Below are 70,711 nucleotides of genomic sequence, written 5' to 3'. Positions count from 1 at the left end.
CACACACACACACACACACACACACACACACACACACACACACACACACACAGGGCTGTTCTGGACACAGCTCACCTCATCGCTTCGGTCCTCAGTCGTGGCTCCTTGGAGCCGGCCTAATTAGATCAATTACTGATGCTAATGCATTGTGGTCTGACCCATGTCTGCAGCAGCATAGGTACTTGTTAACTTTATCTGCTATGCGCTGCAACAAACAGATACTCTAGTTCTGCGTTTGTGTGTGTGAGAGGTAAAAAGAAAGGGAGAGAGAGAACATCTACTACCTTTCTATCTCAACATCATGGTGTTCCTTGTTTTGATGTGTTGTTATTCACATGGCCAGACGACAGAGGTGAGGATTTATGTTAGCCTACACATGGCACCTTTGAGAAGCACCACACATGTCTGCGGAGATGACATAACTCGTTAACACAATTCGCAACGTGTGTGTGTGTGTGTTTAGTATGCGCGCGCAGGAGAGGTAATGCGTCCCTGTGTGCGCGGTCCGCCCAACAGAAAGCCCGCGATCCTCCTGGAGGCCTGTTTCATTAACCTTATTTGTAAAGGCTGCCCGTTAAATGTAGGTTACTGCTGAGGCAGACGTCATTCCCCAAAGGCAGAGAGAGACATTAGCATCCGGCTATCTCGCTGCAGTCCCCGGAGCTGCAGCGACTCCGGAAAGATGCTCACCGTCTCGTTTGAATTCTGTCAGATGAGCATGCACACACACACACGCACACACACACACACACACACACACACACACACACACACACACACACACACACACACAACACACACACACACACACACACACAAAAGGTAGCAGAAATAGAAGTTGCTCTATCTGGCCACTGGTAAAACAAAGTTAAGAGACAGAGAGAGCGAGAGAGACAGAGAGTTTTGTGAGTATGTGTGTGTGTGTGTGTGTGTGAGAGAGAGAGAGAGAGAGAGAGAGAGAGAGAGAGAGAGAGAAAGAGTTTGTGTGTGAAAGAGAGAGAGAGAGTTTGTGAGTATGTGTGTGTGTGTGTGTGTGTGTGTGTGTGTGTGAGAGAGAGAGAGAGAGAGAGAGAGAGAGAGAGAGAGAAAGAATTTGTGTGTGAAAGAGAGAGAGAGAGTTTGTGAGTGTGTGTGTGTGTGAGAGAGAGAGAAAGAGAGGTTTGTGAGAGAGAGAGAGAGAGAGAGAGAGAGAGAGAGAGAGAGAGAGAGAAGAGAGTGTGTGTGTGTGTTGAGAGAGAACGCGAGAGTGTGTGTGTGTTACAGAGAGAGAACGAGAGAGTGTTGTGTGTGAGAGAGGGAGAGAGAGGGCGAGAGAGAGAGTGTGTGTGTGTGTGAGAGGAGAGAGAAAGAGTTTGTGTGTGAAAGAGAGAGTTTGTGTGTGTGTGTGTGTGTGTGTGTGAGAGAGAGAGAGAGAGAGAGAGAGAGAGAGAGAAAGAGAGTTTGTGTGAGAGAGAGAGAAGAGTGTGTGTGTGTGAGAGAACGCCAGAGAGTGTGTGTGTGTTACAGAGAGAACGAGAGTGTGTGTGTGTGAGAGAGAGGGAGAGAGAGAGGGCGAGAGAGAGAGAGAGAGTGTGTGTGTGTGTGAGAGAGAGAGGGAGAGAGAGAGGGCGAGAGAGAGAGTGTGTGTGTGTGAGAGAGAGAGTGTGTGTGTGTGTTACAGAGAGAGAGAGAGTTTGTGTGTGTGAGGGAGAGAGAGAGGGCGAGTGTTTGTGTGTGTGTGAGGGAGAGAGAGAGGCCGAGAGAGTGTGTGTGTGAGAGACAGAGAGAGAGGGTGAGAGAGAGAGAGAGAGAGAGAGAGAGAGAGTGTTTGTGTGTGTGTGTGAGGGAGAGAGAGAGAGGAAGAGAGAGAGAGAGTTTGTGTGTGTGAGAGAGAGAGTGTGTGTGTGTGTTACAGAGAGAGAGAGAGTTTGTGTGTGTGAGGGAGAGAGAGAGGGCGAGTGTTTGTGTGTGTGTGAGGGAGAGAGAGAGGCCGAGAGAGTGTGTGTGTGAGAGACAGAGAGAGAGGGTGAGAGGGAGAGAGAGAGAGAGAGAGAGAGAGAGAGAGAGAGAGTGAGAGAGAGAGAGAGAGAGAGAGAGGGCGAGTGTTTGTGTGTGTGTGAGGGAGAGAGAGAGGACGACAGAGTGTGTGTGTGAGGGAGAGAGAGAGGGCGAGAGAGAGTGTGTGTGTGAGAGACAGAGAGAGAGAGAGGGTGAGAGAGAGTGTGTGTGTGAGAGAGACAGAGAGAGAGGGGAAGAGAGAGAAAGAGTTCGTGTGTGTGTGTGTGTGAGGGAGTGTGTGTGTGTGTGTTACAGAGAGAGAGGAATCAGGGCAGGAAAAGAGTACAACAGTGAGGGAATGTACAGAATCGGATGTACGCCCCCTCTAGTAATCCACAGCCTTTAGTAATACTAGCGGTGGCTGATGAGTTTTAGCTATTGACCTATGCGAGGGGAGAGAGTGAGAGGAGAGGAGAAGAGCGTGGAGGCGATGAGCAGATGGCAGGAGTCCCCTCGGGCGAGCGGCGCCTATCCGACTGAACACTGGGCGCTCTTGACCATCTGGACCAAAAGGCGGTGAGCAGCATCCCGTAGTGGATTCCCCATCGAGGCGACATGGAAAAAGAGACAGGCTCACTCGGAGCAATGTCACCAACATACCTCCTGGCATGTTTCATCAGCCCCATACGGAAGCGTGTCCCACTTAGCGTCGTACGATCAGATCACTCCCTGTCACATGGGTGTCGGTATCGTTCAGCGAGCCGATGGCGGGATGCTGATTTCTAGCTGTTGTTGAAGCCCGGGTTTCTTTAAGCGTGTGTACCGGAAACCCCGCGGCTGCTCTGTTTGTCTGCCCGGAAACGCGTGATTTTTTTTCGTACCCGTTTTCCGGGAACTCTGCCTCTGATTGGCTAGTACTCGTTGAGAGAGCGTTCACCTGGATTCCAGGAAGACCCGCCCCTACTCTATCTCTGATTGGCTAACCCTATCCCTAACCCCACCCTAACCCAAATCTTAATCAACGTAATCAACGGAGGCAAGAGTACTAGCCAGTCAGAGGCAGAGTTTCCGGAAAACGGGTACGAAAAAAAAGCACGCCCCGGAGACGGGGCAGATGCGTGGTGGACGGGTCGCCTCCGCCTGCTGGAAGTGTTGATGGCAGAGTCGTCGGAGGGGCCGCTGTTGTTGGGGAGGGTTTGTTTAACTGGCTGCTCGGGCAGGAGCGATATCCTCTGTTCGACGTTAAAAGCACACTGTTCCGTCTGCACACATCGACAGTGCTGCATTTGATTTGGCGCGGTTCAATTGTGCTGGGATCATTTGGTGATGCCTGCGGGCTCCGGGTTGGTTGATCGGGTCTGCCTGTGGCGCTGGCTCGGTCGAAATAAACAACGCAACGGAGAGGTTGGTTGTGTCGAGCGACGGCGCTGTGTCCTGACGTGATTTCTAAACACAATACACACGTCTGATGTGGCTCAATGGGAGCTACATGAGTCTCTCATGCTGACAGGGTTCTGTTGCAGGGGTTGTTTTTCTTCAACATGAATCACAACATAAACAACACACCGCAGTTTAGTCAGTGCCGCTGACGTTGCCCAGTGAGTCTAGACTTGCGGCGCGAATCAGCAGAAACTCATACAAACAAGAGCAGGCCTAAAACCTGCGCGCCAGCACGTCGTCTCCCTTCCGGATCCTCCCCGAGGTGGCTTTCAATCTGTCCCCCATTTGCTAGAGCGACACGCGCCTCTCGTCCGCGTCATCGGCACACATCTGAATCCCAAGCAGCCCCGTGTGGCAGGGACGTACCTGTGACTGTCCATCCTCCCGAGGTGTCTCCTTCCCTCCTCCACTTAGAGCCACAGCCTGGCCCCCGGATCGATGCCTCTCTCCAGCCAACCATCATCAATTATTCACCCGATCAGCCCCTGCTGCTCGTTAGATGACTAATCTGGGTTGGGGGGGTGGAGTGATGCGGGGGATCGGGATGCTTTGAAACCTGAAACCGAGCGGCAGCGAGGAAGGGCAGGGGGAAAAGCGGATCTCAAGGTAGAGGAAGAAAGCGAGAGAGAGAGAGAGAGAGAGGGGGGGGGAGAGGGAGGGAGAGAGAGAGAGAGAGAGAGAGAGAGAGAGAGAGAGAGAGAGAGAGAGGGAGAGAGAGAGGGAGAGAGAGAGGGAGAGGGAGGGAGAGAGAGGGGGCGTTAGTAGACCTACGATTACCGATTTGTACATCTAAGTCGTGACATCCAGGAGGTATTGTTAATCTTTGATGAAACCATAGACTCTCTTTGATGAGTGTGCGTACATATCACGCACACATTGTGTGTGCCGGCTGCAGCTTCATGGGTATCAGCGAATCAAGACAAATGGGCCAAGAGCGCGTATCCGGGGCGCAGCGAGGAGCGCTGGACCGGTTTGTGTTGCAGGGAGAGTCGGACGTTCGATCGCGTTTCACCTCGCCTCAGCCGTCCGCAGAAACATCTGTGGTCAGCGGGGCGGGGCTTACGTGTTTACGTCCACTATAAATCTGACTCCGCGTTCGCCCGGTGATGCCGGCCTTGCGAGTCTTCTTCGCGACCTGATTTCCAGCCACATCAGGGTCACGTGCCGGAGAGGGCGAGGGAGCAGACTGTACGCCAATGCTGTAAATGCAGGCAGACGTGAAGACAGACATAACAAACATACAACAACACCCGCAGGCCAAAGTGTACAATTACAGCACAACCACCCCCCCCCCTTTTGTTACACAGCATTTAGAAAAACTAAGGTTTGTTTGATGGCGACTACGGCCCCTGCCGTGCACCTCAACTTCCCATGCGTCCTTCTTTCGTAATGAGAAGTGCATCGGAAGGGGATGCAACAAATGGGAAGGGAGGATGCGCAAAGAAAGAAAAGATGCGCTGAGAGAGAGAGAGAGAGAGAGAAAAAAGAAAAGGAGGAACTAGAGAAAGAGAGAAAGAAAAGAGAACAGCCTCCAATTCTCCTCCTTTCCCGCTGATCATGTACAAGTCGGGATGGTGGGGGGGGGTGTCTTTGATCCCCCCCCCACACACCCACCACCCCCCTGAGAGCTCCGGTGCTTCGCCTGTAGAGGCGGGCGGGAGTGCGGTGTGACACGCGTTGGCTCTGATTAAAGGGAAATATGCATCAGCGCGCCGCGCTTTGCTTTTTATCTGCGCCAGTGATGCGCCGGCAGACTGGCGCTGATGTGCACTCACGTCGCAGCTTCATCCGTGTTTCACAAGAGCCAATAACTACCAGCCCGAGTCGGAGTCATTCTCATTTGGAACTGCTGAGTCCTCCCGGCCTGTGAAGTCGTGTTTGAAGGGAATCAGATGTGGAGCTGGGGAAGGGGGCGGGGGCGGGACTTGCTGAGGTTTTTTTTTGCGTCGGGAGTTGGGTTGGGGTTGTTTCTTGTTTGTTGCCTTGGAGAGGAGCTGAGCACCTGAAATCACAGCAGGGCTTTGTGTCCTTCAACCTCCGAAAACAGGGAGCTTTAGTGTGTGCATTCTGCACTGCAACAGCTGCAAGGCCGGGCCTGCAAAGGCACGGATGCATTTGGTTCTGCAGGATCCTGGAGGCAGAGGACACGTCAAGAGAGTAGGGTACCACATATCAGCCTGTGCTTGTCTGCAGGTGTCTGAAGAGTCGTTGGCTGCCTATTTAATTCCAGTTGCATCCAGCAAATGAGTGAGACAAAAGAAGGGGAGAAGCGTGGGGAGAAAGGCAAGGCAGAGATGGAGAGATATTGGTACAACAGCAAAGCTAATGTCAATGTATTGCAAGGCGTGCAACTATTATTGTTATGCTCTACTCAGCGTGGCGTCCTACCCTTTCCATGAACCTAAAAGAAATTCTCCATGAAAAATGTCTACCTCCTGGCTTCAACACGCCAGACTGCGTTATGGGTTTGTCTGGTGTCGGCCTGCTTCGTGCGTGTGATATTGTGATGTGGAATGAGAGTACAGGATGAAAAATATCTAATTGCTCTTTTTTCCCCCCTTGTTGGTTTGACAGTTTGGCTGCGATATTGATGTCAAGTCCAGCCACTTGGACCGAGTACAGAGGGAGGCATGCGTGTGAAGGCTCTCCATAACCTCTTTAGCTAACCCACTTTACCTGACCCGTATGTAAAGCACAGATTATCACATATACACCTTCACAGACCAAAAACAAAACAAAAAACCCTCAGAAAATGTGAGTTTTTGAATCTCCTCTGATACAGTATATGCTTTGTCTACATCAGCAATACATCTAACATACTTCCATGTGTATGTTGGATGTGCCTTTCATGTGCACAAGTTGAGAGTACTGGTACACCGATGAGCCAAAACATTAAAACCACTGACAGGTAAGTGAATAACATTGATTATCTCGTTACAGTGGCACCTGTCAAGAGGTGGGATATATCAGGCAGCAAGTGAACAGTCCGTTCTTGAAGTTGAAGTGTTGGAAGCAGGAAAAATGGGCAGGCGTAAGGATCTGAGCAACTTCGACAAGGGCCAAATCATGATGGCTAGACAACTGGGTCAGAGCATCTCCAAAACGGCAGGTCTTGTGGGGGTGTACCCGGTATGCAGTGGTCAGTACCTACCAAAAGTGGTTTAAGGAAGAACAACCGGTGAACCAGCAACAAGGTCATGGCCGCCCGAGGCTCACTGATGCGCATGGGGAGCAAAGGCTAGCCCGTCTGATCCAGTCCCACAGAAGAGCTACTGTAGCTCAGATTGATGACAAAGTTAACGCTGGCTATGATAGACAGGTGTCAGAACACACAGTGCATCACAGCTTGCTGTGTGTGGGGCTGCGTAGCCACAGAACGGTCAGAGTGCCCATGGTGACCCGTCCACCACCGAAAGCTCCTTCAATTGACACATGAGCATCATAACTGGACCATGGAGCAATGGAAGGAGGCCTGGTCTGACGAATCACATTTTCTTGCACATCATGTGGACGGCTGGGTGCGTGTGTGTCGTTTACCTGGGGAAGAGATGGCACCAGGATGCACTGTGGGAAGAAGGCAAGTGTCAGTGGCAAGAGGCAGTGTGATGCTCTGTGCAATGTTCTGCTGGGAAACCTCGGGTCCTGGCATTCATGTGGACGTTACTTTGACACGTACCACCCACCTAAACATCGTTGCAGACCAAGCACACCCCTTCATGGCGATGGTTTTCCCTGATGGCAGTGGCCTCAGGTGGTTGTAATGTTTTGGCCGATCGGTGTATGTCGTTCCACCAGGCCTCCGGGTTGCATGAATAGACAGGTGGAAATGGAAAACAGAGGCAAGTTGTTTAAACACAGGCAAAAGGAATTAATAAGAATATTTGACTCCCCTGCATAATATTTGGCACCAGAATATTAGACAATTTTCTTTTACAATTACTGTATAATTGGACAGAACGAAGGAAAATTAGAAACAAATGACATTGGCTGAGCTTCCCCGTAAACGGCAGGGGTGATTGTGACTGAGCTGGCTAAAGTGAGGGGAAACAAAAGCTTTTTTAGTAGAAATACGCCACCTTTTTTCCATCCATCCGTTCATTATCCTATTTTTGCCTAATGATCTCCTTATTAAGGGAGCTAGAGAATGATTACCGTGTATCGAATAGTTACAAACATATCTCACAAGCAAAGGAAACACACCACAGTCATTTCATCCTCAACAAAGCATATCTTTATTCTCATAAACAGATTTTTCCGGGAACACGGTCACAAGCACAAACACTTGCAGTCCTTTTTTTCCGACAGTCACCATTTTTTTTTTTGTGTGAACCAAACACACAAACTAACATGTGGTTTTTCACACCTTCAGATCTGTTGTGCTGAGAATAATGTAGTTTCTTATTTCACTGTGGAAAGAGGAGCCACAGATATGGCGTTTTGTGAACAGCGATATACAGAATCGCTGTTTTTTTCCATGAACGTGTAGTCCTGGGGTTTGTGTCAGACACATGAGGACAGCTCTAAATGGCTTTAGTTGCCAGTTTTGGCAATGATATATTTCTCTCTAGTTGCCCACCTCCACTGTATGACAGGACAAAGCAGCTGATTCAACCAGTTACACTATGTAAATATATATATATTTTCTCAATATATCTATATATTCATCTATCTCTATAGGTCTATATATTCATATGAATAATTTTGGTAGGAATTTTAAAACATTCAAGGTACATTCACTTGACCCTGTGATTACTTTTTTTTCCACCATATGAAAGATACACACAGACACATGTTAATACAGCTATTACCCATGTCATAATTGCTCCCCTGACCATGAAACAAGACGTTTAGCATTGCCCATCAGAAGAAGCAAACAAAACATATAAGATGTGTCTCGGCACTGGTCCTTAAACGACCAGCCACAAGCATAGATACACACTAGAAGACCTTCTTCTCGTTAATCTAGCATATAAAATAGCATATTTTTCTGGACATGATAACAGCTCAGGTAACTATCACCACAGAGTTCAGCGGCACATAACTCCACAGGTGCGTACATTAGCTGGCAACAACGGGTACAGTAGGCAGTTTGATGGTTTCCTTTCTATGTTGGTCGAGTCAACAGATACGTTTCTGTCAGTGGTTAAATATCAAATTCACTTCTACAATCACTTGTGTGAACAGACCCTCGGCACACAGAATACATATATAGGCATCTATTAACAATTCAAGATAGAACCTGGCCTGCACACAGCCATACTGATTATGAGCCAGAAGATGCAGTAATACTATATTTATCTTTTTTCAGAAGGCCACAAGGATGTCACTTGGGTGCTGGTATGAGAGCTTTCCCTCCTGTGTCAAAGCTGAGGGAGGACCTTATGCTGCCATTGACAGGATTGTTAAAGTAAGTAACAAATTCAGTCGTAACTGAAGACTCAAAAGTTCAGTTACTGGAACAAATGTCACATAGAAGGGTTGTACAGTGATTTGATTTCTTTAAACTTATAATAATTGAAGGCCAAAAGACATAATACCTGCCAGTGTGACCGCAGACCGGTGACACTCAACCACGTGCCATGGACGGCCGTGTGTACGATTTCTTTCCAACCCAACTCAACACCAGCCGATTTCACTGATTAACACATCGTCATCCATACAGAGGCGGACTTATCAGTCAAACCAGCTGGTAGACTGTTGGGTTGCAAAGAAAACCGGCATACACTCAGCATCCAATGGCACATGGTTGAGTATCACTGCAGTAGACAGTGTGCCGTTAGTATGAGACTGAAATTCTCAATTTAAACAGCACAATTATGTCCGCTAGGTTATAAATTATTATAAATGTCATACTTAAATAAGCAGTAAAAAAAATGCAAACAGCATATTAAATACACGATTTGAAACAAAAATAGATTTCAAAAACCAAACAGTGCAAACAAGACAACATGAAAAAAATAGTTAATGAAATAGTATTCTCTGAAATAGAAAGAATATCCCAGATGAACTGCAGCACAAATATCAAATTTTACCGTCAACTTGATGTACTTTGTACAACAAGGACCCAGGAAAATGCCCCAATAAGGAAAGATTAAACATGTGCTGAAACACATTAGGGAAACTCCATCCCTGCATTACTGACTTATCAGAACTGAGTGAATATGAGGAGGAGCCAAAGTGCAGTGGCCTGTCTCATGGAGTAAGGCTACCTGCTATGGTAACTTACTCTGAATATAACCTGCATCACCATAACCTGCAAAACAGGTGCAGGGGCAACATAATGGACCCAGAAAAGAAATCCAAACCCTTCCACTGATCAACTGTCTGGCAAAAAAGATGTCACCATTCTTAAAAGATCCAGTGGTTTGGCAGCACAGATTTGTCAGTTTCACATTAGTCAAAAACTGATTATTCTAGCTAAGATTTTTTTGTTCATGTTCTTAAGAAAGTAATTGCAACTGTTTTCAACCTGCGTAGGCATAGTAGTTTGGAAAAATAAGAAATCTCTGAAACTATTGAACGTCTTTGAAAAATATAATTTATGTGAGCATGCTCATATCTCGTTAAGAAACTCCTGGGTTGAAAGAGTTGGTGAATACCTTCTTGAGACCACGCTTCTTAGTCATGCTTGCCATTGGTTTATTTTGTAAAGCCTTCTGCAACAAACTGTGAGGATGCGAACTTCCTTCGTGAGACAGGCCTCAGGGCTCAATGCCCATTTGAGGGCTAGGCTGGTCAGTGTGGGCTTGGAGCAGGTGTGTCCATGTCCCCCTCTAGCTCACCCTCTCCCTGGCCGGGGTAGGAGCTCAGGGCGTCCCAGAGTAGGCTGGGCTGCTCACAGTGGTGGTGACTCCTCCAGTGCTCCATCACTCCCTCCTTTGTGTCCAGCACTTCACTGCAAAGCACACAATTAAAGGCCAAGCCTGCTCCAAGAATCCCCAGGCCCCCGCCGCCATCCAGTGATGAGGGTGTACCGTTGTCCTCCTCCTCCCCTCCTTCACCGCGGTGGTGGGACAGGATGTGCCTCTTGAGCTTGGAGAAGGAAAAGAACTCCTCATCGCAGCTGCCACACTTGACCAGGTTTCGCTTCTCATTGAGCTGCCGCCAATAGTGGGCGGCATGCTTGACAAGCTCATCCTCTGCCTCACGTCCCCCACGCAGGACTTGACCGTTGTGCACTCGCACCTGGACCTCCTCACCGTGCACATAAAGCAAATGCAGCTTCATGTCGGCAAAGGTGGGTGTGATTGCCTGGCAGCGGCCACATTTGATCTGGAGCTCCACTGGATCCTCACGTTCCTGGCCCTGCTCATCTGATAGCTCTGGAGCATTGGCCCTGGAAAGCAGAATTGGGAAAAGAAATAAGACAACAATTAATCAATGCTTATTTAGTGATTTGTTATGATATAACCAAACCAACAAGCATTTAAATTCAACTTTGATCTTAAATTAAAGTAGCCATCTTATTTCCATGCTGCTCTACCGGAACCTAAACAAGAGCTATAGTCAGAATAAAATGTGTTTTTGGTAAATTAATTCTGATTGAATGTTTTGGAACGAACAAAGTTTCTCACCCCTCGACAGGCACATCGTCCTCATGCTGGCTGACGGAGGGCTCCACAGTCAGCACTACCTTGTGCACCTCTCGGAGATGACTGAAGTACACCCCCACATATCCAAAGGCCTTCTCGCAGAACTCGCAGCACAGTGTCCTCCGTGGGCGTCCCTCAGAGTGGTGAAGCTTCATGTGCGTGCTGAGGCTTCCAGAGTGGGCATAGGCCTTGCGGCAGACTGGACAGATGTAGGGCCTACTGTTTGTGTGGCTGTTCATGTGGCTCTGAAGGTGGTGCTTGAACTGGAAGCAGCGGCTGCAGGTGGGGCAGCGGTGCAGTGGACGGCTGCCTATGAACACTCTCTGGTGCGAAGCACCCCTAAGATGGAAGGTTACAGGGGCTGGATGGGGAGGACCATCTAAGGCCTTGGTTGTAGCTGTGGTGGAGAGTTGGTGTCCCAGTAAGAGCTCCTGTTCCTGGCCATCTGAAGTAATGGCAGGTAAGCTCATCAGCTGGGGAACTGTCTCCATGACCAGCATGGGTTTGGGTCGGATGCTGCGATACTTTTTTGAAATATCAACTTCCTTTTGTTTGGCGCCTGTAACATTTCCTGGGGGTTTCTCTGGGATCCTCTCTGGGATCCTCCTACGGAAAAATGACAAGGATCTCTTCTTTCGTGCCTCAAATGCTAAGATGTCTTCCATTGTCTTTCTCTTCCTCCCTCTTTTTTTGCCAGGTGGTTTCTGCAGGGCACCCAGCATTAGTGTGGTCTTGGCCTGGGGTTGAAAAAGGGAGTTTGGCACCTGGTTGTGGCTCAAGACTTCAGCTGTCTCGGGGGTCTTGGCTGTTGGATCTAAGGGGTAGGTGAGGTCTGGCTGGCCAGAGAAACCCTTCTTTTCTGGGGATATGGTGCTGAGCTTGGCAGCTGGGATGAGGGCACTCTTCATCTTAGAGTAGGGCAAAATGGGCAGCTTGCCTTTCGGTGGGGAGGGGATAATCTGAACTGCTTTGCTAAAGATGGCTGGTGAAAGGACAGTAATGCTGCCTGGAGTCTGGGCTGTGGCAGGCTTGGATTGGCAAGGCCTTAATGTGGTCTTGGTGTCCTCCTCTGGAGCTTTTCCTGAGTTTTTGGCAGTAGCTGGAGGAAGGTGGAGTTTCTGAAGAAGGCTGGTTGTAGCTGGTCTTTCAGGGCCATCTGTAGATTTCTCCAGCTGAGATGCAGAATACAGAACAGTGTTGTCTGGAAGCAGAGCTGTGACAGAAATCTCAGAGGCTGCTGGGTCAATTAATATTACCGGTTCTGAAGGTTCCCCCTTAGACAACGGGTTCTCCTTTCCATCCTTGGACTCCAGTTGCTTCTTCATCGCTGGGGATGGTCCTCCCATTGCTGACCTTGTCCGTGCTGCCACATTAACTTTAGTAGGCATTTTTACTCTTACAGCAGATGGTGGCAATTTTATCTTTTCTGGGGTCCCTTTGCTCCTCATGGGCTGGTATCTGGGAATGGGCAACTTGAGGTTTTTTTGTACAGACTGGGTTTGTTGTTGCTGTGATGTCTGGGAGGAGACCGAAGGGGGCAGTGCCACCAGTGAGAAGGTACCATCCTGACCAGCTATCTGCATCAGTGCATAGTTTTGGGTGGGCACAATGATGGACTTGGGGCTTGAGGCAGTAGAGGCCTCAGGTACAGCAGGGGGAGGCTGGCAGGAGAGGAGCGCAGGGGAGGGCACCATGGCAGGGACCTTGGGGGCGATGCTTCGGAACTGGAGGCTCTTCATCTGGCATGTGGGTCTGGACTCACTGGTTGCCTATGGAAACAAAAACACAAACAGGACTGTAGTCATTGCTTTGGTATTGGCCAACTCAATCAGCCTTAAAATTGCACTTATCAGACATCAAGTTTCCACATTAACAAAGATTTCTTATATTGCAACATTTTGTGTTGCGGTCAACAATCTCTGTTAAAACTGTGACATTTATGAACAGCACAGACAGCCAAATGACTTCCTGAAACCTGCCTTAGTTATTGCTGTTGTGCTGCAGTGTAACACAGCAGGAGGCTTGGCCTCAGTTTATCATTATAGCAGAGCCAAAGGTGGAGAGAAGGGGACTAAAACTGTCACCAAGACGGGCATGTCATGAGTCTGACAAGCTGCCCTACTACACGTTTCCCTGTATGCACACAGAGCGGAGGCTCTTTCTGCCCTCAGGCCCAGGACAGAGTGCCCCCTTTGATTTAGGCACAGCATGCAGCCATGGTACATGCTGGGGGCTCTGCGGGATGCTCCTTGTACCCCCCTCACTTCCTGGAAGGATCAACCAGTGGAGCGTGAAAGCCGCCCAAGGGCAGGAGGTTTACCAAATGAAGAGGGGCTACCTCTGCTCTCATCTTGCTCCCCTGTGACCAGTACACAGCCTGTCCAAAGGGGCAAAAGATGACCCTGACAAAGCCCTGGATTCACTCCTTTGTACCATTTTCCCAAATTATGTTTCACAGTCCCCTTGTGGGGAGGATTCACTGTTTATCATTGTGAATGTTAACCGAACTGTTGACAAACATACAAACACAAGGGAATTGTGTTTATTGTGTTCGTGTATAGCCTTAGAACATGGGTGTCAAATTCAGACTTACTGAGGGCCATGCTGAGGCCTGTGAATAAAAGCAAGGGCCAGACATTTATTACAATGATTATTTTTTTATTGAAGAAATATAAATAGGCTCATAACTGTATTAAATAAAATAATATTGCATGCATGCCCAGTTCAAATATTATGTTTTTTTCCATGTTTGTGGGTAATTCTTACCAGAAAAACCAATTAATAAAGCAAAAAAGTATTTATCAAGTGCCAACAATGTTTTGGTATAAAATGATAACTGCACAATTAAACAAAACACATTTGCATCACAGTACTTTTGTCTATAACAAAACAACACATAAGGTCTTTGTTACCAGAAAAAACTGATTAAGAAAGCGAATAGTATTTGTGCTGAACATTTTTTTTGTATAAAATGATAACTGCACAGTTAAAACATTTGGATCACAGTGCTTTTTTTCTTTAACAAAACAACAAATAAGGTCATGGTTTTCAGAAAAACTGTTTGATAAACGAAAATAGTCAATGCAACAAGTCGTAGCTCAAATTCTATGGCTTATTTTGGAAGCCTGAAAGGACAATAGGGGCTATAATACCAAACATAAGCAAAACAGGCATTGAGCTTGCTTTTTTTTAGTTCAACTCTTACCAGACACTCTGTACCTTCTCTTAGAAACGATATCTTCTATTCTAGGCCTAATGTCCTTTACTATGGCCACTTTCATTACTGAGACCAGATGCTGATCTGTGAACCGGGATCTGTGGGATGTCTCGTTCAGTCTTATTATGGAGAACATTTGTTCGCACGAGTAGGTGCTTTCGAACGTAGACATGATGCGAGCAGCATGATGGTGAAGCTGATTGATTTGGGGAGCAGAGGTGCAAACTCAGCAGCACCAGCTGACTTGTACTGGGTCTTCAGCGCACCATTACATTGCAATTCAATTAGTTTCAACTGCAAGTGCTCAGGTGCAGTGTCAACTCAATCAATTGCAAATGGATTTGCGAACAGACCAAGGTTGAATTTCTGTGATTCAAAATCGGCAAATCTCTTGCTGAATTCCGCTTTGCATGTGTTCAGTTTGTCAGCATACACTTTGGTTGGGAATGGGATGGTGACTGTGTCACTCACTGACTTACTGGCAAGTAGGAAAGTGAGACAAGTTACATTGGCACATCTGGCCCTCCCACAGACGCAGCTTCATTTGAAATGCCTTGCGTGAGTCTTGCATTTCAGTGATCTGCTGCTTTCGACCCTGGAATTTTACATTCAAGGCTTTTTTTTGTTTTGGAATCCCCCCCCCCTTTTCTCCCCAGTTGTATCCGGCAAATTATCCCACCCTTCCGAGCCGCACATCGTACCCGCACACTGCAGGTGCACCATCTGCTGTCAGCCCAAGTTTAATCCACTTCAACTCCATTTCGTTGATGCGCCACTCCACTTGTGTGAAAATGTCCTGTCCAGTAGTTGTCCCATGAATCACTTTTAAATCCAAAAGTTAATCCGTGAAGGAAATCTGAGCATCCACCCCCTTGGATGAATATAGTAAGCTGGGCAGTGTCCGTCCTGTCTGTAATCTCATCTGCAGCCAACGAATACTGTCAAGTTATGTTTTTGGAATATGTGCAGCTTCCCCACTTGAAAGGGATTGCTGCATATACCTGAAAGTTTTTAACTGGATTCCACTCAATGACCAAAAAAACCTTTTCCTTTTTTCCTCCTTTTGACAGGTTCAGTAGTTTGATTTGATCCATCATTCATTTGACATCAGCCAAAAGTCATAAGGCATAAGCCATTATCCTGTGATGGCCTGGCGGCTTGTCCAGGGTGTCTCCCCGCCTGCCGCCCAATGACTGCTGGGATAGGCTCCAGCATCCCTGCGACCATGAGAGCAGGATAAGCGGTTTGGATAATGCATGGATGGATGGATGCTATTGCAAATAAATGTAAATGAACAAAAAAATAAGCATTATTGCAAGAAAACATTAAGCATCTGTGCCTTATTTCACTTAAACATTTTCTTATATCAAATGCAAGTAAAATACATTTAAAAATATATATAAATAAAAAATACATTTCGACATTGTTTTGCCAATTCTGGTGAAAGTTTGTTGAGGAACACCTCTTGATCCTCTGTATATTTCTTCCTGCCTTTTTCTGACCTGCGCTGCTTTTCTTTATCTCAGCATTGGGGCACAGATAGTAATGGTGCTCAGGAGTCTGCTCATCTTTGCAGTCTTGGTTTTTACACAGATAACTGGGTTTGCAGAATGAACTGTCATCATGAACCTCAAGACACCTCTTGCATGCCCCGGACTTTCTTATGCAGCCTTTTTTCTGTGCTAGCTTTAGCGGTCAAAACTGCTTACAAAATCAGAGTTTCTTTCTATGCTTTCTTACATTACAGACTACAAACCCTGTGTGGTTGTCGCCTGACTTGGTTCTGGCATGTCTTGGATCAGTCCTGGTTTCTTTTCTTCTTGGTTCTTCATCCCTTCGTTGCTTGAGCTGCTCATATATGCTTTCTTGCCTTTTGAGGAATGCCAGGAGACTGTCAAATTGATTGTCTGGTGCCACAGCATTTCCCGTCAGCAACATAGACAAGCCATTCCTTTTTGAGAGATTCTGGAAGTTTACTTTCAATTTCAATTAATTTTGTTACCAGCGGATTTCTGATAGCACCCGTATCTCCAAGCTCAAATCCTGAAGTGCCTTCTCCACAGCTTGAATTAATTCCACTATTTTCCATGGCTGAAGACTTCTGATTCTGACAGGTGGCATTCGCTGTAACTCCTCCAATAGTTCAATAGCAATTGTAATTTGGTTGCCATAGCGGTTTTCTAGGACATGGAAGATGTCATCCACAGTGTATAAGTAGTGGGCTGAAGGTCCCTTGTCATTTTGTCATCAAGACTGTCTAGTAGTTGAACTTTTTCACCTGTCTTGAACCAGTTGGCTCACCCTGTTTCTGGATTGCTTCCCAGTCCTTTTTTTGACCTGTGAAAATCAAATCATGTTTATTGCCAGTAAACTTGGGGAGGGCTATCGGTTTCAATTTGATGGTTGGTATGTGACAATTGGAGGTTACTGCTGTTGTTATTACTCTTTCAGCATCCTTCTCCTCTCTTCTCCTCACCTTTATGAAGTCGGTCTTCCTAAAAACGAACTTGGGGATGTGGAGTTCAAGCCCCTTTAGGTGACTCTGAAATCCCTCCTGATCTCCTGGTCGGAGGCATCGTTTCCACCAACTGTACACCACCTCTGCGGTTTTTACCAGTTCTTGCAGGTGCTTGAGCATGAAGTCATATGCCTCCTGGTTGCCATCCGGTTGTATGGCAGCGGAACATTCACAGTCTCCGCTACCTATAGTGCAGTGGTCAATTCAACATTTCCAAAGTTGACCCAAAGAGCCTCCTAAATTAGGCTTTTGACCTCCTTTAGTTTCAACTCACACTCATTCACAGTTTTTTCTAGGTCAACTCCTGGCTGTTCAGTTAACACAGCTACTTCGTCTGTGTCCAGCTCTATCTCCAGTTCTGCAATGAATCTGGCCTCCACATTGTCATTGGCTGCCATGACTTTCTCGGCTTCTATTGTGAGTTTATTGAAATTGTTTCTGAGCTCTTCTTCAGACATGTCTTTATAGGTCCTGCTAATACTGTTGACCAGACGGGAGAATAACCTTTTGCCGTCACTCTCTCCTCTTTGAGTTGATCAACTGACTTTCCATTAGTTTGATCAGCCATGTTTCATTTCAATCTGCAGGTTTTTCCAAGAAGGAGAAGGGGAGTACAACTTTTGAACGATGGTTTGATTTTTTTTATTTTAATTTGATTGTCTTCCTTTTCCAGGATTACAGGTTATTGCTCTTGCTGTTCCAGTTTCCTGGCCTCCCGGCTTTTGCACTGTCAAGCTATGTTTTTGGAATATGTGCAGCTTCCCCACTTGAAAGGGATTGATGCATCTACCCGAAGGTTTTTAACTGGATTCCACTCAATGACCAAAAAGCTTTTCCTTTACCCTTCCTTTTATTTTGGCAGGTTCAGCAGTTTGATTTGATCCATCATTCATTTGCCATCAGCCATAAGGCATAAGGCATAAGCCATGAAGTGAAAAACTTTTTTTTTGGGGGGGGGGGGGACAGATAAAAAAAAAAAAGTTCAAATATGCTCATCTCATGTCATCATCAGCCGCTTCTCTGGGGTCGGGTCACGGTGGCAGCAAGCTAGGTAGGGCAATCCAGATGTCCCTCTCCATGGCAATACCCTCCAGCTCCTCCTGGGGGATCCCATGGCGTTCCCAGGACAGATTTGACATGTAGTCCCTCCAGCAAGTTCTGGGTCTACCCTGGGGTCTCCTCCCAGTTGGACATGCCTGGAAAACCTCCAAAAGAAGACGCCCAGGAGGCATCATAATCAGATGCCCGAACCACCTCAACTGGTTCCTTTCGATGCCCAGACACCCTACGAAGGAAACTCATTTCAGCCGCTTGTATCCACGATCTCACCCTTTCGTTCACTACTCAAAGCTCATGACCATAGGTGAGGGTTGGAACGAAGACTGACTGGTAAATTAAGAACTTTGCCTTCCGGCTCAGCTCCCTCTTCACCACAACGGTCCGGTACGTCTGCATTGCTGCTGATGCTGTACCAATCCGCCTGTCAATCTCCCGCCCCATCGTACCCTCACTCATGAAAAAGACCCCAAGATACTTGAACTCCTTCATTTGAGGCAACAACTCATCCCCAAGCCTGAGGGAGCAATCAACCATTTTCCGATAGAGAATCATGGCCTCAGACTTGGACGTGCTGACTCTCATCCTGGCCATTTCACACTCAGCTGCAAACTGCCCCAGCAGGAGTTTTTTGGGAAGCCCAGAAAAGACAAAAAGAGACTGAGCCTCGAGTTGGCGGATCAAGCGGAGGAGGAGGAAGCAGACTTGCAGCCTAAGCCGAGTAGGCCTACCAGCAGCAGCTGCAGCACCTCCGAAGCGACCGCCACACCTGCTCCGGGCCCAGGAGCCACGCTAATCCAAGCTAATGTCGCGGCAGTACCAGGGCAAAATGCTAGACTTAACATGGTTTCAGTAGAGGAAATCACTCCACACCAACCAACCAACTTCAGGTTTCCTGGAAGGCAGTTTGGAAAAGAGACGTTTTCTCGTTCATTCAATGCAAACTGCTTCAACAAACGGAGGTGGCTGCATGATATTGAGAAAGGTGATCGCGTTGTCTGTTTTAGCTGTGTGAAAGCAGTGGAGAAACGTTTCATCAATGAAGATAGTGTAAGGTTTGACAGCAGTTTTGTCAAGGGAAGCTTCACAAACTGGCGGAAAGCCATAGAAAAATTCAATGAGCATGAAAAGTCTTAACTTCATAGTGATGCCATTCAAAAAAAATCGCTGCTCTACAAAACACCTCAATTACTGCCCTTTTATCTGACATTGCCTGCCAAACTCAAGACACAGCAAGGCATGTTTTGGAGCTGATGCTCAGGTCAGTGCTCTTCCTGGGAAAGAAGGGGGTGGCTTTTCGGGGTGACAGCACCCGTGATGGCATTTTGTATGAACTGATGCTTGAACATACCTACAACCTCCCAGGAGAGAGACAGTGGATTGAGAAGAGGGGTAACTGGCTCTCGGACACAATCCAGAATGAAGTCATTCAACAGTATGCCTGCGCTATTCAACGTGAGATTGTATCCCGTGCCAGAAATAGTCCGTACTATGGACTCACAGCTGATGGTACCACCAACTCCCGTACAATAGAGCAGTTCTCAGTGACGCTGCAGTATGTGGATGAGAAATTGGAGATTCACTCTGAATTCATTGGATTTTAAAATGCCCACGACAGCAGCAGAGAGACCCTGTTCAAGTGCATCAAAGATGTATTTCTCAGGCCGAACATCCCAATTGAGCGTCTCCATGGATATTGTTTTGATGGCGCTTCTAACATGTCAGGATGGTTTTCGGGTGTAGCTAAAAGAAACATGCCCTGAGTCCCTCTTTGTCCACTGTGCCAACCATTCACCTGACCTAGTTCTTCAGGAGGCTGCGCATGAGGTGAGTCTCATCGCTGATTCAATGAACTTTGTTCAGGGCATAGGTGTGGTAATCTGTGAATCAGCAAAACGCAAGGAGCTCTATCAGTCCATGTTTGGCTGCAATGAGACAGTTACCATACTGGCTAAATGTCCAACAAGATGGTGCATACAAACAATAGCTATCAAATGTGTGTGTAGTGCCTCAAGAGAAATCATCAAAACACTGGAGCAGCTTAAGGATGACAAAAGTGTGAGGGGAGAGACCAGAGCTAAGACCGGAGGCCTGCTCAAGCAAGCAATGAAAGCTAAAACCTACTATGGTCGCCTCTGTTGTGAAGCAATATTTGAGCCGTGTGAGTCGGTGGCCAGGAGTTTGCAGCTTACCAAAGCAAGCGCACTGGGTGCCCTTGAGTGTGCCAAACTACTTGGAAGGCGCATGGAGGCCCTTTGGGATGATACAGTGGTGGATAACATGCTACAACAAACTGTATCCACAGCGGGACTTAAAATGCCAGGTGAGCACAGGGTGACAAAAACCCCAGCCCGTTATTGACACACAGCAGATCCAGAGGCAGACGCACAAGTTGCGCAAAACTCATGGAGACGAGAGTTCTATGAAGGTGTGGACTTGGTCACAGCAGCAGTAAAGAGGAGATCTGATCAAGATGGTATGAAACCAGCAGCCCTCAGAGAAAAGGTGCTTATTAAGGAAGCCAACAAGGAACAAATAGTGGATATAGATTCCCTTCACCTTCCCTTGCACTTTGACAAAGCCCGACTGGAGATCCAGCTGAAAATGATGGGAGACCTCTGTACTGATTCTCCCAAGACAGTAAAAGACACCGCAACAACCATGTCTAAACTCCATCGACAAACAAGGGCTCTTTTCAACGAAGTTGAAAACCTCATCAACCCCTGCCTAAGTCTCCCCATCTCAGCTGCTTCGTCGGAGAGGACATTTTCCGCTCTCCACTGTCTGAAGACATGGTTACGCACAACTATGCTGCAAAAAAGACTGACCCACCTTGCTCTGATGCATGTTCATGGGAGATATATTGGACAGTTTGGACACCGATGCCCTCATGAGGGACTTTATCAGCGCCAACCCGGAGAGAAAGGCCACGTTAGAAGTTCTGCATGCAGGCTGGCAGTAAGGCAAGACAATTATATATTTCTTGATTGGAGATTGTGGCTGATAGGTCTATGTATATGGGTTGATTTTTATATGCTGCCGCTGCGCAGCCTGCAGTTGTGTTTTGGAGATTGTGCTTTGGCTGTAGGCATACATATTACCTGTGTTTATGTGTTTGTTTGTTTTTATGCTGCCACCGAGCAGTCTGCATTTGTGTGGTGATGTGCTTTTATGTGTCATGCATAAATGAGTGTTAATGTTCAGCATCATGGTCAGCGTACAAGCACTCTGCATAGAAAAGCAGCACCCATAACGTTAGGCCTGGCACCACCGTGCATGTGTGTGTGTGTGTGAGAGAGAGAGAGTCTATTTGCCCCTCAGCAGCAACTAATCTCGCATAATAGTCATTTATCAATGTTTTACTTAAGCGTCTAGGCTATGCACAGTCATAACGTAAATCCTGGCAAAACTCGACCCCCCCTTTTTTTCCCCTCAGCCCCCCCCCCCCGCTCAAAATACGTTCCCGCGGCTATGGTGGTGGCTCCGTGTTTTTTCGGGCTAGGCCCGACAGGGCAAGGCCACGGATGTATTATAGTAGAACTGGATACGGCGCCGCCGCTCAGCCCTGCAGCCAATTTTTCCAGTGGTCACTCACGGTATTGCAGCGAAAAATCCCCTGCGGCCCAAAAGCATTTTCCCCATAGACCACCGTTGTAAAAGAGACGCCTGTAAAACTGTTGACAGGACACCTGCGGCTATAATCGTGGTCAATTACTACTCTTTGTACTGTATATTTTTAAGCCATGGGGTTTTAATCTTTTTGAAATTTTTTTTCCAAAGCCCAGAAAAATCATTTTTTCTGCATGACGTCACGGCTGTGTACGAGCACTCTACGCGCGGTCATGTTGTGTCTCGGGAACGAGGATCTTTGCTAGGCTAAACAAACGCTGTTCGGGTGAACAAAAATCAAAGATAAAGGTGAATAAACCACACAAAGCTGAGCCTTCTCTTTCACACGTCAAGATATTTAGAGTTTGTGGTTTTGCGTCGCATTTATTGGTCAGGATAGCATTCATGAACACGCAGCGCTGGATCCTGAACGCGGTTCGCTCGTTCTCATAGCCTAGAGGCATGATGGGCGTGGCACTACTGCGCATATTCAGTGGGCCGCATGTACCCGGAAATAACCAGAAAGATATTTTTTCGGCGTATGCGGGTGGTTAATACCGGAGTAGGACAGTGTTCGGAAGTGGAAGTGACGTAATAATAGCGGAACTCCAAATGTGTAGTCTTTTTTTGTTGTTAATGTTACATTAACATTCATTGCAAGTTGTTCATCCATTGCAAGTTACTTGAAGTAACTTGCAATGGATGAACGATTGTCATGAGGAGAGTCATCTTTTTGAGGTCACTTTGAACTTTCTAGGGTCAAAGTTGTTGTATACTCCTATTTCTACTTGAGTATAACTTCAAATAGAGGCAGGAGACAGGAGTATTTTATGTGGTCAGACGTATTCTTGGCGAAACCCCGGAATCCGCATAACCATAACACACAAGGTACGCAAGGGAAGCGTGACGGTATCTCAGAAGGGACAAATCTAGATGGCCAATACATAACAAACGTGACATCATAGGTGATCTGTAAGGGCAGTTTGAATATGACTGATTATGACCAAATCTGAATCAACCAGTAATGTATTACTGATAAAACACCAGGCCACCAAGTAATTGGATTACTTTCTCTGGTATTAATTTCAATCCCGATATAACAGAGGAACATTTTGCTAAAATGGTATGTTTCTTTTTTAATGATTTAAAACTTAGAAATACTGTTTGTTGTTGGTATTTATAGTTAAATATTTTAGCCCTTATAATAAGCTGACGTGTTCAAAATGATGTTATGCTTTGTAAGTTCATTGATACACGCTGATAAACTATGCCATGTAACGTTACACCCAAATAATATGAAACGACGAAATGGCTTAAACAATAAAAACGACACACGGGGAAATATTCACCATGATTTGGGCAGCATATTTTTAATGCCTATTAGGGCCAACGTAACTGAATCCATACCTTAGAGCAGTGTTTCTCAACCGGGGGTCCGCACTTTTTTCTCTAATTACATCTGTTTCACAAGTGTAATTTATTGTATTTTAATAAGAGATCTCGCTCCCGTTTGCATTGTTAAAAGTTACTGCATAAAAATTCTGTTACATATATCTGAAAGTTACTGAATACATATTCTGTTTTGTTACATATATCTGAAAGTTACTGCATAAGAATTCTGTTTTGTTAACTATATCTGAGTTACAACTGAAAGCTCTTATTTTTGCCCCAAAGAGTGAATAAATGCTATAATGCAATTTAAAATGCAGTTTCTACTGTTTCTATCAAATTGCAACCCCCCTCCCCCAAGATCAGGTGGAGGGGTACTCAGGGTAGATCAAAAATACGCAGGGGGTCCAGGACCCAAAAAAGGTTTAGAACCACTGCCTTAGAGTATGCAGCAACATACGTTAGCTCGCACTCACTTGAATACATGCATGCAATAAGGTTTAGCAACGGTGCTTTGTAACCAGAGAAATCGAATACTGGCATTAATACTGACGGCGAAATACACTTTCGCCTAAGCCACAGGTTAGACGTATTCAGTTGTATTCACGTGTCACGACGAGTTATTAGCCTACTTAGCTAGTTACGTTACCGATATGTACGAAGCCTGCCTGTCTAGCCCACTAGCTAGCGGCACAAGAAGTGTGTGTTATGCTTCTTCTTTCTCCTATCATTACGTCACTTCTGCTTCCGTACACTATCCTACTCCGATATAATAGTAACCACCGCGTATGCGTCAGGCGAGCAATTCTCATAGGAAAGAACAGGCGCCATTTTTAGATCCGGCATCCTCTACTATATTACATCCATGGCCATGCAAGGCCCATGCACAAATATGCTATTACCATACCATATTGTAGCGAATTCGGGGGACAACGCAACCACAGGAGCTGCCGCGGCCGGGAAGCGAACCCGTATCGCCCGCTGCAGGAGGCATCTCTAACCGCTCGACTAAAGGGTCAGACCCGCGAGTCAGCGTGTCTTCTTATCCGTGCACGTTACACTACCCCCCTCATTCGGGAAGCGCGTCCCCGCGCTTAAGCATATCAGCTCCTTCACGCCTCAGCGCGCCTACGCTTCCGATGGCCTTACGGTCCCCCATCCCACTGCTGACACCAATGTAGCGAATTCGGGGGACAACGCAACACCACAGGAACTGCCGCGGCCGGGAAGCGAACCGGTATCGCCCGCACCGCAGGAGACATCGCTAACCGCTCGACTAAAGGGTCAGGGCCCGCGAGCCAGCGGCCAGCGTGTCTTCTTATCCGTGCACGTTACAATATTATTACCATACAAATATGCTATTGCAAATAAATGTAAATATGGACACCAAAAAATGTAAGCATTTGTAATTCCTGCAAGAAAACACTAAGCATCTGTGTCTTATTTCACTTATTATACGTTTTCTTACATCAAGTAAAGCCAATACCAACTGCTGTTTTATCATCTCCATTCCCCGTACGTCTAGTTGATAAAAATCATCAGATTTGCAAACGGATTTACAGCAGATATACTTAGATTACGGGAAAACAGACAATCCAGCTTGCATCTATTACCATTAAATAGTTAAAAAGATCGAACCACGCGTAAATGAGCGGCCGATCTCTGTGGCATAAAACTAACGCGAACCCAAACTGGTTCGGCAGCGGCATTAATCTTCGTCAGAGAAACGGTCTCTCAAATGATTAAAACTCAAAATTTTACCGGCTGCCTCTCCGGATTTTGCAGACGTGTCTGCTCTGCACTTTTACCACAGATTATAATGCTGTTCGGGAACTTTCTCTGAGCACGTTTTTTTTTGTGTTTTTTTAGCGCGGTATTTGTTCACTTCCGGGCCGCTGTCCCTCGTGACGCTGTGCGACGCTTCTTAAGCTCCGGGGAGTACGTGTGGCAGATTGGCTCCGTCCGGTTTGTTCTCTCAATATTCTGTTTGTTTGTATAGTTTGACTTGACGAGATAAACCCCTTGGCTTTAGTTTTTTTTGTTTGTTCTGTAAATCAGAGGCCAGCTAATCCACCCGACTAGCCACGGTATTTAGGGACAGGGTGATGTTCGCAAATGTCTTCTTTGTGTCGGGGCATATAACATCTCATACCTTATGCTAGTGTAAACTACTAATAAGACACGTTAGCCCCTAGCTAACGGGTCTGACCCTTTAGCCGAGCGGTTACTGATGTCGCCTTGTGGTGCAGTACACCCCATATCGAATCCCGCACCGGGCAAGAAAATAACCGGTTACACTAGCTACCTTTGGAAAGGCAGACAGCATTTAGGTTGTTTGTATTATAGCCTGTTTGGCCTCTGATAAAAGCGTGAGAGTGGAGCGCGGTAGCGCCTCTTGCGTTTCAATGTTGTATTATCGTGGACACTCGGGGCACATTAAATCGATTGTCAGAATTTATTGGCAGGCCCGATTAAAGGTCGTGGAGGGCCGTGTCTGGCCCGCGGGCCTTGCTATTGACATATGTGCCTTAGAACAACCCTTCAATAAGTCTTGTTCCATCTCCCTCCTTTAATTTTCCATTCATCACTCAAAAGCCACAGGTATGGCTTTAAACAAGGGAAAAATATTCTGCATTTATATCAAAACTGAATCTTTATGGCAAATAGAGGACGATAACAGTGGAATGCTTCAAAGGCCTAATAGTAAACAGACTGAGGTTTGCATTTCACATTTTGATTTGACACTCAATAGCAGTCTTTGATACAGGCTTAGCTCCAACTGCACACTGATACTAATCGGCAAAAACCGCAACAGTCTTGATGTGTCACAAAAGGCAAACATTCACAAGTGTGATTTCTCTTAAAAAAAAAAGTTAATTCTAAAAGGACTTTGGACAAGAAGCTTTATACTTCTAAAAAGTGGGGGGAGAAGAGAAATAAACTGAAAAGGGGCACATTGTTTAACAGCTGGAAGCATTTCTGTGAGGAGAGATTATTTATACAGTACCCCCACCACATTACGACTCCATAAAGCTGGAGCTTTTCCCTTTCTCTGTGTGGATAGTTGATTCCAATTCGACTGTGAATTTGGCCGAACATCGCGCAGAATAGAGCCGTAGGATGTGGAATCCTCTGGGGATTTGATGTGGTTATGGAAGATAGAAGGAGGGGAAAAGGGTGTGTGTGTGTGTGTGTGTGTGTGTGTGTGTGACTTTGGACTAAACAGGCGAACCCTTAAGGCGGCAGTATATTCAAAACGAAAGAACCTTTCGAGCAAAATGACACGTTTTGAACAAGAAACATAAAAAGACCTGGTGCATAGCGTTCAAACAGTGAAATGTGTGCAAGCACCTGGCGCGAAAAGCCCACCAGTTTGTAGACCTCCCCTGTTGACAATTGGTCCAAATATCACATGGCTGGTTGCGTCATGGTTGATCGGCAGGGCACAGAGTTCAACTTAGTTTTTTCAGTTTATTTCGTCACTGTACTCAGACAAGCTACATTAACGAGTAAAAACGAAGTTGCTGAACTCATGCAAGCATATCCTCGTTTTTATGATTGATTACGCCAAGATTTTAAAGACAACGAAACGTGCACAAATTCCACAACAGCCACTTCCTGGTCCTCATAATCATTCTGCATCTCCCAGCAGTGTGGCGTGCCATAACAAAGAACACAGAGTTCATACTGAGTATACAGACAACGATGTTCTGGGACATGTTGCTGGTGTTTCTTTTATGAGACGTCCTTCCATCATTTTGAGTATACTGCCCTTGAGAGTTCAACACGAAGGTGTAAATTAACAGTTGTGGAAGCGTGCATCTATAATCCTTGTCATATAGATGATCCTGCAGAGAAGTCCACTGACACAAGCCCATTCCTTACAAAGAGGCGTGGCACCTCACATCTTTTCTTTCTCACGCCACCCGAAAAAACAAGAATACTACACACCGTCACAGGAGGAGCTTTGCCACTGTGTGTGTGTCTGTGTGTGCATTTTTGTGTATTTGTGAGGTAGGTAAGAGATTTAAGTGTGTGTGCTCCCTGTCCAGCTATATTTGTGACAAGCAGTTTGAGTCTTTAACCAGAACAGTGCTGACATCTTTGCAAAGTGAGGACATTTTGACCTGTCCTCACTTCAAAGGTCTATTTTAGGGTTAGAACTTGGCTTTAGGGGGAAGGTTAGGGTAAGGGTTCAGGTCAAGCATGTAGTGCTGATGGGGAATGAATAAAGTCAATGATGTCCCTACAAGTACAGAAAAACAAATGTGTGTGTGTGTGTGTGTGTTAGTGATGATTGCAGAGCCTCAGGATATTTGGTTATCCACTTTTCATTGTCAGGCAGTAAGGAGGTCTTGTTTTACTACTCCATTCATTTAAATGCCAAAATACACAACACATGACAGGCCGTGATGGAGAAAATATTTGAAAATTACTCAAGAGCTGCCCTCACACTTTGTCTCTTCATACCCCCCATGCAAAACACGGGCGCCCACAACTCTCCCTCCCCCGCTCGGCAACATACCAACATCTGTGAAGGAGGAGGAGAGGCAGAGAGAGGAAAAAGGGGTTTGTCTGTTGACGCATCACTGCCAGTCATCCATCCTGCCCTAACCTTACCACACTCCTCTCTCCTACCGTCTCCGCCAGCTTCCAAAAACAACGAGAAATGGCCATATAGGATAGGAAAGAAATGAGTAGCAAAAAGACGGGGAACCACAGACGCTAAAAGGGCCCCTGTCTGCTCACCTGGCTAACCGCGAAGGTCACCACTCAGTTCTGTGTTTCAATGACAAAAACACAACATGACATCTATTCAATTTACTTACACAACAGGAATGTTAGTCTATGCAGCTCAGAGGACTTTGGTATTAGCTAAAATGCTGTTCCATTGATTGAAAATACACACACATGCTCACGTGTGCGCACTTACGCAGGCACGCATGGGCGTGCGCACACACACACACCTCTATGTTTAACTTTTACCATTGCTATTCTCTGACCGTCCTTGTCTCCCCTCTGAAGAGAATGACTTAGTGGGTTTTCAGAAAAAGGTCACAGACGCCATTCAATCTGCTGCTGGCTTTGAAACACCAACCACTCTAATCTGACTGGGGTCAAAGGTCAGGGCCAAGCTGAGGGGGAACCTGGGTTCTGGCTGCAGGAAGAGGGGGGAGCGAGCAAGCGAGAGAGAGAGAGAGAGAGCGAGCGAGTGAGAGAGAGAGAGAGAGGGAGAGAGGGAGGAAAAAAAGAGAGGGGACGCTGAATTCACAGAGACAGATTATCAGGTATGGCCAGAGGTGAGAGGTGATGTTCTGCTGTTTATGTTGGAAACGGGTCAGGGTTGAGTCAGAGGGCAGTGCTGGCGCAGGCCAGGCACCCACCTGGAAGGGAATGAGATTGAAAAGTATGGAATGCACATGAAGAAGCTACATATAGGCCTATCATGATAATTACGTTATCAACTTATCATACGATATATGGACATGACCTCAATAATTTTGCCGACCTCGATATTGCCCGTTGTGTTTACATGCGTGTTTGTTTACATAAGAATGGCACCAACATTTTAGCCAACATGATGCAGGGTTATCCCTACCATTACATGACGTGGGCACAGCACCTAAGCGTTTTTCACAGTGCATACGCTGAATGAACAGAAAAAAAGAACTATACTGTTTCTGCCCTCTCCATCGGGAGTTTCACGAGCACGGAGCTCATGCAGCAGCCCCACACACACACACAACGAAGCAACAGCGAGCAGGTTAAGTGACGATAACGTGTTACTAAAGCCGAGGCTAAAGCGTGTTTTTCCTAACAACTGCACAATTCCAGCCAGAAAGTTTGGAAGAATAAGTCCAAATGGACTTGGTTTCAAAGCCGTACGCCACAGCTCCGGTGTGGGAACATTTTAGGTTTAAGCCAAATGAGAGAGGAGTGCCCATTAATGTGGACGAGCTGGTATGTCGACTGTTCTACGAAAGTGAAATGGTGTACTTGCATTAATATGATATTATATCATCATTATATCAGTGGCATAAAACGGTCTTAAAATGACAATAATATCGTTTATCAGAATAATTATGGGACAAGACATCATCCTACAAAAGTAGTTATCATGACAGGCCTGGCTACATAGACATTCACGCCCTTAAGGCTGGTCCTGGGTCACATGAGGAAGCGCTTGAGCCAGGAATGACAAGCTAGCCTGCCAAAACAACCTGCAAGGCCCTATTGTTCCTGAGTGATGTGATTTTGTGACCAGCGAAAGCTGCATTTTGTGAAATATCAAACATGGATTTGCTCTGTGCCGGTAGCGTCCAACACATTATCTAATTCTGCTGAGCTTCTACTTGCACTAGGATAACTGTTGTTTAACTTGCGCAGCACAGCTCTTAACTCCGAAACAGTGCAGACTGTGGCAGAGGCCCAATGACAGGACAAGCTGCTTTGTATCAAAAAAGTTATGACCAATGCAAGAAAATTTCCCACAGGAAAATATCTTCCACTGGACAGTATTTGTTTAGAGTTGAGTATAGGGAAAAAAGGAGACACTTGTATTATCTTTTCTTGTGGTAAAAAAAAAATCACATTTAAATCCTGTAGACTGAAGAAAAAGAGAAGTTGGAGGAGTGAGGGATAAGCAGAGCAGAGTGGTGAGAGGACTGTTATCTCCTTTGTAGGTGAGAGTAATGCTCATCTGGGACTCCAAGATAGAGCCGAGAGATGGAGGGGGTCTGGAATGAATGTGTGTGTGTGTGTGTGTCTCGAGACAGAGAGACAGAGAGGGAGGGGTGAAGATCCAGCAGAGGCCAAGCTCCCCCAGGTTTCAACCCAGATGAAAGGCCAGGATCTGGACTAGATAAGAAGGCAGATCATGGGGGGTCGGGGCCAGCCAGCTGTGAGAAGCCATGTCCAGCGGCCATGTTCCTCCAACCCTGCCGCCCACCCCCTTCTCTCTCTCTCTCTCACACACACACACACACACACACACACACACACACACACACACACACACACACACATAAATAAAGACACTCACAAATACAGACACACACACACAAACACATGCTGGGACTCTGGGATTAGCGACAGTGTGTGAGAGAGATTGAGAAGAGAGAATCAAAGTGTTCAACAGGGAGGCAAAACAACCAAAGGTTAAATTCTATATCTCTCTGTGCTTGCTTGGAAATGTCAAATACTCCTTGCAAGTGTGAAAACACACACATACACAAAAGAAAAAGCATTTCATGGATCTGGCAGCCCGAGAAGAACTCAAATCATTCCACTTTTTTTTGTCTCCTCAATGAACTTAAGACTTATATGTGCTCGATTACTTCTTCCTGTGCGCATCCCAAGTGCTCATTTCTCTTCTGTATGGGCAGAAATTCTTCCGCCTGAGGTGTGTGTGTGTGTGTGTGTGTGTGTGTGTGTGTGTGTGAGGTGAGTAAGGGCAGTAGAGGAGCTGGGCTGTCTGTCCCGGGAGCGAGGGCGGTCAGGGGGAAAATGAAATCAGTGTTTGCAGAAGTACTCATTTCATCCCAGAGCTCCACTGAGTGAGCGGACCAAGGAAGAGAAAGACGGAGAGAGAGCGAGAGAGTGCACTCACATGTATGCCAAGACTCATACAATAGAAATATTATGGCCCGCAGCTGTAACTCTTCCCCCGCTTTTTCTTTCTTTTCTTTTGCAGGACAACAAACAGAGAGAAGGTGTTGCAAAAGAGAACATTCCAACACCATATGGTATTCATGGGCACACACAAACACACACGCGCGCACACACACAGGACCGTATGTCATCCACTGTCACCTGAACAAATCAATGTGAGAGAGAAATCCATTCCAATTAGGACCCTGCCGCTCTGCCCTGCATGGGAATGCAGATTAATCAATGAAGAAATCCCATCGCTAAAGACAGAAGAAAACGGCTGCTCGCCGTATTATACAAAAATACCCTAACTGTGAGCGTTTTGTCTCTACTGACGTGTGCTTACTATTCACAAATAAAAACGCAATTTTTCGAGACCCCACGTATATCTTGAGGTATAGGTATACCTCAGTAAGACAAAAAAAAAACAAAAAAAACAACAACAACAACAAAAAAACAGAGACAGATAAACATGCCTAATAGATTTTAAAGTGATTATTCCGGATCACTGGGTCCTCATAGAAAAGGAGAAAGCAATGTCCTCTCAAAGCAGGATGCTGTAAACCCCTGACAACCAGTGACCTCTGACCTGGTGTCCAACGAGGCCATGTGTCGTTCCCAGGGACGTGTCACGCCTTCAATCACCCACATTCACATGAGAAACAGATGAGCATACGAGCAAAACGCCAGGACGCACACTCACAAGCACCCACACACTTAGTTAATGTGGCTGTCAGCTCAGAGCTGAGCGGCACAGAGGTGGAGTGAAGGTGACAGCAGTATGTGTTTGCATACGAGTGTCTGTGTGCGAGTGCGTGTTCAAGATCTGAGGGGCTAACGTGAGCCCTCAGGCAGCCAGCGCCATGTTAACCGTCCGGGCTGCTCAACACTAAACCTTTACCTGACCTTTACCTTTGTAGTGACATTTGGACCTCCAGAATAGGTCAAACAGCACGAAAGAGTTGTTAAGAAATGGGAGTAGGCTGCGTGAAAAGAGGGGGGGGGAGAGGGTTGGGGGCTGTCAGATGTCAATGGAGGAAGTAGTTACAGGGAAACAATCATGTTTTTGAACATTTTCTTTATACACGTAGGAATAACACTCCATGAGCAGCCATAACACTGAGCAGTCTTCTGTGTGTCTATGAAAAACTCGTGAAATTAGGGGTTTCTGGGTGGTGTGGTGGTCTAGTGCATTGCCTTGGGGATGGCCAGTTTGAATCCATGTGTTACCTCCGGCTTGGTCGGGCATCCCTACTGACAAAATTGGCTGTGTCTGCGGGTGGGGAGCCGGATGTGGGTATGTGTCCTGGTCGCTGCACTAGCGCCTCCTCTGGTCGGTCGGGGCACCTGTTCAGGAGGGGAGGGGGAACTGGGGGAAAACATGATCCTCCCACGCGCTGTGTTCCCCTGGTGAAACTCCTCACTGTCAGGTGAAAAGAAGTGGCTGGCGACTCCACATGTATCAGAGGAGGGATGTGGTAGTCTGCAGCCTTCCCCTGGATCGGCAGAGGGGGTGGAGCAGTGACAGGGATGGCTTGGAAGAGTGGGGTAATTGGCCGGGTACAATTGGGGAGAAATCCCGCCCCCTCCCCCCAAAAAAAAACACGTTCCCAAAATTGTGTCAAATAGTGTCCACCGATGCCATCACTGGTGGACTGGTGGTCAAGCCAAGAATAACCTTCTTCATATGGCACCCTGTGGCGTTCAATACAAAAGCTGTATGTGGGGTTGTTATTCCCGTTTTCTTACACAGTAAAGGCTCTGTTATGTAGCCCACTGGCAAACTAGGAAGGGTTGCAGTGGGCTGGTTCACATTCACAGATTTGGTGGCATTACAGAGACAAACGGAAAACTGCCCAGTATTATGGCTGATAATAGTGTTATCCCTTCAACCCACAGAGATGATGTTGAAAATCAGGATTGTTTCCCTTTAAGAGATGGGTGAATGAGGCTCAAGTAGTGCCAATGGAAGGGAAATCAGCTTGAATTAAAGGAAGTGCAGGAATGTGGCTGAATTATCAAGACATATTCCAATATTTCTGGAACTCCCCGGTTATGAGGACTTCACTGCTTCTTTTTGAAACTACAAATCCCTCTGACCTTTACCCGTTTTATCTCTGCCAATGGACTTGTGGCATTTTAAGTAATATATGCTGTCTTTCATTGACCCAAGGCTCCAATAGATTTGGATAGCAAATTTCACTGAAATTGTCCCAGTGCAGGTGGCGGCTGAAGTTGAATGTGAAGCGATGAGGAGTGGGACACCGAGAAAACATGGTTTTCTCAGCCCCACCTCAATGATCACCCGACGCCATGGGAGAGCTCGTTTAATGTGGGATGTTCAAGGAACACAGAAAACTGCCAGCTATGTAATTTCAGGATCGGCTCATGTCAAATGAAACAGCCGAAAATGAAGGTAGGAGTTGTGCAGTGAGGCAAGATTGCTCTCTTTCACTTTTGCATGACTGACTTTTCTGTTTGTGTCTTTCTAACCATCACAACCTGCATCCATCTCTCCCTCTCATAGCTCTTTAACTGTCTCTGAATGGCTTCTCCCTCGCTGCCTACCGCTAGATTTCAAACATGTCTTGTATCACTCTCTCTCTCGCTCTCCGTCCTCCTCTCACCCAGATCTAAGCTGTAGCCCTCCCTCTTGCCTCCTCCTCTGCATCTTCTACCGCTCCCTCACTTGTTCTCCCCTTTATCCTCCCCACTCCCACCCCCCCATTCTGTCAGTACCTGAGTAAATAAACAGCAGTGTGTGATGCTAATTAGAGCGGGTTCAGGGACGTGACGAGCCCAGAGACAGATAAACAGAAGCGAGAGAGGAGAGGATATGAGATGGGGGAGGTAGGGAGAGAGCTAACCCACCCCAAGGACAACACAGCACAGACACACAGGCACGCGTCGGCTTAGCGGTGAAGGACAGACAGTGGTTTCAGCTTTCAACCCAACCTAGGGCCGCTTTGAAGCGAAGGGCAATAGCGAGGCGAGAAACTTTGAAGGAGCTGTGCCAAAGTGGAGGGCAGTAAGCAGGCCCTTGATACAGCATCCACCATGGCGAGAGGAGGAATGTCAGGCAAACTTCCTTAATGACGGCTGCTCCTTGAGACCTGCTACGAGATCAAAAGAATATGCAGATGAACCCACAAGTTCCTCCTCCTATTGGGGTGAGGTTGGGTATCTAAAAACAGGTCAATGAAAGGCTGCTCGCTCTTGTTTAGCATAAAATGCCCTTTCTAGACTGCTAGATACAAAGGTGGGGGTAATACATTAAAAAGGTGATGGAGAAGTTCTAGAGGACGAACACAAAGTGCAGACACTCACACTTGGTTATAATTTGGACTCTTACACTGTCAATGCAAAATTATTTGACCAGCCAGACTGCTGTGACGTGGTGGACAGCAGGATAGTTGTTGTCGATTTTGTGCGTTTGCATGTGCACTTTTGGAACAGAATTTGTGCCAATATAAAATGGACACAGATGCATTTAAATACAATGCACACATGATTGTTTTCTAACATACACGTGCAGTTGTGATGCCACAAGTGCAAAAAAAAACCCCAGATGTTTTACTTTTAATTTTTACACACAATGAAATACTAACGTAATTACGTAATTTTCCTATTCTCTCACCACCCTGAACTGTGATTGGACAGTGACTTTAGGTGTTTACAAATGCCACTCCAGAGGTGGCCTCGGAACAGGGAGAAATACACTGACGCTCTTTACATTCAATAGTGTATAGCACTAGGGTTAGTAAAATGCCATAGCTACACAGATTTCACCCATGGGTTTAAATTGGACTTAAAGATGTTACGAAAACATCTCATTTAATAAAAACAATATTTCTAAGTTTGTATTTTAGTGTGTGTAAATATTCAAAGTAGATTTTGTTTGTGTTTTGGTGTTACTTGTGGCATCATAACTGTGTGTATACTGGAAAACATTCTTTTTTTCTCCCCAATTGTATCCGGCCAATTACCCCACTCTTCCAAGCCGTCCCGGTCGCTGCTCCACCCCCTCTGCCGATCTGGGGGAGGGTTGCAGACTACCACATGCCTCCTCTGATACATGTGGAGTCACTGGCTGCTTCTTTTCACCTGACAGTGAGGAGTTTCGCCAGGGGGACGTAGCGTGTGGGAGGATCACGCTATTCCCCCCAGTTCCCCCTCCCCCCTGAACAGGCGCCCCGACCGACCACAGGAGGCGCTAGTGCAGCGACCATGACACATACCCACATCTGGCTTCCCACCTCCAGACACGGCCAATTGTGTCTGCAGGGACGCCCGACCAAGCCGGAGGTAACGTGGGGATTTGAAGTGGAAAAAATTCATGTGGGTGCATTGCATTTCAACACGTTTGATCATGTCAATTAAATTCCATATGGGTACAAATTTTGTACTGATATGTGTGTGCATGCTCTTGTTTGATATAAATAGGTTCATGCTATAGGACGGCAGGTGACAGTAACTTGCACCCCTACACACAGTTTAACTACAGCAGCTCTCATTACAGATTGAGGGGAGATCCAGGGACAAGGGAGGTACTATCTGGTCTCCCACCATCTGTCTGGGCAGAGCTGGGAGAAGTTACAGTCCACTAATTGAGCAACTGCTAAGGTGTCTTTGATGGGCTTTAAAAACCCCGGGAAACATTGTGTGCCAGGATCAAAGAGCGCCCCAGACTGTAATGACTGTTGTTACCTTAGCTGAAGCTGCTGTTAAATTAACCAGACACGAGCGCTGCTCACTCTAATGGGGGATTTCGCTGCGCTGGGAGAGGGGGTGTAACGATGCGCTCAGGTATGTAGATGGGAGAGGAAGCCCACTAAAAGAGAGAGCAGAATAGCCTGTAACATCCATCATGGCTTTAACTTTGTAACAACCCAATTCGAGAATTGATCTGAACGGTGGGAGCAAACACGCTTAACATTAGCTCTCATAGAATACAGCCATCATCATCATCATCACCACCATCACGCCAGAGACGTTTCGGAATTAAGAGACATATATCTCACGATCAGAGATTACAGCTGGATAAGTGATGACAGGTGCAGGGAAAACCTTGCCGTTACAAAGACTTATATAAGCTGTTAATCTGGAGTTAAGTCCACAGCAAACACTGCTGGAGAGAGTGAGAGAGAGGAGGGAGCCCACGGAGTAAGAGAGTGAGGAGAGGGGAAATGGAGGGAAATGCAATGGTTGGATAGATGAGCTATTTTTATAATGAGGTCAATGTGAGCTGTGGGATTTCATTCTCCTGGGGGACACGCACACACGCACACACATACACGCACGCACGCACACACAGAACACACACACACACACACACACACACACAGGAACTGTGGCCCCGTATGGCTCCCACTGAGCAGGGCTGCCTCTGTCAACAGGAAGAAGAGAATGAGGAGCAGCACGAGAAGAGGGCCGGGAAGGATGTCCTAGATGGTAGAGGATGGACTTGAACCGTACCCTGGTTATTAGGTTTCACACGATAAACAGCAGAACGCGAAGGACATTTATTGCTCATCTTGCCCTCTTTTCCAAATAAAGATTTTTTTCCACTCTCACAGTCTCTACGAGTTAGGAAACATGTTAACAGAGACGTCACTCGAACCAAAGTTAAACTCAGAGCTTACCAAGTTGGTGGTTACGTCCTCCCTCTTTTACACCTCCCTCATTGACAGCTCCTCCTCTCTCTGGGTAGTGCCAGGGTGGAGGTCCTGTCCCTCCCTCTCCACACTCCCCTGAAACATGGCAAACACGAACCCTCAAATTCTACCAACTTAATGCACAAAAAAACAAAACAAAACACACAATTCAAATCTAATTTCGGCAAGATTCAATAAAAAAAAAAAAAACAATAAACTTAATGTGGACAAAAGATGTCAGTTTTAGATTATTTTTTTAAGATTATTTTTTTTACATTCTAATGTCACCTGACACACATCCAGAGTGAATTACAATGGAGTGGAATGGGAAAGCAGAAAACTCCATCTACAAATCCCCAGAGACTTTCCCTAAATAAGTCGGGGATCTCAGATGTGATCTGTTGGTGTCAAGATATCATGGGAAACATGGTACTGTGACAAAGTACACAATGCATCGACATGATTCACGCGCCATGGCGGCTATGCACTGCCTGTTTCATAAGCACATGCACCGCACACAAATGTCTCTCCTACAAATCCCCCAACCCCCCTTACCCACTTCTCTAAATGCCTGTCACTTTGGCCTTCCATTAAGCGAAAGCGAGGGCTCGTTTAGCTAACGGTGTATAGGCGGTTGGGGACGCGGGCTGCCCACTCAGTCAGATCCAGTCGTATTAAATAAATAAGGAGCGCTCTTGTGTGTGAATTATTCAGTTAACACGCCTTATCCTCTTCCAACAACCTTGTTAGAGCACCTCAGGAGCGGAAAGCGGTCATGTGTATGGGGGGTTGACAAAGGAGGAAAATCGTGTGTGTGTGTTTTTGTGGAGAGTGGGGGCTGGAGGGAGCAGACACCACAGTTCATATGCAACTTAGCAGAACCTGCAGTGTATCTCCGGGCTCTCTCCGTGGCTCACTCAGCTTGGGGAGCTAATGCACTCTGACACCTGAATTGTCTGGGCACTGAACAAATCTACACATTTGCTACACATTTGCACACACAAACTTGCAAACAGACACGCATGCAATTATACAAATCTCACACACACACACACACACACACACACACGAGAGAGTTTCTCAGTGCATATTCACAGAATATCTTTCTAGTTGTCTGGATGAATTATTGTAAAACGAACACACCCTGCTGGAATGCAAAGGCCGATTTTTGTGCCATGACCTGTGCTTAGACAAAACACCGAGTCACCTACTCCGAAGTACAAGACACTAGTTAATCAAGATGAGGTAAGATAGAAAAATGCTTATTCTGGAAAGAAAGACTCCTCTTAATATTAACCTTCACGCCAACTGCAAGATAAGTTCAACTGACTAACATGTTCATATTTTTGGCAGGACAAGGACAATACTTCTTCAGGGTAGGTTTACCTTTATTAACTCCAAGGAGGAGCCCTGAAGTTGTGCACATCATCTATGCAAGCATTAACCATGAAATGGAAAGTTTTAGAGAAACTTTAACGTTCAAAAGCACTTGTTCAGGGGCGTCCGGGTAGTGTGGCAGCCTATTCCGTTGCCTACCAACACGGGGATCGCCAGTTCGAATCCCCGTGTTACCTCCGGCTTGGTCGGGCATCTCCACAGACACAATTGGCTGTGTCTGCAGGTGGGAACCCCGATGTGGTTGTGTGTCCTGGTCGCTGCACTAGCGCCTCCTCTGGTCGGTCGGGGCATCTGTTCGGTGGGGTGGGGGAACTGGGGGGAATAGTGTGATCCTCCCACGCGCTACGCCCCCCTGGCGAAACTCCTCACTGTCAGGTGAAAAGAAGCACCTGGCGACTCCACATGTATCAGAGGAGACGTGGTAATCTGCAGCCCTCCCCGGATCAGCAGAGGGGGTGGAGCAGCGACTGGGACGGCTCAGAAGAGTGGGGATATTAGCCGGATACAAGTGGGGAGAAAAAGGGGTTGAAAAAAAAAAGCACTCGTTTAATGGTCCAAATAGAGCTGGATATGACTGGCTGGGTCACAGTCTGGACTAGAGGATCTCAACAGCAAACTTATAGGCAGAGTCATGGATCAACCCAATCCAGCTCATATCAAACACTCACTCCCTCTCAGCCCCTCTCTTTCTCCATGCCTCTGTGTAGCCACAAAGCGGGGGTCTTTTTGTCAGATATGACAACGCTCATTACCAACTTCTATAGACTGAATTGGAGGGAACAGGGTTTGGCTGAGGCTGAGGCCTGCTCGGCCAGACTGCTACAATGGGATCTGTGTGAGGATCTAAGGAGAAAAAAAAGGAAACTTCTTCACTTCACAAGAACAACCTGAGGTAATGTACGCTACAGAAGCTGCACTACAGAATGTGCAATGACATTTAATCCTGGAGATCGTTTCCATGCACAAATCCCGTCAAACGAAGGCTGATCACTGTAAATGTGGCCTCAGAGACCAGGTCAACAACTGCCTGCTTGACGAACGAGATGACTATGTACAACGAGAACAGCAAAATTCGAACCAATATAATTTGTAAGCACTTAACGCTTTTTTGTTACAACAAATCCATCCCTCCTCAAATCCTTTGGTGCTGTCTATTGTCCCCCCCCCGGCCCTTGGCATTTCAATGGGTCGAGAGGTCCGCCTCCCCCTCTTCTTTATCAGGCCAGTAACCAGCTAGCAATGTAAATGATTACACTTGTGATTAAGGCTTTCCACTTCAAACAGGCCTGTTGTTTATACAGGCCCTGATATAGCAGATGGGATAAAGAGCAGGTAGAGTGCTGTGTTTGTGTTTGTGTGTGTGTGTGTGTATATGTGTGTGTGTGTGCGTGTGTGTGCGTGTGCCTGGGCAGGAAGATGAATGTCATTACGCCCAGGCTCTGTGGACATACATTCATAATGACGCACCAAATGCCATTCTGTGTACCACAGCATCCTCGCCACCCTTTCCTCCTCCTCTGCCCACCTCGGCCTATTGAAAACATACTGCCTCACAACGCTCTGGGGCAGGAATGACATATGTCTTTTTTAACATTCAAAATGATCCCATTTCGGAGGCAACTTGGGCTGCAGAGAGAATGGGTTTTCCCCTTCCAGGTCTGAAACCTTGTTGGTTGTACAAGAGAAGCAGGGGAAAAAATGACTACCATAACATTTTCAGTTCAAAAGTACAAATCAGATGTATATAGCCTAAGCTGTGGCTAATCGGTGTCTAACAGTCTGAATAAAGGGACAACAGAATTACACTTTTGTCAGTTACTTCTAGTGGGGGGGAGGTGGGAATGTAGCGTTAACCTGAAACTAAACAAAAGAAACTAGCAAGTCAGTAAAAAAAACAACATAAACTAAGTTTCTTCTGAGATTTTTTAGTTTAAATACCAGTGCATTAAAAGCACTTAAGTGCAAGGTATCCCACAGCTGCATACCAAATTAACCCAAACCGCAAAACTCTGTCGTTTCGTATTCCGGGACAGGGGCGAGTAAATTACAGCCCTCCTCTCTCTACTCTAGCATTAAACCTCAATTAAAGAAGCGTTACACTGATGATGTCATCAACAAGCTTTTAAGAGCCCTAAAAATAAGGTGAGCTTTACTTTACGGGAACAGAATCTCTCATCCGGGCCAACTCCAACTTTCAGATTCTCTCCGTGTCACCTTTCGTAGGTGTGGCCTCAGCAAAAGCTGGGATCACTGGCAAAGAAATGCTGCTGCTGATCCCATCCAACTGGCAGAGGAAACCAGCATGGTTATTTAAATATACTCTTGTAAATAAAACAACTCATGTGGCATGGTTTGGTTAAATTTACCATGGAATTTTAATCCTGAGTCGTGACTTGAGTTTTCCCTGGAGAGCAGAGGTCGGTGAGGTAGAGAAAGAAAAACTCTTGTGTGACCTCCCGTGACCCGAGAGGAGACAGGAGAGGAGGAAGACGAGGAGGAGGAGAGATATGGCAGGGCCTGGCTCTCATCCACAAAGGGCACTGACTGTTGCTGCTCCTTCTGCAGCAACCATTTCATATTAGAATAAGAAAGAAGAAGAAAGCCATTTTATTTTGTCGTATTCTTACAACAAATGTGTTCTCCGCATTTAACCCATCCTATTGTATAGGAGCAGTGGGCAGCTGCAGCACCCGGGGACCAACTCCAGTTCTTCTTTCCATTGCCTTGCTCAGGGGGTACAGACAGGAGTATTAACCCTAAAATACATGTCTTTTTGATGGTGGGAGGAAAGCAAAGCACCCAGAGGAAACCCACGCAGACACGGGGAGAACATGCAAACTCCACACAGAAAGGATCTGGGATGGTCTGGGGTTTGAACCCAGGACCTCCTTGCTGTGAGGCAACAGCGCTAACCACTGGGCCACAGCAGAGGCTATGTAAGAATAAGCTTAGAACATTTCCCTTAATGCCATGGACAATGAGATGAGCATAAATCTATTACAGCACTGTAAGTGAATATATGGAGGGGGGGGGGGACGTGACATTTTTTGGCCAGATCGTCTAGTCTCTTCCTAAAGAGTCACTGTTCCCTCATGTCATACACAAAAAAAGCAACTTGAACACAGCTCTGCATGGTAACACAGAAATCTCCCCTCCCTCTCTTTGTACCAGAGAGAAAGAGAGAGAGAATAGTTACCCACAGCAAGTGAATTATGCATGTGGCTCCCAGCATCTTCTCACTGGTCGTTAAAGCGAGCTGCCTGAGGACCAGCAGTCCTCCTCACTATACCTTTCACCTGAAGACACAGATTCCTGATCACGTCTTCAAAGAAGAAGTCAATCTTTAACCATAGATTCTGATACCACCCAACAGGTTTGCAACAACGTTCACTTGGTCTCTCTCACAGGTGAGCAGAAAAGGGATAGGGCACATTGCGCTCAGGAAATGGAATAGAAACACCGTTTGGGTGAGACTTACTTTTTAAGAGCCAGGCTCCAACAAAAACTTAAGAGTGTCGAGGAAGAGATCAAAAGCCTGCTTGTTCCTGGCGAGCCGGCCCAATCAGCCGAGAGGGCCACGGAGAGGAGAGACAAGCACTTCTCTTTTAAATTGATCCCTCTGAGACCCTCAAGGTTCCCCTTGCAGGACTCACAGAAAAGCGATAAAAATCTGGCCCTGCGGATCTGACAAGGCACTGGGAGGGGAGAGGGAAGAAAGAAAGACGGTTTTGGGAAAGGGGGTTGGGGGGAAACTGAGGCAGATCAAGGGAGAAGAGAAAGAGAAGAAGGGTGGGCTCTTTCTCTGAGGGTGCATCCAGGCATCCCTTATATTCCAACAAGGAGCCAGAGCAAAGGGGTTTAGGGCTATGAACCATCAAACCCATGTTACACGTCTGATGATGTGCTCAACCAACCAACCAACCACGGGTGTATCTTTATTCTGCCTTGGTCCTGGCAGCTGAAGCTTTGGCTCATTAGAGACTGGCCTGAGATCAGACTCTGGACTAGGCCAGTGCAGTTATCCACGGTATGTTCGGGCCTCAAAGGAATAACCACTATCAGAGCAACCCAGAGACCCTGCAGCCTGCCAGACACTCCGCAGACCTGTCCACTGGCCAGCAGGAACACACAGACACATATACACACACGCACACACACACATGCACATGCACGTGCGCGCGCGCACACACACACACACACACACACAATAAGACTATCTAACGGTGCCCTTTCCAAGTCCAGACACATGGATGTTATCCATATTTCCACAAAAATCCTCTATGTCAAATTTTCCACTCCAGTCACACCTTTCCCTGTTTGACGTGTGATGTTCTATTTCTCGGAAAGCTTGGCGGTTCGAGGGTCCAAGGCCAGCTTTTGCTCCAGCTCCATCATGGAGGGGGTCCTTGACAGGTATAGGTCATTACATGACCTTGCCGATAAAAAGATGTGCAAACTCTCCACAGGTCTGGGCAGTTTGTCTTGAGAAGCTGGATCTGGTTTACAGGGAGGTGAGCTTAGGAGGAGTGAGAGAAGGAGGAGGGGAGGTGAGAGGTGAGGTCAGGGGGAGCCCTTCACCCAAAAACAACATTGTCTATACCTTCAGCAGGCAGCATTCCTGCACACCTCAAATACTGCTCGGAAGGTCAGCGCCCAAGTGGGTGGAGGACGACAAAAACAAACATGCTGTTTACATTACAGCCGCTGGTAAAAAAAAAAAGAGAGCATTAGAACAATGAGATGTGTGGGGGTCACAAGGCAAAACCTTTTTAATCCAAGGTGTGGTACAAATAACTTGCCAGTCCCTCATTGGACTACATTACAAAGATTGCTAAACCTGCTCTTGATAGGTACTGAACTCTTGGCTGGCTTTACCAGTTAAGTGGTACAATTTCAGAAGTTCAGATAGTGGCAGTGTTTAGCTGTCTGTCTGTTCTGATCAACAGAGAACCTAAACACTTTACTCCAGCTGTGATGGATAGCCTGCGCTGAGTATGAATAACTTATAGTCTCATAAATAATCAGATCTCTACTAACATCATTAAACCAGCCCTGCGGCAGACACACCCACTTATCCCAGGGCTGTATTTCTAACGCCCACCCTCTGTTCCCGATAACAAATGCCCTGGAATCACCTGGCTATTCAACATCAATATTTTGACATTTCATTCAGCTGACTCTCAAGACGAAAGCCATTTATTTAATTAGCTGAATGAAATTTGGCAGAGGAGGGGAATTCGAGGTTATGCAGCCGGGTCTCAATTGCTACAGGTAACCTTTTTGGAGGGACGTAGCGTAGCAAATTGATTGCCGAGAGCGCAGACTCATCATGAGCGCTAATTTTCAGAAGCTGCTCACAGTGGAGCGGGGAAATAAGAGGGTCTATTTATAACGGAGAGAAACAGGAGAGTGGGGGGGATTAGCTTGTCATTAGAATAAAGAGTGGAGAAGAAGAATCAATTTCAGGGTTTAAAAAGCTGACAAACACAGTTCACTTACCCTTTCTCTCACTGCTACTCTCTGTCGCTCTCCCTCTCTCTCCCAAACTCACCTCATGAGAGCACACAGCACATGACTTACAGGATATGAGGATGAGTGTAAGCTTGGGTCTTAAAATTTTTTTGAGGTGATTTTAATTGCATGTGTTCTAATTAGTCTCTATTCTACCCAAAACAGTTTTAATTCAACTAATATTGAGTAGGTTTCTCATTACTGGGTCTACAGCATCACTAAGTTCTTGCTGCGTATACCACTTGACTTGAACTTATTCTTAGACTGCTTTTATTGTCATTTGCACATATGCATGTGTCATACATTTTTTTAAAAATTTTGAGATACCTTATTGACCCCTGTGGGGAAATTACGCTCTGCATTTAACCCATCCTAGCTGTGTAGCTAGCAGCAGTGGGCAGCAGCCGCCGTGCAGCACCCCGGGAACAACTCCAGTTTGTCTTGCCATGCCTCAGTCAAGGGCACAGACAGGAGTATTAACCCTAACATGCATGTCTTTTTTTTATGGGGAATGAGATTGTGTTTCACACGGATCACAGTGCCACACAAAAAACAAATAATGTGCAATAAATATTAAAAACAAAAAGTATATTAAAAAAGTACATTACAGCTGGTCTAGTGTACTTCTAGGTCAGTGTACACTAAGCCTACTAATTACGATAAGGCTGAACTGCGCCTCAAAGTTACAAGTAACCTATTCATAAATGCCCTATTTAAGTGTTTGAGTTTTATAACATCATTTTCATCCCCATCCATTCACCTGGTCCTTACAAGGTGTGTGTGTGTGTAATAAAAAGGGATTTGGAAAAGCCAGTTTCCCCAGCAAACAGGAACCAGGCCAGAAAGGAAAACCCTTTTCCTGGGGCTGAGTATCAGTTGGGCAGCCGTGCTACCTCTAAGTGCTCTCCTCGCTTCATTCTACCTCCTCTCACTGCAAGGCCCTCGCCCCCTGACCCCAGTCATCACATGCCTGCTGCTTCACCAGGGCAAACCAGGGGACAGGAACCCCTCAAGAAACTATGTAATCCTACATGAACATGAAGACATACATGCGTGAATGTAAGTGCATGTGTGTGTTAACACAAGCACTTTGTCCCATGGGGAAATGCACACATGTACAAGCACATGCAGCTGAAGAAAGAAAATTAAAAATATCGCTGCCCAGCAAGTCCACTTTGTAATCAACTCTAAATAAAAGTAAAGGCTACACTGCCCATGTAGAGGCACCCATGGAGCCCTCTTTTCTGACAGGTTATGCCCACATAGTGCAGCTTGGCCAGCTACAGTGCACCGTGGGAGGGTACAGCTCCCTGTGAGAATGCTGTGTGGGATTAGCAACTGACATGTCAAGCTATAGCATTCACAAGGGATTCCTAAAGCAAGTTCAGCAGCTAGGATGAACTGAAAAGGAGCCTTGCATACTTGCCAGCAGCGGATCCGGCCGATAAATTTTAACATTACGAATACCGAGGTAGGAAAACAGGGTGCTAAATCTTATGCGAGTTAAAATACAACACCTGACATCAATACTGACCACTACAATTTTAAGAGGTTATAGATAGGTATAATTGTATACAAGCCAAAAGCATGTTGTGCTAATTTGTCTTTTCTGTGTAGCTCTCTGACAGCCCTATAGATGTCGACAACTCTATAACATGAGGTTAGTGGGTATTTAGCTTCTCATCCAGTCATTTGTGAGCTGCAGAGCCTGGAAATGATTAGGCCTGGGAGGGCAATTAGCCTGAGCATCACTGGGCTAAATATAGCCTGGCTCGGCCCAGCTCTGCTCCTGGGTCATATCCATATTGCAGCCTCGAAGCAGCCATGTTTGTTCAGTCTGGAGAGGGTTTGTTTAGAACTTGTGTGAATAACCCATTGGTCCTGAGAAGATAACATAATGCTGCTGCTGATTAGGTGCCTCAGGAGAGGGGGAATCAAATGTAGGAGGGAACTATTGAAGTAAGAGGAATTATGGGAATGAAACAGATCGGAACGACTGACTAGACTATAAACTACTATGATGTGGCAAAGTATGGCAGCATCCTTTTGGTTCAAGTCTCCAAGAACAATATAGTTTGACAGATCCAAGCACTCACAGTGCTATTTCATTTAGACAGTAAAATTCTCACTTAAGAAGTTGGGCAGTTTTATTTTTATTTATACGTTTGTTTTTGCATTTTGGATCTGGGCCTGCAGTTTCACCCCAGTTTCACAAGAAAGGCAATTTCAAACAAAACATTGTTGGGAAAACATGCTTTCCCATAGCCTTGTGCTAAGGAATGCAAAGAAGAAAGAAAATTTTCCCAACACCGCCCCCCCATCCACATATCTCCAACCCCCTATGAGAAAAAAAATTGTAGAGATTTTATCCTTAAAAAACAGAGGAGGTTCGCCCACTCGTTCACCTGGGACGGCTCTTGGACGGTACAGGCAAGCTAGAAGGTTATAGGAGCCTGGGAATGTTTAACATCAAGAAAGCAATCAGAACGTAGCCAGAGCCTTGGGAATTAGACAGGAAACATGGAGAGTAACCCTTTCCTGCCTGAAAGGAAAGAGAAGAGGAAGTGATTTGGGCAATGTGACTTATTTCTACAGTAATGTGAAAGGGATCCTGTTGGCATTAATAGGTGAACTAGAGCAGAAAGAAAAATATTCACACAGGGTTTAGTGGTAAGAAGGAGGTGTTTCAGATGGAATGAAAGTCATTTTTTATTTGCCAAGAAACTGCACATGCAAGGAATGTGACCTAGTGGAATTGCAGACGTGAAACACAGCGCAAACACAGTGCAAGAAAAGCAAGAAAATATAATTATCTTAGCAATCTCACAATTCAGCATGCTAGGCTATGCTAGCATTTCCCATCACTGTCATGGATAAACATGTCTTTCTGCAGCTACGGGCTGAGGTGGAACGTAGGGGTAAATGTTCTGGCACTTTACTGAACTCAGCACAAATTGCACAAGACAGCTCAGGAAACAGAGGTTTGCTTTGTACCCTGAACAGAGAACACTTATCACCAGTAGGCTAAGCCCTGCTGCAAGAAGCCTATTTCTACTCGGTCACATGATGAGGCTGTTCAAAAGAGTTAAACACAAACACAGGGCTACCACCTAAACATAGGAAAAATGCTCTTTGGTTTAAATCTTTTCAATGGAAACATCAAGGAAAAAAACAACAACGAACTTGTGGCATATAGAGTGTCCACTCGGAGAAGTCCAACCACTGACCAGGACGTTTACATGACCCAAGAGAGCACTGTAGCCCAAGGAACATAAAAAAGCCTATTTTAGGAACCAACTCAGGAAAGGAACGGAGCACTGACAAAATCAACAAAACAGAAGAAAGCACAACCTAAAATTGTCTAGCAGAGAAAGACCACTACATTTGGCCAGATGCTCTAATTACTACTTGTGTCTTCCCACAATCTGAAATTTTCTGGAAAAAAAAAAAGTTATTTAATGGCTGAATCTATAGTTTTTATAGGCACAACCATAACATGCCATTAGCTTGAGGCGATAGCATAAAATTAGGAAATACATCCATCAAATGGAGAGGTTACTTTGGCAGCGGAGAGTGGCGATAAAACTGCAGACATGCTCAATACGTAGTATTTATAAAATGTTTATCACTTGCCAGATGAGGAATGACGTCACAAATGGTTTGGCTCACAGTTGACATGGCCATGGTAGGAACTACGTCCGAAGCATGTACTTGAAGTGACATTATTAATTGAAATAACTTTTCTCAAGCTGAAATATGTATAGAGAATGCATTGAGAATGGTCCTTTCGATGGAGCATAGATGGGTTTTATCATGTGACACCAGCTTGCTCTTTTCAACTCATATCCCTTGTATGATACATGGTGGGCATAAGAGAGGAAGGGGTGTGAATCCCCCCCCCCCCAAATCTATGAATGAAAGAGCTTTTCTTTTGAGGACCAATCTAAGCTATTCACAATTCTCCACTGTGCAGAGAGTCTGATCTTAATTGCTTTGTTAATTGGCTGTGATTCACCTGTGCCATGTTTCTTCATGTTGCTGTGGGGGGCCCTGTGGAGCACTCACATCCTCTTTCCCATTTTACAGCACCAATCCGGCACTTGTGACACTGATTTGCAAGCCTGCCTTTGCTGAAGGTGTTTTTTTTTTTTCCTCAAATGTCAGCAAACCCCACAGAGTATTGGCTCACTAATTCCACTGCCTGGAGAGAGCGGTGCAGACCAACCATTCCCAGTCCCCAGTCCACTGTAGACTTATTTTACAAGGACACATTCCACAGATTTATGCTTATCGTTTTCCAATGAAAGAGGGACCGTCTGTTGGAGGAGCAGCATCCTGCATGCTCCTGTGACCATGTGATAAATACCCCCCCCTCCCCCACTCACACTGCCGCAACTTGGCAGATCAATGGCCCATTTAGCTAATCAAAAGGAGAAGGCAATAGTGGAAAGAATAAAAAGGATATTCAAGAGCGGGTTTTGGATTTGGAAGTAGGGGGCTGCTAATTTCATCAACTAGTGGACATTTTATTGTACAACAACACTGCATCACGCTACACCCTGAGTGATTAAGATGAATGACACCATGCATTGTATTCAACCATCAGTGTTAAAACAAGCAGTGCAGCCCTTTAACAAAACAAGGAGTGCTGGAACGTAAGCTAGCCTGGGAGAACAGCAACAAACAGAAAGAAAAAGGTAACGTCCAGCTGAGGCAGCTGCTTGCCATTACTCCATCCCACCCCCGCCTCTGGCAGGAAATGAGCAATCATTTAGTACTGACAGGTACATGCTGAACCTCCCTATCTCTGCTCTGAAACCAACCAAATAATGGATTACACCAGTTTAGCATTAACCTTAAGCCACACAAGTATCAACGCCAAGGTTAGTCAGTTTCATACCTTTCCCAGTCTGAGGGTATATTTTCCTGAGCATTATAAATGATGAAGTAATACTGGCGTGGTGCATACACGTGTGTTGTGTTATAGTGTGTGTGTGTGTGTGTGTGTGTGTGTTTGTGCGTGTGCAAAAGAGAGTTGAAGGAAGAGATTACATTGTATTTTAACCTGCAAGGAAAGCAGAGGCTCACACAAGGAAAGGTGTGAAACTGGCTGGTGTGTGTGTGTGTGTGTGTGTGTGTGTGTGTGTGTGTGTGTGTGTGTGTGTGTGTGTGTGTGTGTGTGTGTGTGTGTGTGTGCATGTACCATAGCTGAGGCAGAGCCCTTTGAGAAAGGAAAGAAACATAACAGCAAACAAAACAAATATCTCCTGAAATCCTCCTCAAACATGTGCAGAGCTTTTCTGGCCGTGTAAGGCAGTAATGTAGAGGTCTCTGGCGAGCTGTAGAGGGCTTAGCGTGTCTAACTGGATCTCGGGTGTAGCTGAAGACCTGCCTTAATGCACTGCCAGGTCAACATTACCGTCGTATGGGGGGGGATAGTGATACAAGCTCAATGGCCAGCTGTGGCCCAAGGGACATAATAACCAAAGGCCTCCGCTGAGAGAGGGAACAGAGCAAGATTTAGTTTTTTTTAGTTTTTTTAAGAGGAAACGGGTGGTCCAGTTGTCTTTTTTTTCTCACAAAGACAGAAGGACAGAAAAGCAGATCAAGAGATTGACATAAAAAGGAAGAAAGTCCTGGAGGGATTTGATCCCAGGCCCTTAGGGCTACATGTGGCTGCAAACGAGGGTGTCTTAACCGCTATTCCATTTCGAAGAACATTAAACGAGAGTTTTAGTCCTCTAGGGAAAACTTGCAGTATGACATGGTTGTAATTTATAATGGCAGAGAGGACAGAGTCTTAGCCAATAATAGCAATGAGCTTATCCTGAGTCAAAAAGGATAGAAACTCAACGGCCTAGGTTATCTGCAAGTCAGGGAACTGAAACTTGTATCTGCACCAAATATGACAGAGCTAAAGGAACTAAAATAAAAACAATAGCACAAAACATGTACAACCACAGACACCCCAGAAAAACAGATCTCTTTTTAAAACCTAAAACCCACAATTTTTCTCCATTATCAAGTCGTTATTTCTTCCATTTGAAAACATGGTGATGATGAGGCACCGCTGTTGGACAGAAACAATATTCAGGGATGGCCAATATTAATAGGCTAACAGGGTTAAGCTCTCCCTACCTTTTACAATAAAGATGAGAAAACTATTGTTAAAAAAAATAAATAAATAATAGAACAGGGCCGCTCTGATGGCCGAGCGGAATAAACCGCCGTTCTTGCAACCCGCTCGTCATGTGGCTGGGAGGTTCGTATCTCAGACTCGCCGTAACCGGTCACGGCCGGAGCGTCCACGGGGTAAGGCATTCATTAGGCCACCCTTACCCGAGGGATAGTGGGTGTAGATCAGTGTGGTGTTCAGGTGACTCGTCGTTCTCCAGCGACCCCTCTGGCCCACCCGGGCGCCTGCAGCCAAGCAACCGAAAGCATTCTCCCTACGTCTCCTTCGCAGCCTGAAGGTAATGCAATCCATGCGATGCTTCACCGTGTAAAATAGCGAGAGCAGCTGACACGAGTTTGAAGGAAGCTGGTGTTACGACTATCTCCTTCCTGTGGAAGCGTGAGCCAGGGGAGTTATTTGACAAGCGTTCGGGCCATACGCCATTGGGTTAATCGGGTGGGATAAGGGGAAAAACTAGAGATAAATTTATATTAAAAAAACAAAAAAAACCCTTAGAACAGATTGTTTTCAATTTTGGTGGAACCTAGAGCAGCAGCCAAATAGTCACAAGAAAAACATGTGATATATCTAAATGGGCTTATTTTTACAGCCCAAACACAGTAGCACCAGCTTCCAGTCACCTTCATACTGAGTGACAGACATTGTGACACGCCCCCTTGACTGATCATCTGGATTAAATTCATTCAGCAATCAGGCCGCTGACTTTTGACCAATGACAGAGGATGTACAGGGTGACAGTATGTTCAGTGAGGTGAGACTTGTGTGAGTGGAGAGGGGAAGCTGAGCACGGGCGTTAGCAAGAACAAGGTGGATCATTTACGTTATCATCCATTTTCTTCGATGTTTTGGAGGAAAAAAATGGAAGTGAAGAGACTGGAGACACATTGTCCAAACAATGCTCAAATAACACAACAGGACAAACGCCAAACTCGTGAAGTTTGTGTTACTTAGTTTCAGTGAAAAGACTGGCTAACAGCAAGGGTCGCTACGAATTCACTTTTCTTTTCTGATTCTCATGCTAGCTTTTTGGGGGAGACACAGCTTGGACTCAACAAGGGCAAAATTAAGAAACGCACGTGCGCTTGTGTGTGTGTGCATGCACGTGAGAAAGAGAAAGACAGATATGGGGGTGTCCGGGTAGCATAGCGGTCTATTCCGTCTACTACCAAGATGGGGCTCACCTATTCGAATCCCCGTGTTACCTCCGGCTTGGTCGGGCGTCCCAACAGACACAATTGGCCGTGTCTGTGGGTGGGAAACCGGATGTGGGTATGTGTCCTGGTCACTGCACTAGCACCTCCTCTGGTCTGTTGGGGCACCTGATTGGGGGGGAAGGGGAGCTGGAGGGAGTAGCATCATGATCCCCCCACGCACTACATCCCCCTGGCGAAACTTCTCACTCTCAGGTGAAAAGAAATGGCTGGCAACTCCACATGTATTGGAGGAGGCATGTGGTAGTCTGCAGCCCTCCCTGCATCGGCAGAGGGAGTGGAGCAGTGACCGAGACGGCTCAGAAAATAGGGTAATTGGCCAAGTACAATTAGGAGGAAAAGGGGGGGATCCAAAAAAGAAAGAAAGAGAAAGACAGATACAGAGAGAATTTTTTTGGCATCAGACAAGATTTCACTGGGAGTGACGAAGAAGGACAGGATTAGGAACGAGTATATTAGAGGGACAGCTCAGGTTGGACGGTTTGTTGTCAAAGCAAGCGAGGCAAGATTGAGATGGCTTGGACATGTGTGGAGGAGAGATGCTGGGTATACTGGGAGAAGGATGCTGAATATGGAGCTGCCAGGGAAGAGGAAAACAGGAAGAAGGTCAAAGAGGAGGTTTATGGATGTGGTGAGAGAGGACATGCAGGTGGCTGGTGTGACAGAGGAAGATGCAGAGGACAGGAAGAGATGGAAACGGATGATCCACTGTAGCGACCCCTAACGGGAGCAGCCGAAAGTGGTAGTAGTAGAAGACCATTCTTATGGGTACTTCTCTATAGTATTGTTGTAGAGCACTTGCTATGACAAGGTCTATAGTGTCAATGCTGTAACTTAGTACCTCGGTTGTGATGGTGCTGTTGCTGCAGCATGAACTATTGATAGCCCACCCACCCAACATCCCCACCTTTCATCACTGTCAATATTACAGTAGAACAGTGTTCTGACATAGTTCAAGGTTGAAGGCAATGAGAAATAGACTTATTTGGGGACGTCCAGGTAGCATGGCGGTCTATTCCGTTGCCTTCCAACGCGGGGATTGCCGGACTGAATCCCCGTGTTACCTCCGGCTTGGTCGGGCGTCTCTACAGACATGTGTCCTGGTTGCTGCACTAGCGCCTCCTCTGGTCGGTTGGAGCGCCTGTTCGGGGGGGGGGACTGGGGGGAATACCATGAACCTCCCACACGCTACATCCCCCTGACATAACTCCTCACTGTCAGGTGAAAAGAAGCGGCTGGCGACTCTACATGTATCAGAGGAGACACGCGGTAGTTTGCAGCCCTCCCTGGATTGGCAGAGGGGGTGGAGCAGTGACCAGGGCAGCTCAGAAGAGTCGGATAATTGGCCGGATACAATTAGGGAGAAAAAAAATCAAAAAACAAAAAAAAGAAATAGACTTATTTCAACTGATTTTCATAGACTAAACAAGGTGTAGCAGCTATTGTTACTTGTGTCCCACCAGCTCACCGTTAAACTTGTTCCACCCTTGTAAAAAAGGTATCCATGAACCAAAGATAACATGAGCAGTAAAATGAATTACAAACTCCCATCAAACTATACTGCATGACTAGTTACACAGTAATATTGGGTGTCTGTCCAACTGAAGCACTGCCAAATCGGCATCACGTTTCAATCTGTTTTCCTGCATGAGATGTTTCCAACACGTACGTTTTTGCCGCAGCACCGGTATTTGTGGAACCCGGTCAAAAAATTCCAACAGTGGTAAGCAGAGACTAAGTGGTGTACCCAAACAAGGTAAAAATGCCAGTTATTATTTTGTAATGTGACTCCATGGTCCAGATGGATGAAATAATAATGTATTAGTGGAGAAAATTCACAGGTTTCAGCTTTAGGTAAACCAAATCAATGTCAATACTGAATAGAAAACCATAATTGGAAAATATGGAAATCATCAACAGTACTGCAAATACTGCTGTCACGTTATACTGCTAGGTCATATGTTATGTCACAATGTCCTGCTGCCCCTGAGTCACTGCAATGACACAAGCTAAGCATCATGACAGTTTAAAGGCAGCCAAAACTCTTTAGGGGCCAAGATGTTAGACATTCAAAAGATGGATGTACTAAGTAGAGGGCTTATTCTTCAAGACAACTACCCCCCACCAAACCACCCCGTCTAGTATTACCAGTGTCTAAATATTCCAAATTTATTCTGCTTCTCTATGAAACAAATCATATCAAACATTAGCGTGCCAAATACAACAGTGCCGTACCAGCGTAAGGGAGAAGTAAACTGCTGAGGAACAGACAGGAGTAAACAAGCAGTCGGCTCTGATGTTGTGTCTGTGACAGACTCACGGGCCCTCGGGCTCAGGAACTGTCTCTTGCTCAACAAAAACAACTGTTTTCCAGTTCCAGATGTCTTATCACTGTAAACCAAATGGAGGGATGAGCGAGATACTGGCCCCACATGGCTGCTTGCCTTTTCAGATACAAAGGATTAGCTAGGGTCTTTGTATGTCATCACACTTGTGATATGCTACCTTGTGCAAACCATTGGTCAACACTAAATAAATTACAAAGGAGCCCAAAGCTTGGTGATAATCAGAAAAAGGGGTTGTGACTCGAGAGGAGTGCAGAACAGCCTTAATAGGAGATGATGCCGTAGTCTCCATAAAACATAATGCACTAAGCAGCCCAGGCACTAAGACAGGTACACCCCCAACCATCCACCCCTCGTCAGTCTCTTTCTCTCTCCTTCTCTATTTCTCATATATTAGACAGACAGGATCCTACCATTACTCAGTAGATTTAGGGGTTTTACTCAACATCCATTAATCAAGCAATAAAGCCCAGCCAGTGAAATTCCTGCAGCATCATGCTTTGGCTTAGCCCACTGGGCCGCTAACATCCCATCTTAGATCACATACAGTAGGAGGGGGACTTTCTTAACAGGGTGGCAAAGCTCTCTTCTGCTGCCTGCATCACTCACTTTTATGGGACTAGGGTGGCGTGGGATTTAACAAGACGTTTTACTCGTCAAGGGAGCCGACATTACATAACCATAAAATGATGAGGTCCACAAATCAGTGGTTGACTTGTGACGCATGTAAAGGCTGGACTTGTTGTGCAGTCTACAGCTCCACCAACATAAAGCCTCACTGAGTAATATTTCTGGTTGTCTTGTCCATCAACCAGAGAACAAAAAAAAAAGAAGAAAAAAAAGAACAACAACAAAATATGATGCTACACTGATGAGCCAAAACATTGTGACCACTCACAGGTGAACCAAATAACGTTGATCATCTCCAAACAAGGGCACATATCAAGGTCAGGGTAGATTAGCTGATAAGCGAATGATCAGTTCTCGTTGTCAACCTGTTGGATGCAGGAGAAATGGGCAGGAGTAAAGACCTGAGCAACTTTGAAAAGGGCAAATTGTTATGGCCAGACGACTGAGTCAGAGCATCTCTGAAATGGCAAGGCTTGTGGGGTGCTTGCGGTCAGCAGTGGTGAGTACCTATCAACAGTGGTCCGAGGACGGACAAACCACAAACCGGCAACAGGGTGTTGGGCCCCCAAGGCTCATCGATGCGCAAGGGCAACAAAGGCTATCCCGTCTAGTCTGAACCGACAGACTGTGGCTCAAGTAACAGAAAATTTTAATGATGGTTATGGGAGGAATGTGGTTTGAGGAACAAGATGAGTGTTCAAGGTGCTGCCCTGAACTCCAAATTCCCCAGTTCTCAATCTGATTGAGTAATTGTGGGATGTGCTAGACCGACATGTCCGACCCACAGTGGCTCCACCTCACAACTTACAGGAATGGAAGGATCTGCTGCTGATGTTTTGGTGCACGTTACCACAGGAGACCTTCAGGGGACTTGTAGAGTCCCTGCCTCAATGGGTTGGCTCTGTTTTGGCGGCACATGGAGGACCAACAGCATATCAGGCAGGTGGTCATAATGCTTTGGCTCATCAGTGCACATAACTTTCAAAAGTAAACCTTCTTTCCACTGGTTAGTCAAATGAGAGCATCTTAGATACTAGGTTTTCGTCCAGACCAAATCCTTTTTTTCTGTAGTGCAGCATAAAAATACAGTGCCAGAGATGCTGCCAACCTAGCTGCCCACCTTCCACTCAACTGTGTCATTTTCCAGGGAGCCTGCACCATAACTGGAGCCCCTCCACTGACCAGGGGCGTCTGTGGTTGAACTGTGCTAGTCTACAGGCCCCGGTGAGGCACTGCAGTGAGCAAGCAGGCAAGCCGGCTGGCTCCTCTGTGCCTGACATGGAGCGCCCGCACTGGGGGGAACGACTGACTAATGGCAGGGTAACGTGATCCGGCACTGGGAGGGAGTGGGAGCAACCCTGACGCCTAAATCATAGCTGTGGGATGAGGGGAGAGAGAGCGAGCAAGCGAGGGGGAGACACTTGCACATAAATGTGTTTGCGAGCGAGGTAAACAGAGAGACTGAAGGAAAGCATGAGCGGGGGAGCAGACAGAATGTTTGGGAAGAGGCCAAATGACAGAGGATGAAAGTGAGCGTCTCTCAGCTGCCTTTCATGCACGTGCCGCACCCACTGCTGTGGTGGGAGGTACCCCAGAGGAATGACAAGGCGTGGGCTTGGGTTTCAAATTCATGAGCCTCTCGCAGACAGCAACAAGCAGAGGCCCAAAATGAGTTATATTTTCCCAACTGTCTACAGCTGAATGAGTGATTTTCCCTGGTGGGCATGAATAAATTAATCCCTCTCTAAATGGGCCAGCACATCATATAAGGTTAAGGTTTGGCTGCTCCTTTAGAGCACACCTCATCAAACCTGCATAATGCCTGTGTTCATTCAATCCAAATTACTGGAATGTTGGCCTTTTTTCTTATTTCATTATTCACCATTCCCCTTGAAAATCTTTGAATGATATGCTTATATATATGCAACTGAAGCCGATCCCTATCCTACTTCTCTTTTTCTTTAAAACCTGGGCTTCATCGACTCCATTTTCCGTGCCTGACTTGACCTTTACGAAGGAGAGTAAGGCTAGATTATGACGGGCTCCATCGGAGGTGTATTATTTCATTTGCCTTCTATGTTACCATCCTGTTACTGTAACCAAATAGGGTCTACACAGAATCCTTCTGTCATTAACAGATAAGGACTCTCTAATGATGTTACTACACATCAACAAATCTTTACCATATGCAGGGTAAACAAAATGGCTTGCTATAAATGAAACAAAGCCAAGAGCTACGGTATTGCCTGAAAGACAAAACAAAGATAATAATGTACCTTATTTCTTTCAGCCTATAATTCCTCTACAAGTTAGTCATTAGACTTCATATGTAATTTTCATTAACTGTTCTTGGAAACAAGGGTCTAGCCAGACCAACAATTTACCAGGGAACTATCCACCAGACTATTACTGAACCACATCCCTTTCCATCCACAATATGTTCTCCATTCATTATTCAGACTTTAGATGCACTTTCCCTGTTCCTCTCTTCTCTACTCTTGACGAGATGTCTTTCTGAGGCACTCGATAGACTAGAAAAACTATACAAGGAGAATTGTGTCTCTTGATTTAGCACTGAATTGGGCTGTGTTTTTCCCCTCCTTTTCATTTTGTTTTTGTTTTTTGAAAAACATTTCTTTTTAAAATGGAGAATTAAATAGAGAATATTGATTCAGTTGTGTTATGGGTCTGAATTGCTGGAAAAAAGTAGGCTAGGCCTTAAAGCAATATTTCACTCGGAAAATGTGCAATTAGCACACCATGTAGTAATCATTATGCGCTTTGGTACACAGTTTCCACCTTGAGAACCAGCTCATGTAGAACTACTGGGGTTGGTCACAATAGTATATTCCTTTGCTGGAATATGATAATATTACTTTTAATATTATTAGAAATTATAATAATATATATCACCTATTCATAATTCCATCCATCCATCCAGCCATTATCCAAACTGCTTATCCTGCTCTCGGGGATGCTGGAGCCTATCTCAGCAGTCATTGGGCAGCAGGCGGGGAGACACCCTGGACAGGCTGCCAGTCCATTACAGAGCTCACACACACACACACACACACACACACACACACACACACACACACACACACACACACACACACACACACACACACACACACACCTAGGGACAATTTAGTACGGCCGATTCACCTGACCTATGTGTCTGTGGGAGGAAACTGGAGCATCCAGAGGAAACCCATACAGACACAGGGAGAACATGTAAACTCCACACAGAGGACGACCTGGGACGACCCCCAAGGTTGGACTACCCCAGGGCTTGAACCCAGGACCTTCTTGCTGCGAGGCGACCACACTAACCAATGCACCACTGTGCCGTCTATTCATAATTCATATTTCAAATAAGTGCAATTGATGGTGGCTTGCTTAAAAAAAAATCTGTTGTGTGTGAGATATGGGGATATGATCTTGGTTATGACTGGGTGGACATGCACTGGAGCTTCATTTGCCTCCATCCACTCTCCTCATGAAGCCACACCGAAAGTGCTCAATAGCCAAAGTAGGCACTCCAGACTCCAGACTAACATGGAGTGTGTTTATAATATATGCCAGGGTTACATGCCACACTCTTCTATCAATTTTCAGATGGTATCAACAAATTGCCAGAAGACATTCTCTGAGTTTATATGAAAGTTCTGACAACAGACAAAAGCAATGTGCAGCTTAAGCTATTAGCCATGTGAGTAAACTAGATGAAGAACGATAGGGGGGGGAAAACTGATACAACAGAGCTAGACATTTATGCTAGAAGGAGCTATTTTAGTAGATGTTGTCTGGAGGTCAGAAATTACCCCGAAGGGTCACACTGCGGCTCAGTAGGCATTTGCAGCAATCGGCTGACACTAGATTGCGCGACAATGAAGTATTTTAGAAGATTCTGCGACTCATCACTCAATTTGACTCCTGACAATGGGAAAATAAGGCTTAGGTAAAAAAATAAAAATAAAATGTCTTTAACATACAACATCTATGTGATGCGCTGACTGCTCAGAGCTTAACGACTACTGAACTGACCACACTTGTTGACAGCATACCATCAGCACTCAACGATTTTTTGACAGATTCTTGGCACCAGTCTAGCCAAGCACCAGGGCAGTAGTATCCTAAAGGTCAGAGAAACAGAGTTGTGACTGGAACGTTACCAGTTCAAATTCCAATACAAGCAAGGAAAATCTGTGTGGGGAAGTAGATGAGAACCCTTCAGCCATCCCTTAACAATTACCATTAAAGTACCCTTTAGTCAGGTGCTTAACCTTCAATCTCACCAGTCGACCTGCTGAATGGCTTTCAGAAGGTAATCATAATGTGTAGGTCCCAGGTGTGAATGAGTTTAAAGGGCTTGCCTTTTAGGTTTCCCCCTTTCCTTCAGTGTGTTATATAGCTGAGAGGTGCATGTAAAACATCTGCACAGTTACAAAGCCCAAAGTCAACAACAAAGGCAGTTATTCTCTCTGACAGAAAACACAGCCTGAAATGCCTTGTTTGTAGTACAGCGTTTTCTTCCATTACTTATCGACATCACTATGTAACACATTTTTATAATGCCCACCTAACGGTTAGTTTGGCCCGTCCAACAAAGTTAGGTACAGAGAAGGGAAGACTCAAACAAAGTTAGGCAGTGTTACATCATGCCAATAAAGCCATTTGAATTTGAAGTTTGATCTCATCCTTCCATAATTTTGTCATGTGAATGTGTGAATATTGTATTTATAAAATTTTCCCAGCCAAGTTTTAGAATACACTTTATCATCATAAAAAATACACAATTTAGATGAGCTCAAGGAGGAAGAAAAAAAAAACAGCTGAGGATTGTTGCTCAAATAATGCCCAAAACCTCTGCAGCGCATCATTCATTCGGCGGAGAAGGCAATCACCTGCCGCCTCGCATCTCTCCGGGAACTGCACACCTCCAGGAGCTTGAGGCGGCCAGAGAAGATTGTTGCCGACCCCTCCCAGCCTGGACACCACCTTTTTGAGAGTCTGCCCTCAGGTAAAAGGCTGAGGGCCATCAGGACCAAAACCTCATGCCACAAGAACAGTTTCTTCTCTGTTGCAATTGGACTAATCAACAGGTCCCCTGCCCCCCTGGACTAATCAACAGCCCCCTCCCCGACTAATCAATAGGCCCCCTGCCCCCGATGACACTTACATTTGCTGTTATTTATATATATATATATATATATATATATGTGTGTGTGTGTGTGTGTATTTGTATATATATATTTTACATACTTACTTCATTCTATTGAAGACAGTGTTTTTCTTGCACTCGTAACTGTACTTTGCCAACAACGCCAGGCTAAATTCCCAGTGCATGTAATGCACATGACAATAAAATAAATTTTGATTCTAAACCCGGTAATAGCTCAAATTTAAAACTTCAACAATTCAGGCAATCTTCATAATGTCTTTATGCATGTTCAATAATCCAGGTAAGAATCAGTTCATCTGGACACAATGTTTATTGAGAGAAACCTTTCTCTCAATAAACGTTGTGTCCAGATGAACTGATTCAACTTTCTGTGACAATCTTGATAATGATTTCACTTATGTCTAGCTTATCTCTTGGGTCAAAGTTCACACTTTTAAAACAAGAATTAAGTTCTATATTTTTTCTTAGCAACAGGTTTTGTAGTAGAACATTCCTCATAAAGGTCAAACTTCCCTGTGCTATTATTGCCAGGCTCCAGTGTTAGAGGAGCAAAGTCTGGAAAGTGAGCTGAAGATATAAAGCAGACAGGAATCAATCAAGCCTCTCAGATAAAGAATGATTAAATGCAATCAGTGTCATTATGTTCACAAGCCATCATATGAACAATCTCTTAAACAAAGTGCTGGGATAGGCTCCAGCATCCCCGCGACCCTGAGAGCAGGATAAGCGGTTCGGAAAATGGATGGATGGCTCTATTTCATATTCTAGCCCTACAGCACACGGGATCCTTATCTAGTAACGTATCTATGCAATGCATCCCTGCAGAGGTTAGCCACACGTTTACCCTGCTCAATACCTTCATGACATCTAAACGGCATTTATCTGCTGTTTGTTGCACTCACACGTGTATGAATATATACATTTTGCAAGTTTGTGTGGGGTTTTTTTGGGGGGCTGAAAGTGTCCATGCATTCTGTAAATATAGGCCAAAGCCAGCAATCCTTCCCATTGGCTGTACAGACTACCGTGATAACATTGCAAAGGAGACCTATCAGGGCGTTCGTTTGAATAACGCAAATTCACAATTCTTCAAGGAGCTTTAAATTATTCTCACCTGTATTCCCAGTAGTCAGGAAATGTCGTCTTTATACAGTACAGAGGGCCATTTTGTGCAAAATTCGTGCTAAACGGTCGATCTTCAAAACTGTTTCTCTTCAGCCATTTTGAGCCACACCATTATCTTACCGCTGTAGGGGAGGAAAAACACGAGCACGTTTATCTGTTGATCAAAATTCTTGTACATCGGCATTATAATGAAATGAAAAAACTAAACAGTTCTCAAATTGTACTTGTTAATCAACAATATGAGCCTAGCATACGTAACAAAACAGATTGTACCAATCGTCAGTTTCTCCGTACCCCTATTTCAGGCAAAAATGGTCCCGCTCTTGAAAGTCTTGTTGCGCTCCGCAAACGCAGCCAATGAGCGCCTGCGAAACGTAAGCCTCCAACGGCCCTCAGCTGTGCGAGAGAAAGCAGCGTCAATATCAGCTGTCTCAGTGGAAAACCGTCCCCTGCATCAGCGAAATGAGCAGAGAGAACATTTAGCTGTCAGAAACAGCATTTGAAGGATTTGTTTGTTTAGACACATGCGGTTTCCTGTTACTCATATCCCAAGCCCCAATGTTTTGCTTTGCAGTTTTAAGACTCAAAAGAGGACCTTTCACACATCACATGTAACAGTTCACATGCCGAGGCTATCTTGTCACTAGTGTACCACTGCAACTACAGCTTCTCATACTAACACTACTACTACTAATAATAATAATACTAATACTAATTTTAGTAATAATAATAAATTGGCGGTATAATGTTGAAGTGACAGGACTCATCGCTGTATATTGCATTTTTTCACGGGATAAACGGTAATAATGGCACAAGTATATTGATAAACTCGCATACAGATGAACACACCCAACCCGGACACACTTTGCTAGTATTTTACACTCACTTTTTAGTGCAATGAAGCATGGTGTTGAGTTTTGCAATTTGAATCACCTGAGGCTACACATGTCCTGTCTTGTTAAACACTGTCACAGGTCACAGTCTATCGTCCCTGGCAGGTGGCATTGCTCTCTGCTGTGTGTGCGCGCGCGCGCGCACACACACACACACACACACACACACACACACACACACACACACACACACACACACACACACACACACACACACACACACACACACACACACACACCAAGAAGCAGCAGAACAGACAGAAGGTTTGAAAATGAAGACAAGCAATCAGGAACTTAACTACAGGTGTTATGATGTTTGCTTTTTCTGTTTTACGTCGATAGTGCCCCACAAGTAATATCAATATTTCTCATCTCCCAAAACAGGATATGAAAGAGAGCTGGCTGCTTCTGACACCCTTGATAAAGCATGGAGGGGTAACTCTGGAGCATTTTTGTCTCGTGACAGAGACACCTTGCCAAATACTCAGTTTTAGCACTTTTTAGCTTTTGTTGCTTATGACCAAAAATTGTTGACAAACACGACAAAATATGTTGAAATCCTCATATCACATCATTTATGTAATGAATCCTTCATTATATAACTGTGACAGCAGCTATACCTAGTGAGCTAGGCCCATTGTGTGTGTGTGTGTGTGTGTGTGTGTGTTTGTGTGTGTGTGTGTGTGGGGGGGGAGTGTTGTGTTTACTGTGGGAAAAAAAGTAGCTGTGAGCTGTGGCATCCTTACATTGAGATCAATACTGGGATCTTCAGCTCAGGTCTAAATAGAATTAGGCATTGTTTTAGGTTAATGACAGTATCGACCAGCGCTTGCCGACTCGTTTTAAACGGTGGCGAGCGACAGCCCATCTCTGAAGGTGTACAGGGAGAAAATGTGAAGCAGGTTTGACTTTCGAGGTAAATCTCTGTTTGAGTAAGCATGTATGCAGAGCACCTCAGCAGTGCTACAGGCCGCTTTATCATTTATTCATTTTAAGGCACTTGTCACTAATAAATAGACACTAGTACTTTTTTCCAACACTAGTCAGTAACCTGACTGTAACTAGTTTCTATTGTAAAGTCACGAGTTGTTAAAAATTAGATGCTAGCTCTGTTAGAATAAGCACTTGTTACTAGTAATTTGATTATGACTAGTCATCTTTCTCTTTTGCTAGTAACAGTTCAATAAACACGAGTTCTTTTATTTTAGTTACTAATACATATTTTTCTTTTTTTACAAGTGACAATGCAATAAATGCACAAGTTCTTTCATTTTATTTACTAGTAACTAACTTAAAAAGCACTTGTCATTATTTTAATAGTGTCTTCTTTTTTTTATAGCAGCTAGTAGCTCCACAATAGCAACTAGTGTTTAAAAAAACAAGTACTAGTGTTTCGTTTTTAGCGACTGGTGCCTAAAAGGCCCATCGTCCACCAGCTGAACCCAGCCCACCATAAAATAGATGGCTGAGGTGATTAGACACCAGTCACTAAAAATCAAACCCTGGTGTTTATTTTTTTAAACACTAGTCACTCTTTGGCGTTCACTTTATCACTATTGTAAAGTCTCTAGTAACTATTCATTAATGCTAGTTGCTATTCCAGTAATGACTAGTGAATGTCCCATTGTAGCTAGTTGCCTTTCAATAAAGCCTGGTAGTTTTTCCAAAAGTAACTAGTTGCTATTCATTCAGACAATATCGACGTTTTCATTTTAACTAGTCAAATCTGAAACTGTGATATTGGCATCTAGTTGTGACTAGTCACGTTAATTCATTAGTGTTAAAAATATGTGTCAAGTGAAATCATATGTCAATATCCTTATTTAGAATAGAGACTAGGTCTAAAAAAAATCTACTTGTCAATACTGAATAGTACTTACTAAGTGAAAATCAGAGTAGCAACTAGTCACTGTTTAATAGTTACTAGTACTTAATGACTAGTAGCACTGGATTACTAACTATTGCTATTTAAATACTGACTGGTAGTTAAAGAAAAGTTGTTATCTGATATATAACGCCTCATAAGATTCCATTGATAAGCAGCTTGGTATTTTCCTAGTAAGAATATAATAGTGATCCCTGCAGTCTACAGCCCCCCCCCCTACTAATAAATACGCCCCCTGCCCCCGGTGACACTTAATTTTGCTGTTATTTACACTACCGTTCAAAAGTTTGGGATCACATTGAAATGTCCATATTTTTGAAGGAAAAGCACTGTACTTTTCAATGAAGATAACTTTAAACTAGTCTTAACTTTAAAGAAATACACTCTATACATTGCTAATGGGGTAAATGACTATTCTAGCTGCAAATGTCTGGTTTTTGGTGCAATATCTACATAGGTGTATAGAGGCCCATTTCAAGCAACTATCACTCCAGTGTTCTAATGGTACAATGTGTTTGCTCATTGGCTCAGAAGGCTAATTGATGATTAGAAAACCCTTGTGCAATCATGTTCACACATCTGAAAACAGTTTAGCTCGTTACAGAAGCTACAAAACTGACCTTCCTTTGAGCAGATTGAGTTTCTGGAGCATCACATTTGTGGGGTCAATTAAACGCTCAAAATGGCCAGAAAAAGAGAACTTTCATCTGAAACTCGACAGTCTATTCTTGTTCTTAGAAATGAAGGCTATTCCATGCGAGAAATTGCTAAGAAATTGAAGATTTCCTACACCGGTGTGTACTACTCCCTTCAGAGGACAGCACAAACAGGCTCTAACCAGAGTAGAAAAAGAAGTGGGAGGCCGCGTTGCACAACTGAGCAAGAAGATAAGTACATTAGAGTCTCTAGTTTGAGAAACAGACGCCTCACAGGTCCCCAACTGGCATCTTCATTAAATAGTACCCGCAAAACACCAGTGTCAACATCTACAGTGAAGAGGCGGCTGCGGGATTCTGGGCTTCAGGGCAGAGTGGCAAAGAAAAAGCCATATCTGAGACTGACCAATAAAAGAAAAAGATTAAGATGGGCAAAAGAACACAGACATTGGACAGAGGAAGACTGGAAAAAAGTGTTGTGGACGGATGAATCCAAGTTTGAGGTGTTTGGATCACAAAGAAGAACGTTTGTGAGACGCAGAACAAATGAAAAGATGCTGGAAGAATGCCTGACGCCATCTGTTAAGCATGGTGGAGGTAATGTGATGGTCTGGGGTTGCTTTGGTGCTGGTAAGGTGGGAGATTTGTACAGGGTAAAAGGGATTCTGAATAAGGAAGGCTATCACTCCATTTTGCAACGCCACGCCATACCCAGTGGATAGCGCTTGATTGGAGCCAATTTCATCCTACAACAGGACAATGACCCTAAACACACCTCCAAATTGTGCAAGAACTATTTAGAGCAGAAGCAGGCAGCTGGTATTCTATCGGTAATGGAGTGGCCAGCGCAGTCACCAGATCTGAACCCCATTGAGCTGTTGTGGGAGCAGCTTGACCGTATGGTACGCAAGAAGTGCCCATCCAACCAATCCAACTTGTGGGAGCTGCTTCTGGAAGCGTGGGGTGCAATTTCTCCAGATTACCTCAACAAATTAACAGCTAGAATGCCAAAGGTCTGCAATGCTGTAATTGCTGCAAATGGAGGATTCTTTGACGAAAGCAAAGTTTGATGTAAAAAAAATCTTATTTCAAATACAAATCATTATTTCTAACCTTGTCAATGTCTTGACTCTATTTTCTATTCATTTCACAACATATGGTGGTGAATAAGTGTGACTTTTCATGGAAAACACAAAATTGTTTGGGTGATCCCAAACTTTTGAACGGTAGTGTATATATATACATATGTGTGTGTGTGTGTGTGTGTGTGTATTTGTATATATATTTTTTTACATAGTTATTTCATTCTATTGAAGACAGTGTTTTTCTTGCACTTGCAACTGTACTTTGCCAACAACGCCTGGCTAAATTCCCAGTGCATGTAATGCACATGACAATAAAAGAAATTTGGATTCTAAACCCAGTTATAACTCAAATTTAAAATTTCAACAATTCAGGCAATCTTCATAATGTCTTTATGCATGTTCAATAATCCAGGTAAGAATCAGTTCATCTGGACACAACGGCCACTCTTTCAAGGATGAGGATGTGCACATCCATGATAGGGAGGAACGCTGGTTTGAATGGGGAGTCAAAGAGACCATCTATGTGAAGAGAGAACGACCATCCCCTGAACTAGGGGGTGGGGGAACCTAAGAGTATATCTGCTGCCATCTTACGATGCTGTGATTGCAAACATTCCCAAATCCTCTGTGAATAGTACACATGGCCATTGAAACTCTAGTTAATGGTCACGCCTATTTACATATGAAACCGATCATTGGTTTTGGTCGTTATGCAACTGTATTGTTTATAAGGGGTGGGGATACCTGCAGTCAGTTGAGACCGAGGAGGTCACTTAGCTGAGCGATGAAACGTATCTGTCAATAAACGTTGTGTCAAGATGAACTGATTCAACCTTCTTTGAATATAATAGTGACTAGTGCATTTAAATTACATATTAATAACTAAAAGAACTAGTGTTTATTGAATTGTTACCAAAAACTCGACTAGTCGTGATCAAATTAGTCACAAGTGCTTCTTCTTTTTTCTTCTTTTTTCCCCCCACTTTTTCTCCCTAATAGTACTTGGCCAGGGCGGCACGGTAGCGCAGTGGTTAGCGCAGGCGCCTCACATCAAGAAGGTCCTGGGTTCAAGTCCCAGTGTAGTCCAACCTTGGGGGTCGTCCCGGGTCATCCTCTGTGTGGAGTATGCATGTTCTCCCCATGTCTGCGTGGGGTTCCTCCCACAGTCCAAAGACATGTAGGTCAGATGCATCGGCCGTATTAAAATTGTCCTTAGGTGTGTGTGTGTGTGTGTGTGTGTGTGTGTGTGTGTGTGTGTGTGTGTGTGTGTGTGTGTGTGTGTGTGTGTGTGTGTGTGTGTGTGTGTGTGTGTGTGTGTGTGTGTGTGTCAGTCCTGTGATGGCCTGGTGGCCTGTCCAGGGTGTCTCCCCGCCTGCCACCCAATGATTGCTGGGATAGGCTCCAGCATCGCTGCAACCCTGAGCAGGATAAGCGGTTTGGATAATGGATGGATGGATGTACTTGGCTAATTACCCCACTCTTCTGAACCATCCCGGTTGCTGCTCCTCCCCCTCTGCCAATCCGGGTAGGACTGCAGACTACCACATGCCTCCTCTATCACATGTGGCGTCACCAGCCGCTTCTTTTCACCTGACAGTGAGGAGTTTCTCCAGAGGGATGTAGCACATGGGAGGATCATGCTATACCCCCAAGTTCCCCCTGGACAGGTGCCCCCGACTGACCAGATGAGGCGCTAGTGCAGTGACCAGCACACATACCCACATCTGGCTTCCCACCCGCAGACATAGCCAATTGTGTCTGTAGGGATGCCCGACCAAGACAGAGGTAACACAGGGATTCGAACTGGCAACCCCCGACAAGCGCTTATTCTAACAGAACTAGTATCTAAGTTTTTATAGCAACTAGTGACTTTGCGATAGCGTCTAGTGACAGTCAGAATGGCAACTAGTGACTGAAAAAATAAGTACTAGTGTCTAACTTCCAGCAACTAGTGCCTTAAAATTAATAAATACCATTACCTCAGTTTTCACTGTATAACACAGCAATTTTAAAATATTCCTTTGTAATATTATCTATCCTTTAGTGCCAGAGAGATTTGTGAAAGTAAAGCTTCACAGCCATCATAGACTCCTGAAAAATTTGGTCAAAGTTGCCATTCACTCCTCTGCCCATTTTTATTATTCAGGGATGGGCAACATGATCCAGAAAGGTGCCGGTGGGTCTTTGTTCCAACCAAGCAGTTACACATGATTCTATTATTCAACTGATAGTCTTTGCTAAGGACCTTGAATTGTAGACTCGGGTGTGTAACTGCTTGGTTGGAACAAAGACCTACACCCACACCGGCCCTTTCTGGATAAAGTCAACAATCAACAGCACACTGTAACGTTATTGGTAACTTGTGGACATGGGCAGATTATGAGACAATGGGCCCTGGGCACGGACACGTAAAACTGGAGTCAAATTCCATGTTTGTGCAAACCTAGATGGCCAGCAAACATGATTCTGATTCTGATAAGACACCCCATCCCCCCTGGGCAGGGCAGATACAACAGCACAATTACTAAATTCACCTGTACTTCAACATGATTTACAGCACACATACACACAATTAACACCAACAGCATATTAACCAAGACAGGGTTAGGGTTAGGGTTAGGGTTAGTTTCCTTCAGTTTTCCAGTAGGACTTTTGGGTTTCGTTATTGACATGAATGACTAAGGCCTTTGCCTGGGTTCAGACCTTTGAATCCGCCCTCTCCACCGAGTTAACGGGTTCCTCTCGTCTGGCATCATGACACGAAACAACGGTTTCTCGGTTGAAAAAGCGACTATCAAATGAGCACCAGAGCGCTAGAAAGAGAGAGTCGCGTCAACTCCGTAGACGTCAATGGGCCAATTATTTAACAGCAACGGCGGATCATGGGAGCCCCGGATAGTTCCAAACAGTGCGGCGACCCGGGGCAATAGGATTTCTATGGCGAAGGTGTGTTTCTCGCATTAATCAAAGGTTAATTTGCAGGTAAGAAGCTACAGTTGACATTTTAATGATGACCATTTTACAAGCACGTTTGAATCAAATGAACGATGTAATTTGAAGCGTGACAGCTCGTCAATTCCTACACATGCGCATAGAATATGTGTCACGTTGGAATATATCTATATCTATATATAAATGTAAAAATCTGAAAATATTGGTTAGTAGTTACCAGAAATCGCGGCTAAGCAGTTCATTTAAATGACCCGCCAAGCTTCGTTTGGAACTATTCGGCGGCTACGTGAACCACGTGACCCTCTCGCGTTCTGAACCCTTATTGACGTAACTCTCTCTTTCTAGGGCTCTGCTGAGCACCATGGGGGGGACTGGGGGGGGCTAGGATTAGCCAATCAGCGCCATGGGCGGGACTAAAGGTATGGCTTCACAATATCGCCCGACATTGTAGTTTGTTTTTACTTCACTCCGCTCCACCATTAAAACCCCGGAAAAACCAGTAGGTTGGCATGGCACCAGTGTCGACTTAAAATGACGTTAGATTCAGACGACTACGTTGTCTCTAGAGATTGGCTTGGGAAAATCAATGAGTGGCAATGTCAGACTGAAGTTGGCTATGGAGCGTAAAAAACTGACAATCCTGTCTGATATCAGGCAAATAAGCCCTTTGATTGTGTGACAAGAAATGCAAAGCTAATAACAGCAACTTCACACATAGCCCTTTTAGACCAAAGTAGCTCTGGTTCAGGCACCGGTTCCGTTAAGGATTCTGAGAACCTTGGTGTTGTGTGGCGAACGGGCCTGCGTTTCGGCCAGTTTATAGCGGAACCGTTGTACGTCATCAAGGGGGGACTTTGTGCGTTGCACGCCGGATGTAAACGTTAGCTACGGCTCTGGTTTAGGGGCCCTGAGCCCTTGGGCCCCTGGGCCTGGGCCCGGTAGGCCCATTTGGTAATCCACCCATGCTTGTGGATGACATACCATGAAGTGAAGTCAACATGAGAAATAGGCAAATCTGGCCTCACTATCAAGTACAGTTCGGAAGAAATCCTGGGAATGATTAAGATTATTTGGAATGCTGAACTGAACATTTTCTCCTGAGTTGCAGAGAAAAATGGATACAATTCAAAAAATGTTTCGAAACCTCAAAAAACGAGTTCAATATTTTCTTGCGTATTCTCCCTCTCCTTTTTTGTGTGTTTTTCTGTAAAGCGAGGTGCATGTGAAGATTCCCTATTGCCAATCCCCCCTGCAAATAAAAGTAATTTACCTTCCTCATTACGTGAGACGCTGAGGTGTTTTGATGTTTGGAGATGAAATGCTTTGGGATGAAATATTCATTTTTAGTAAGCTTAATTATGTATGTGTCCAGTGTCAAGTTGAAAACTGCTGCTCCTGTGAGGGATGTTTCAAGCGTACCTTTTTGCCATTGGCCTGGAATACATTTTCTCCTTATTACAGGGATGCCTGGCATACACTCATATGCAACCTTATGGAAATATTAAATGAAGAGACTGCACACCTCAGTGGACACACTGAATAAGCATGAACATCTCTTGTTCATGACTCCCTAATTTGAAGCTTTGTCTGACTGTCGTATTGGACTTATTTACTAGGTCACCCATTGTCTTACCTAAGACCTTGGGGGGTTTTTTCTGTCCACATCGGAACTATACGCTTAACTCAGTGTTTTATTTTTCCAAATTAGAACCCACCAATAGCGAAATAGTGTTATATTGTGAGTTGATATTCTGAACCAAGAGCAGATGGTGGGGATGCCTTAGGTATAATTTGCCTGACATTATCAAAGTCACATCCCACTGTGTGTGTCCTTGTAGTAATGTTAAGGTTCAGCATGTTAAGCTACATGTATTTCCAAAGGGACCATGTTAAACATCTGATTCAGGGGCAAAGGAGAGAGAGAGAGAGCAAGAGAGACAGACAGAGAGGGAGGGAGGGAGGGAGAGAGAGAGAGAGAGAGAGACAGAGAGACAGAGAGAGGCTGAAACATCTGGGATCTGAAGGAACGTACAAATGAGATTTAGGTTTTTCTTTTTTTTTTCTTGCTGGATTATCGGGATATTATGGTCAGGGTGTGCGTGCAAGCATGTGTGCGCATGCATGTTGTGTGTCGGTGTGGTTTGGTGCGTTTTCGTGTGTCAGAGGTTTCCGACGGCCTAATCCCCCTCTGGCTTTGTTGCTCCCTGGACCTCCTCTGCCTTCCAAGCCATGAAGTCAAAGCACGCTCACCTTCTCCAGAATTGTAAAACATAAAAATGAAACACTAGTCCATCTCACTTTAAGTTTAATCCAGATGTCAGGCTAAGTTTTGACGTATAACGCTCTCCATATGTTTGTAACGGCGGGGCTGTGGTGCGTTATTGGCTCTCACCTTTGGGATAAGTGCTCAAGAGGTGTTCAGGGTAAAAAAAAAAATCGGCTTTTTAAAAAACACTTATGACCGTACACGTGCGCACACCGGCATACACTGCACGTTGACCATTAAGATCCTCGTCTTGGGTTCAAGTACGGTGAATATTGGATGCCTGTTATGAGCCTTCAAATAAGTATTACGTATCAGTGTGGCCCCCAAATGAATGCTACTATGAAGATGCTTGAAATGTCAGGCCTGTGAGCTATAGGCCACATTTACTCTTCTTTCTATATCTTACTTCCTGCTTCTATTTTCATGACGTTGCTTGCGACAATTAATCATTTAAACCCGATCTCAAGGTGCAAGACTTCTCGTGCTATTGTTCTAAAATGTGACATTTGAAATAAAAGAATCCTGCCTCATTTGTCATAAAACCTTTCCCACACGGGGTTACTGATTTTATCCTCCGCTGGGCAGGCTTCAGATCTCTGAAACACTTCATTCCAAACACTAAATGAGGACTATCTTTACATGCGCATGTTTATTTCCAAAGCTCTGCTGAGTGTAATGTTATTATTGCAGTCATTTCCTGTGCTGGAATTTCATTTTAGGGCTCCTGTTTCCCTTCTAAAACTTACTAGCAGTCCGTTACCCTTTCAGCACCTTTTTTTTCTGGCTGTTGTAAAGGTGTGGGTGGCCATGGTTGGAGCCTGAAGTGGCCGCGTGGACGCTGAGCTGTGAAATTGCATTAAGCCGCCAGGCCAAAGCCCATGGCAATCCTCCCTTAATGAAAACTGTTTCACAGCACAGACTGCTCGGAGCACCGGAGACAATCTGTTTGACAACCGCAGCTTAATATGGAGAGGTTAAGTAAAGGGACACCATAGTGATTGGCTGGCATCTAGGATGTACATTTATAGCCCTCTACTGTTCGGCTGGACAGAAAAGTGTTTGGGAGCATGTATGTGTGATAGCAGGTTTGTGTCGGTCCGGGGACACACACGGAGTCGTGACATTCGGTACTGAAATTCAAATTCACCTGATGAAATTGGCTGTGGGGTGCTACGGATAAACAGACACGCGCACACGTATGCAACATTTGCAATGTAAACACAAGCTAGCTGCACTTAGAGCTGCAAGCCCGCCGACCCTTGTAAGGGAGG

The 70,711-nt window shown here is 45.4% G+C and overlaps 1 protein-coding gene across 1 annotated transcript; it reads right to left on the bottom strand.

Moving 5' to 3' along the window:
* Window positions 1-10,152: 10,152 nt before the first annotated feature.
* Window positions 10,153-59,797, bottom strand: znf438 (zinc finger protein 438). Its single transcript, XM_056301980.1, has 4 exons — window positions 59,693-59,797; window positions 36,091-36,198; window positions 10,992-12,778; window positions 10,153-10,753 (listed from the first exon to the last, which is right to left on the bottom strand). The coding sequence occupies exons 3-4, from the start codon at window positions 12,746-12,748 to the stop codon at window positions 10,153-10,155; spliced, it is 2,358 nt and encodes a 785-aa protein (XP_056157955.1). The 5' UTR covers window positions 12,749-12,778; window positions 36,091-36,198; window positions 59,693-59,797.
* Between the last annotated feature and the right edge of the window lie 10,914 nt (window positions 59,798-70,711).

The sequence above is a fragment of the Lampris incognitus genome, unplaced genomic scaffold (assembly GCF_029633865.1).
Source record: "Lampris incognitus isolate fLamInc1 unplaced genomic scaffold, fLamInc1.hap2 scaffold_271, whole genome shotgun sequence".
In the NCBI taxonomy this organism is placed as follows: Eukaryota; Metazoa; Chordata; class Actinopteri; order Lampriformes; family Lampridae; genus Lampris; species Lampris incognitus.
This window is presented reverse-complemented; position numbering and strand designations above follow the sequence as displayed.

Excerpts from the sequence above, each read along its gene's own strand:
- znf438 (XM_056301980.1), bottom strand. The coding sequence starts at position 12,748 with ATGAAGAGCCTCCAGTTCCGAAGCATCGCCCCCAAGGTCCCTGCCATG. Across the intron at positions 10,754-10,991 it reads GACGATGTGCCTGTCGAGGG|GGCCAATGCTCCAGAGCTAT; the intron begins GTGAGAAACTTT and ends TCTGCTTTCCAG.